Source organism: Taurulus bubalis, assembly GCF_910589615.1.
Source record: "Taurulus bubalis genome assembly, chromosome: 7".
Taxonomy (NCBI): domain Eukaryota; kingdom Metazoa; phylum Chordata; class Actinopteri; order Perciformes; family Cottidae; genus Taurulus; species Taurulus bubalis.
The window spans coordinates 28113497-28165649 of record NC_136595.1 but is presented as its reverse complement, the minus strand read 5'-3'; the positions used below and the strand labels follow the sequence as shown (position 1 = coordinate 28165649).

At 45.8% G+C, this 52153-nt stretch overlaps 3 protein-coding genes across 5 annotated transcripts; 1 reads left to right on the top strand and 2 right to left on the bottom strand.

Moving 5' to 3' along the window:
- Positions 1-392: 392 nt before the first annotated feature.
- shroom2a (shroom family member 2a) lies at positions 393-29751 on the bottom strand (the record flags this gene model as incomplete). The annotated part of the gene is made up of 12 exons (XM_079220701.1): positions 393-1429; positions 1738-2007; positions 2383-2554; positions 3092-3487; positions 4240-4698; positions 6110-6195; positions 9252-11610; positions 12314-12436; positions 12709-12726; positions 12975-13076; positions 21360-21508; positions 29545-29751. The coding sequence occupies 12 exons, from the start codon at positions 29749-29751 to the stop codon at positions 1157-1159; spliced, it is 4614 nt and encodes a 1537-aa protein (XP_079076827.1). The 3' UTR covers positions 393-1156.
- A 3953-nt stretch (positions 29752-33704) lies between these two features.
- LOC306739298 (AP-1 complex subunit sigma-2-like) lies at positions 33705-42702 on the bottom strand (the record flags this gene model as incomplete). Of its 3 annotated transcripts, XM_079221285.1 has the most annotated exons (5): positions 35309-35361; positions 38893-38923; positions 39915-40052; positions 40156-40264; positions 42524-42702. In XM_079221285.1, 5 exons carry the CDS (start codon positions 42700-42702, stop codon positions 35309-35311), a joined length of 510 nt encoding a protein of 169 aa, XP_079077411.1. The 3 variants fall into 3 exon arrangements, with proteins under 3 accessions (XP_079077412.1, XP_079077411.1, XP_079077410.1); XM_079221286.1 differs by lacking the exons at positions 35309-35361; positions 38893-38923 and adding an exon at positions 33705-33740; XM_079221284.1 differs by lacking the exon at positions 35309-35361 and having other exon boundaries at positions 38825-38923.
- A 1065-nt stretch (positions 42703-43767) lies between these two features.
- On the top strand, positions 43768-47909 carry LOC306739149 (retinoschisin-like; the record flags this gene model as incomplete). The annotated part of the gene is made up of 6 exons (XM_079221111.1): positions 43768-43822; positions 44157-44182; positions 44297-44489; positions 45979-46120; positions 46196-46391; positions 47757-47909. The coding sequence occupies 6 exons, from the start codon at positions 43768-43770 to the stop codon at positions 47907-47909; spliced, it is 765 nt and encodes a 254-aa protein (XP_079077237.1).
- Positions 47910-52153: the final 4244 nt, after the last annotated feature.

Here is a 52153-nt window from a genome sequence, read left to right as displayed (position 1 = left end):
TAACTCTGAACTTCCTCCTGAACGAAGGAGGACACAAACAAACATTTACAAACGATATAAATCAATTACCGTGATGCTTCCACAATGCTGCAGTGATGAGGAGAAGTCTAAATCTACAACATTTAACCCTCGACGTTCTGCAGTGGAACTAAACGCTCGATCTGGAGCTCAGATCCTCAAAATCCCCAGAGTCCTCCGGACGCTTTATTGAGAGTCGATCGCACCGACCGTCCACATTCTGCTCGTCTCTGCGACACCAGATGAACTCCAAAGTCTTTTCCGTCCCTCGCTATCAGCGGGGCGTGGACGTTAATGAACGACTGAGGAACGAGCCGATGAAGGAAGTACGACAATAAAAAATCAACAAACGAGACGGCGTGATTTCAGCGGACTCTTTTATTGCATTCTGGTAAAGTGTCGAGCACCAAGCGTGGAACCCGGAACAAAAGGTGCAGAACAAACATCCCCCGATGGGACGGGGTTATTTTAAGTGTTTGAAATTCATGTAGAAGTAACAACTGTGGTAACATTTAAACATCTGCACCGTGAATAAAGGAATAACACGTGAAGTCGTGACAGAAGACAGACACACTTTCTACGTGGCGGCTTCCTCCTCTACGTTCCTCCTTTAGAAATACAAAATAGTCTTTATGTGAATAAAAAGAGCGGGCGGTGTTTCTCAGGCACTTCAGAGAAATGTGGATTTCAGTTGGGCGAAGGTGAAGCGCTGCAGCTCTTCAGGTCGGCTCTCGCTTCCTGCAGAAGAGAAGCGTCTTCAGGGAGGGAAGGACTCCTCAGCCAAGGCCACGACTTTACATGTAGAAAAAAAGGTTTCACAACTGAAATATTCGGCCAGATTCAACGTGTTCCAGAAGGTGAAGTTGTGTTTAAAAGTGTTCGGGAAGCGCGGCTGCTCTCATCAGTAGAAGATAAAATACTGTCCCCTCCTGCGTAGATTCAAAAGGCTACAATAAATTACTAAAAAAATAACAATAATAAAAAGAAACAGCAAAAGAAACAAATGAAAGACATGAGATACAGTGGTTGGTGGAGGCCGGGAAACAGCAGCTTCTCTCGATGCTGGAAAAACTACAAAAATGTCTGTCTGCTCGCCTCCCTCGTCTCGTCTGTCTCCCCCTGCTGGACGCCGGCGGCCTCACAGGGCGAGCCGCTGCTCCATCGGCAGGCTGTCCGTCAGACACTTGAGCTGCTCCTCGCCCAGCTTGATTTTATCCTCCAGCTTCCGCTGCTCGATGATGAGCGCCGACTTCATCTTCACAAAGTGCTCGTAGTCCGTGAGGCCGTCCTCCGGCAGCTGGCTGGCCAGGATGTCGTAGACCAGGCGCTCCCGGCGGTCCAGGTTCTCCTTCAGCTCCTTGGCGTCCTCGTGCTGCCGGATCAGCAGCTTCCTCTTCTCCATCAGCGTCCGCTGAGGAGGAGAAAGAAGCTCGTCAGGAGTTTCCTCCACAAGCGATGTGAGGAGCCTCGCTTAGAAGCTCGATATCTGCTTACTGCTTTATCCTCCTCACCACCAGGGGGCGACCACACAAAGAACTGAGAGGAATGAAGACTGAAGGAGTAACCACTAAACTCCATAATGCAACCTCCACTATAGAGGAGGATTATATTTATGAACTCATATCTCACATTCATAAACTAGTTTATCACCTTTGAACAAGCCCTGCAGAGAAACGACTCCTCTGGTTGTATGCAAGTCTTTCTTAAAGGGACACTCACGCGCTCCTCCAGCGGGACGTCCTCCTCCATGTTCAGGGCGTTCTCGACCCTCGCCAGCCGGCCCGACAGCGACAGCAGGAGGCTGACCACTTTGTCCAGGTCTCCTACGAACATGCGGAACTTGTCGACCTCGTTGGGCTTGCAGACCTGCTGGACCCGGAGCTCCACCTCGTCCCCCAGCGCGTTGTTGTCCAGGACGTCCTCCTGCAGGCTCTGCCGGGCCTCGCGCAGAACCTGCAGCTTCTTGCTGAGGCTGTCGATCAGCTGTTGCTGCGGACGACAAGGACAACATTCATATCCTCTACTACGTCAGGCAGCAGCGCGGCATCATGGGAGTTGTAGTTTTCTTGCATCAGGACTCCGATTAAAAACATTGAATGAAGCAGCTTCACGTTAAAATCCTGTGTTTCTCCTGGAGGAGCCGAGAGACGAGCTAACGATGCTAACGTTAGCTCGTCGCTCTGATAACTGAATATGAATAAAATCCTGATTTAAAACCGGAAAAAAAGTGAATATTAGACGATCCTGATAGGATTAAAATTACATATATAATATATACACATACAGACACTTTAATGGGGAGAAGTTACATAATAAACCGTATTATTAAACCTTATTATTAAACCGTATTTAAGGGTTCTTTACCTTCTTGTTGGCCAGGTCGATGTCCAGCTCGTCCTCCTCCTCTTCCTCCTCCTCCTCTTCCTCCTGCATGTCCTTCATCCTGATGAGGAGCTCGGCTTTGGGAGCAGACGTGCTGTAGTACGTGGAGCTGGTTACCAGGGCGACGGCGGCGGCCATGCTGTCCTCCTTCTCCCTGAAACACCAGGAAGGGGCTTTGAACCAACAACCACAAACACAACACTCAACTTTAATCAAGTCATTGGATTAAATTAGTTTGTCTTTATCTATTAAATCAACTATTCTGTGATGTTTTTTTGCAGTGAAAACGTTTTTAAAGGCGCACTAGACGCGTGTGTGTGTGTGTGTGTGTGCGTGTGTGGGTGTGTGTGTGTGTGTGTCTCACACTAAATGCAACTCAGCTCACGGCTTCCCACAAGTGATTATCAGGTTCTTATCAAACAAAACGCATGAGAGGAAAGGAAATACAGACTTCAAAGGTCAAACAAGGGAAGGAGACTCTTAAAGGGCCAGTACGATGTTTAGACTCAGAGTTCTCCTGCAGCAAACCTAAAAGAACCTTCATCAGTTGAAGTGAACGCTCCATTTAGAACATCTTCACCTCTTTGAGGTCAGACACACCTTTCTGACTGACCTGAAGCCGTTTAAGAGGCTCTAAACGCGTACTGTCCCTTTAAGGCCTAAGCTGGTAAACAGTGAAGTGGCGGCTGACCTTTCCTCGGCGGGCCGGCTGACCTTCCTGCGCTGCTGCGCGCCCTCCAGCAGCGTCTCCTCCTGGGGGAAGAGGCCCTGCATGAGGTCCATGGTGGTCTTCATCTTGCTCTGGTCCAGGATGTCCAGAGACTTGTCTTTTCCCATGATGCACCTGGCCAGCTCCTCCCTCTGCTGCTCCTCAGACGGCCGCGGGGTCTCGTCAGGGTCGGCGTGAGCGCCGGTGGTCATGTAGGCGTCCGGCTGAGGCTCCGCCTCCCGAGCCAACGGGCCGACGGGGGCGTCGCCGGGCTGCAGGTAGGGACACGCCCCCTTCTCTGGGACGGCCTCCGATTGGACGATCCTGATGGGAACCTTCTTCACTGCAGGGTGTTGGTTCTCTATCACGTGCTGCGTCCTGAGAGAGAGAGGGTGGGGGAGAGAGAGGGAGAGAGAGAGAGAGAGGGGTGAGGGAGAGAGAGAGAGGGAGAGAGAGGGGTGAGGGAGAGAGAGAGATGGGTGAGGGAGAGAGAGGGGTGAGGGAGAGAGAGGGAGAGAGAGAGATGGGTGAGGGAGAGAGAGAGAGAAAGACAGATAGAGAGAGATTTAAATAGAATCTCCAGCTGATTTAAACGTTGCTCGATGGCAGATGAGATTTATTTCCTCAGACATCAGACTCCTCCAGATCTCTGGTGAACATTCAGACGCTCAGATGATTTAAATGAGTCCAGAACCAAGAAGAAGAAGAAGAAGAAGAAGAAGAAGAAGAAGAAGAAGAACCAGCGGCTACACAAAGCGGGGAAATCCCTTCAGACGAGGAGACTGAGCCTCAAAGAGTTCTTTGTGCCGTGAAGACAGAGAACCAAACATGAGACATGAGTTATGAAGACAGAGAACCAAACATGAGACATGAGTTATGAAGACAGAGAACCAAACATGAGACATGAGTTATGTTTTAATTATAGAACAACGTCTCTCAGACGTCACGTCTCAACGTTTATGAAACGATTCCTGATTGTATTTCTGGACGGAGGCTGAAAGAATGTAGGATTTACATGTACAGTATATAGTCATGTTGTGTACTGGTAGTACTGCAACTACACGTGTTGTGTAACACTACGAGTACACGAGGAGTATGAATATATGAAGTATAAATATATGAATGTCTACCTGTTGTCCTGCAGAGAGACGGGAGGCTCGTCACTGAGCCTCTGAGGGGAGAACTGTGGGGACGGAGAGCGCCGGGGGTCCAGGTCCAGGGGTCCGAGGGGCGGCGTGGGGGGACCGGCTGCTGAGGGACCGGGTCCTGGGGGACCGGCTGCTGAGGGACCGGGTCCTGGGGGACCGGGTCCTGGGGGACCGGCTGCTGAGGGACCGGGTCCTGGGGGACCGGGTCCTGGGGGATGATGTGCGGCCCCTGGTCCTTGGTCCCCTGGTCCTCCGCTTAACTCAGAGTCTCCCATCGGGTCGGGCTCGGCAAAGTGAGGCCCAGAGAGGGACTCCAGGGAGCCGACCTCGAGGCATGCGGGTGGGGGGGCGCTGGGCCCGTGGGTCTGAGCGGGTCCAGGTCCGGATCCAGGTCCCGGGTCGTCGTGCGTCGTCTCTCTCACTCTGCCGTCGTCGGGGAACCTGAGGAGAACAACGCTGAGCTGTTAATCACAGGGTGACCAGATGACAGCTTCCCTCCCAGAGGCCTCGCTGGTCCCACTGCAGGGCCACTGGGATTATACCAGTGACCAGACACCCGTCTGGAGCCGCTGCCGCCTCCTCCGCCGCCTCCTCCTCCTCCTCCTCCTCCTCCTCTTCCTCCTCCTCTTCCTCTTCTTCCTCCTCCTCCTCCTCCTCCTCTTCCGAGAGGAATATCTCAGTTCCCACAAGCCACAAGGCTCAGAGGGAATAAATAATCCTCCGGTCACTTTTTCCTTCACGTTCACAGATTTTAAGTCTTGTCGAGCAGCAGGAGACGAGCTGGAGGCAGCGAGGAGAAGCAGCTGCAGCGATGTGTTCCAACCTCTAAACCAGCGTGTTATTAGAAGTGAGCCGGACTCGTCAGCAGATAGGAGAGAGAGAGAAAGAGAGAGAGAGAAAGAGAGAGAGAGAGAGAGAGAGAGAGAAAGAGACAGAGAGAAAGAGAGAGAGAGGCTCTGACTTCTCACAACTCAAACCTCTAACTAACGTATCACAGCCAATGAACGAGAGCTGCTGCAGCTAAGCCCCGCCCCCACACTGCGTTCAGCATAACAAACCAGAAACATGATGCCACAGATATTACTGCATTTTACTACCGATATTAGATTTGTGTCTGATGTATATGGACTCACCACGATATCAGAAGTCATTAAAGAAACACTCACTCTCTACTACACTACACTATACTATAATACGATACTACATTTCCCATAATGCAATTCAATCGCAAACTCTCCCCGGATTTCTAACAGCGAAAATGTTATTTATTTAGTTCTGTTGTGCAAGGCCCTGAACGCCTCTTTCTGATGCAGAAGGCCCTGAACGCCTCTTTCTGATGCAGAAGGCCCTGAACGCCTCATTCTGATGCAGAAGGCCCTGAACGCCTCATTCTGATGCAGAAGGCCCTGAACGCCTCATTCTGATGCAGAAGGCCCTGAACGCCTCTTTCTGATGCAGAAGGCCCTGAACGCCTCTTTCTGATGCAGAAGGCCCTGAACGCCTCATTCTGATGCAGAAGGCCCTGAACGCCTCATTCTGATGCAGAAGGCCCTGAACGCCTCATTCTGATGCAGAAGGCCCTGAACGCCTCATTCTGATGCAGAAGGCCCTGAACGCCTCATTCTGATGGACAAAGCCCTGAACGTGGTCAGAAGCTTCGCCCACGCCACCAAACCTCCAGCAAGCGGCACAAAGCGGCGCTCGTGTCACAGCAGCTCCGTCACAAAGACTTCACTGTTGCTCTGCGAGCTCACGGAGCCAAGCGTCCCCGGAGCTTTGCTTCTTGTCCTGAACCCCGGAGACAAACTCCCAGCGCACAGAGACGCCGGAGCCCCGGCCGGTCGTGACTCACCTCGTGGCAGCGACGAGCGGCTCAGCAGGTTTACTCTCCGGCTCGGAATATTCTGTCTCCGGCGTTCTTGCAGGAGCTGGAATCTTCTGTCAAGAAAGAGGAACAAACATATCGTCCGTCATGCAAGAAGAAGAGGCTTCCAGTTATCCAACAAGAGCAAAAGGTCTCCTTTTTACTTGTACAAATCAGCTCATGTTGCGGCTTCCTGGTTTCCCTCCGATAGTGAAGCGCTGATGCCCCTCTTCTTTAAGCCGAGGGTGTGACTTTATGAACAAACACAGATTAATATTTGACTTGGCTCTCTCCCTCCTGCTCCTTTTCCTTCCACCCCGAGTGAGTGTTTGTCTAAAAGACGCCTTGAGGGCTTCAAACTGCTGCAGCGTCTCATGAGGGACTCAAACCAAGTCAAACGAGGCGTCTCGGTTTGTTTACGCCAATAAAAGAGTTTGTTCCTTCTGAGAGCCGCTCAAAACAATCTAGATTGATAAATAAATACGGTCAAAGCATCCAGGGCCAAGACATCCTGGCTTTTGTCTCCAGCTGTGCGTCCAGCCATCAAGAAATACTGGATACTACATTTCCCCATAATGCAACTCAATTGCAAACCCTCCGCTGTCAAGTAAATACTAGGGGTGGGAATCACCGGAGATCCCACGATACGATATTATCGCGATACTTAAGTCCCGATACGATATTATCACGATACTTAAGTCTCTATACGATATTATCACAAACTTAAGTCTTTATACGATATTATCACGATACTTAAGTCCCTATACGATATTATCACAAACTTAAGTCTTTATACGATATTATCACGATACTTAAGTCCCTATACGATATTATCACAAACTTAAGTCTTTATACGATATTATCACAAACTTAAGTCCCGATACGATATTATCACGATACTTAAGTCCCGATACGATGTTATCACGATACTTAAGTCTCTATACGATATTATCACGATACTTAAGTCTCTATACGATATTATCACGATACTTAAGTCTCTATACGATATTATCACGATACTTAAGTCTCTATACGATATTATCACGATACTTAAGTCTCTATACGATATGATCACGATACTTAAGTCTCTATACGATATTATCACGATACTTAAGTCTCTATACGATATTATCACGATACTTAAGTCTCTATACGATATTATCACGATACTTAAGTCTCTATACGATATTATCACGATACTTAAGTCTCTATACGATATTATCACGATACTTAAGTCTCTATACGATATTATCACGATACTTAAGTCTCTATACGATATTATCACGATACTTAAGTCTCTATACGATATTATCACGATACTTAAGTCTCTATACGATATTATCACGATACTTAAGTCTCTATACGATATTATCACGATACTTAAGTCTCTATACGATATTATCACTATACTTAAGTCCCGATACGATATTATCACAATACTTAAGTCCCGATACGATATTATCACGATACTTAAGTCTCTATACGATATTATCACAAACTTAAGTCTTTATACGATATTATCACGATACTTAAGTCCCTATACGATATTATCACAAACTTAAGTCTTTATACGATATTATCACGATACTTAAGTCCCTATACGATATTATCACAAACTTAAGTCCCGATACGATATTATCACGATACTTAAGTCCCGATACGATGTTATCACGATACTTAAGTCTCTATACGATATTATCACGATACTTAAGTCTCTATACGATATTATCACGATACTTAAGTCTCTATACGATATTATCACGATACTTAAGTCTCTATACGATATTATCACGATACTTAAGTCTCTATACGATATTATCACGATACTTAAGTCTCTATACGATATTATCACGATACTTAAGTCTCTATACGATATTATCACGATACTTAAGTCTTTATACGATATTATCACAATACTTAAGTCCCTATACGATATTATCACAAACTTAAGTCCCGATACGATATTATCACAAACTTAAGTCTCTATACGATATTATCACGATACTTAAGTCCCTATACGATATTATCACAAACTTAAGTCTCTATACGATATTATCACGATACTTAAGTCCCTATACGATATTATCACAAACTTAAGTCTCTATACGATATTATCACAAACTTAAGTCCCGATACGATATTATCACAAACTTAAGTCTCTATACGATATTATCACGATACTTAAGTCCCTATACGATATTATCACAAACTTAAGTCTCTATACGATATTATCACAATACTTAAGTCCCTATACGATATTATCACAAACTTAAGTCTCTATACGATATTATCACGATACTTAAGTCCCGATACGATATTATCACGATACTTAAGTCCCGATACGAAATTATCACGATACTTAAGTCTCTATACGATATTATCACGATACTTAAGTCTCTATACGATATTATCACAATACTTAAGTCTCTATACAATATTATCACGATACTTAAGTCTCTATACGATATTATCACAAACTTAAGTCCCTATACGATATTATCACGATACTTAAGTCTCTATACGATATTATCACGATACTTAAGTCTCTATACAATATTATCACTATACTTAAGTCCCTATACGATATTATCACAATACTTAAGTCCCGATACGATATTATCACGATACTTAAGTCCCTATACGATATTATCACTATGCTTAAGTCCCTATACGATATTATCACAATACTTAAGTCCCTATACGATATTATCACAATACTTAAGTCCCTATACGATATTATCACAATACTTAAGTCTCTATACGATATTATCACAATACTTAAGTCCCGGTACAATATTATCACGATGCTTAAGTCCCGGTACGATATTAACGCGATACATTAAGTATTGCGATTTATTACCTTTCTTTCAACCGCAAATTGTCCACAAAGGAAAATTTACATATTTTATCTAATAAGATAAAGTAATTAAGACCTCTGCTGACCTCAAAAGAAAACACAGCATCATCTGGTGGACTGAAAAAGCAATCGATTTTATTATTCTAGGCCCCACAAAGTTTATAATTGATTAAATAAAAGGTCAACATTGGCCACAAATCGCCACACAAATTATCACGATACTATGCGGTATTGATTAAAACCACGAGGCCTTGAACAAACTTCCTGCCTCACCTGTCCGTAGAAGTCAGCCGAAGGAGACGATCGGGATCTCTCGTGGAAGCAGGCGGGTTTGGTTCTCTCCTCCGGTCCTGGATCCAGGATGTTATCGGCTGACCGGTACCGGCCGGGCGCTCTGGTCTCCGGAGGGGGTTTCTGTGTATTCCACCTGGCCTCGTACTCCGCGAAGGTGCCCAGTCTCTGCTGGTCGAGGACGACCTGGGAGAGAGGACCTTCCTGGAGCTCCTCAGCTCTCATCGCGTCCTCCGCTTCACTGGCGGAGGCGAGACCTCGGGTCCTGGTATCCGCCGCGCTGCACCTGGGGGGGATGTGACTGAGGAATGCCGGCTTGCCGCTTTCCTGACGGAGCTTCTGTTGGTCCAGCGAGGAGGTCTCGTTGCGAGCGAGATCCTCCTTCATCCCGACTTCGTGGATCTTGCCCGGTTCAGAGAAAGACCGCACCTTCCTCTCCGCGGGGAAACGCTTACGGCCGCCGATGCGAGTCACCTGACCGCCGCCGGCACCCGACCTGCTCATCACGGACTCTGAGACGGTCGGCAGAGGGGCGACGTCTTTCCGGGCCAGTGCCGAGGACGGGTAGCTGGACGAGGCCTCGGCCGCAGGGTGCTCCAGCAGGACGGGCTCCAGGTCTTTCCTCCTGAAGGACGTGGCCTTCAGCACCCTGGCTTGGGCCTCCTTCAGGTGGTCCTTGTAGGAGCCGGTGAAGGAGCCATCGGCAGAGGGTATGGCGCCGCTCTCGGGGGACTTCCAGACATCCGGGTCGTCCTCGGTCTCTCCCTCGGCACCGGGGAGGGCGGCTGCACTCGCGCTCTTCTGCAGCTTGGCTTTTCTCATCTGGATCTCGTTCCTCAACGTGGTGGCGAACCGGTCGCTGCGTCTCGCCATCTTGCTGTCGAGGGACTCCTCGGCGGTCGGGCCTCTCATCGCCTCGCCGTGGCCCGCGGCCTCGTCCATGGACAGGAAGTGCAGCATGGGGGTCGCTTGGGGGCAGATCTTGTTGCCGGCTTGGCCGTGATGCCGGGCGTCTTGGTGATGTTGCGGCGGCAGCGGCCTCCGCTGCTCGGGCGGCCTGCCGGCGGCGTGACTCGTGAACTGAGCCTCTGCGCCGTGTCCTCTCTGGCTTCCCCGATCGTCGGAGCCGGACTTGGGTCCCGAGGTTTCCATCACGGTGGTAACTTGGTGCTTGCCGTATCCGTTGCTGTCTTTACCGATGGAGGAGTGTTGCTGCTGTTGGGGCAGATGGTACTTCACCGCGGTGACCGTCTGCGGGCTGAGGGAGTTGCGCTCATGTGCCGGGTCTGAGCCGGTGACGCTCTTCCTGTCCTCCGGTTTCCCCGCCGTGGGCTGAACCGTCGTGACGCAGTAGTACCGGCTGTGTCGACTGCTGTCGGCGCTTTGATCGGCGGCTGCGGTGGACAGGGAGGAGCTTAAGTTCCTTCGGTGGCTCTGACCGAAGTGTTGCGCCGAGCCGTTGGTCGGCAGCTCCTGCATGCTGCAGTAGTAGCCCCCAACGTTCTGCGGCTTTGGCACGGACATAGTTCTGGGCTGAGAGTAAAAAGTGCTTTTGTCACTGTGGTGCCTCTGGTGGTAGGCCTGGCCCTGCCGGACGTCACCGCTAGACAGAGCCTGCTGCGTGTTTGAGGGGAACTGGTTCGATTTGTCCGAAGAAGCGTACGAAGCGTCGGCGTCGCTCTTCGGGGGCGGGTTGTGTCCGCGCCGGGTTTCAGCGGCGGTCTTGCAGGCGACGTGCGCTTCAGGCCCGTCGGGGGGAGCGGTGCCGAGCCCCCTTTCGTGCACTTTTGTCGCGGCAAAACTGTCGCTGCGTGCCGGCGGAGGGGGAGGCGGCGGAGACGGGGAAGTCTTCTTCTTCGCCTCGGGGACGTGCCAAACGGGCCCTAAGCCGGTTCTGCTCGACGTGGAGTGGCGCGAGCCGGCCGAGTCGTCGGCCTGCGGACCGGCGCCGCCCGAGTTGACTCCCGGCATCTGGAAGTACGCCACCCGGTCGTCCTGCTTCACCGCCTCGATGACGCCCTGGCTGTTCCTGGCGTTGTTGTGCTTCGCCGCCGCGTCCCACTGACCGACTTTGTGGAGCATGTTCTCCGTGGAGGCGGCGTTGCTCTTGGAGAGGGTGTAGTCGGGGGTGCCGGAGCTGGTGGAGAAGGAGCTGTAGGCCGAGTCTCGCTTGCCTCCTCCGAGATGCTCCATGCTGTTGTTGGACTTGGCGGGCGACAGCTGACCGGCCGGGTACGAGGCATGCTCTAGGCTGTCCATGCTGCCCAGAGAGCTGAACTGGTCGGACACTCTGCGAAAGTCTGTTTGCTCCCAGCCGGAGGACAGGTCCGTGGAGGAGGAGCTGGAGGTCACAGGGCGAAGGAGAGCGTGAAAATACAACATTTACTGCGTGTCAAGGATCCTTAGACTGAGACACAAAAGATATCTATTTAAGACCTCCTCCTTGTGCGTTTGAAGGATGCATACAGGATGAAAACAGGTTAAAAAGAGATAAAGATAGAAACTTTATTCTCTGTTACGACCATTGAAATACACTCGGCATTCCTTCAGTGGCTAGCATAGAGGTGCTAACGCTAGTTCACAATGTGCTAACGTACTCTGCTAACGTTAGCAGCGCCGGTTTTTAGGTGGAAACGTAACGTTTTAGAAACGTTCAACTCCTTCCGGCCTCTCCGGATAACGAGTACATCACACACCGTTTAACCACGGCGAGCAAACGCTACGCTGCGATTGGCCAAGTCGGCCCTTTAAGGGGCGGGACTTAGCGAAGGGTAAATTCTATCGCGGTCAACTACTGCTGAGAAAACCGAAGAGAGGAAACTTATGATCGAAAGAGTGTGACTCTTACTCACATTTTTTTATTCCATTTTTTGGTGGACTTTGGGGACAATTCATAATTTATAAGTAAAAGTCCATTTCCATGGAAAACCCTGTTTGTATGTTTTTGCTTTCATTCACTAAAGCAACCCGCCGTGTTTTCACCCAAACGGCTTCATATCTAAAACACTGAGACTCAAAGAGGCAAACTTCAACATCCGAGTTACCTCGCGTCATATCTGGCGTGCCAGACCTGCGTGGGCGGAGACTGCGCTTTGGCAGTCTCTGATTGGCCCTCGTTGAACTTGGTGGCGTGCCAGGAGTGAGGCCTGCTTATGGGTTCATTCCTCCTGCAGAGAGGGCAGAAAAACACAGACCGGATTAGAGATCCGCCCTCTTCTGGAAACCAGTACGTGCTTCCTGAGCTACTGGGAGCTTCTGCTAGAGCCTCGTGCTGCAAAAGGTGCTTAAATTATTATTAAATATGAAGAAAGAAGATCCGTGCATTGTGGTGGTGAAGTACTGCATAATATATCATCTACTGTGTGGTGAAGAAGCACTTTTTGCAGCATTTTTTACAACATTTCTTTGCACGGTCGTCGGTTACGGACATCAAACGTACCCTTTAAAGCGATTCTTTCTGAATTTGCATGCCGGGAAAACAGGAACAGAGAATGTGAGCACGAACATGCAACTGCAACACGAGGGTTAGATTCACTACATGGACACGGAAACACGTCACGGGCAAAGTGTGTGCTGCATGCTGCACAGATGGGATGAAGGTCTCTCATCTAATGACACGTCGCTACGAGAGGATGAGGATGAGCACTAGAGGATCATGGGAGGAGGGGGAGGGGCTACGATCACGATGGAGCCACAGAACCGTACCTCATGGAGCTTCTCAATATCTTCGTGAGAAAGCTTCTTGCCACATGCACGTCATTCTCAGAGGGCATTTTCTGAGCTACAATATCCACCATTTTCATATTCCTGGGCAGCGGGGGAGGAACACACAAACACACACACACAGACACACACTAAGAGCTCAGAGACAACCGACAGGACAAGACATCTGACATTTAAACGGCTGCTTCTGGTGTTAAACGTTTGTGCACATGATGATTATCACAACCTCTGTCTGCAGGACTATTTGTGTTATGTTGTTCCCAAAATCATTTACATTTTCTTCACCTCATGCAGAAACAATCTACATATTTTGCTCTATTTTTCCTCCTTAACTCTTCTTCTTTCATTCTAGAGGAAAGAAAACATTTATTTGACTACTTTTGTCCGTTACCGTTAGTTAACGCCTCATTTGCAGATATAAACATCACATGTCAGAGAACCAGCAATACAAAATATACTTGTTTCATGCCAGTAACCAACTGGAGGAGTTTAGTGTCTGCTATAGTGGTGCTACAGCGCCCTCTGCTGGTCAAACCCGCCCCACAGTGAACCACAAACAGACGTTGGTTCTTTACTCGTGAGGCCCTGAGGTGAGCTGGTGAGCCCAGACGTCACCATATGGTCCCAGCGGGGGTCAGCGGGGGTCAGCGGGGGGTTTAACAGAGCAGAGCATCCTGACACCCTCAAATCAGCTTCATCCAAGCTGTCGTCTGCCAGAGAGCTCCCATCATGCAACAGCCACCCGGGGACCCGCTGGCCCTTTAACTTCACTCTTTCATTCCTACATATGAGGGTTTATGCAGAGGGGTTTGTTCACACATTCATAACCTCATTTATATAACTTTATTAACAAAAACATGGAGGACTTGTTGGTTGTTTTGGACCTTATTAGTTTTACTCAGAGGGGTCGTTTTGGTTTCACTGGTTCAAGAAGTTGAGACAAAGCTTTGCTAGCTGACGTTCTCATTGGACTCTCGCCTCGCCCCCACAAAGCAGGCGGTCATGAGGTCGTGACCCCAGTCTCCTCGCCCAAAGACCCTCACTGACATGACGACGAGCGGTCCAGAGAGTCCTGCAGGTATCTGTTTTATAAAGTCACTTATCAGACGAGGTTTAGTTCAGCTCAATCAAGTCGGACGTTTCCACAAAATTAATTCTGGATTAAAAAATGTAAATAAATTGAGGCCCATTTAGAAGACAAAGAAAAAACCAACATGGTCCTCTTGGCCTCCTAGTCTCCTTGTCTCCTAGCCTCCTTGCCTCCTTGCCTGTGTTTCTGGGGCACGAGGAGCTCGCCACACGCTATTGGTATGCAAATGAGGCTGTTTTATTAGGCCTATCGTCAGGGCGACAGCTGGGCCGGCACAGATATGCTGTGGGTTCAGAGCCCCGAATGCATTTGGTCCCAACCGGTCCAACCAGTCCGACCAGTCCACGTCAACAAACCAGTAAGGAACGGCCTATTCGTTAATAACACTTCAGGAGAACATTCATTAATAAATAATATTACAGGTGATAATTAATTCATTCATTTTTAATACTTCCAGAGAGTATTCATGAATACATCTTCAGGAGATATTAATTAATTCATAATACTTTACTTTAGTATTCAGATGCTTTTTGGTTTTTACCTTTTCTCCGTCCGTCCCTCAGATTAATTTGTTTGGAACCACTAAATCTTGCTGATCGTGGCTTAACCTAAATGACGTGCGACCTCATAATGAATGATAAGACAAAAACACAAACCAGCACAATAACAAGAGTATTAGGGTCAGAAGGGACCCGGTTCCCCGGTTCCCCCCCAGACAGAACCAGATCAGAAGCAGCCGGTACGACTTCAAAGTTTAACGTAAAGTTCACTTTGACTCACCGAACATCTGGAGGAAGGAATTCAAAATGGACACAAAGGGGAAGAAAAGTGTTATCCAGACGCAGCGGCGCAAGCCGGGGGCTCGATTTCCGAGCGAGGCGGCCGGTGGGGACCGAGAGCCGGCGGGGAACCGCATTCCACTTCAGAACCGGGGCGCGAGGGTCCGAGCGGCGCCGAGCCTCCGGACACGAGACGGCAGGAGAACTAACTTCTCTGGGAAGAGCGGAGGGAGGGAGATCTCCTGCAGGATTACTGGCAGGGTTTACCCCCCCACGGGCTGGGGGTGGGGGTTTACCCCCCCACGGGCTGGGGGTGGGGTCGGGGGGTGGGGTCGGGGGGCTTTTGTCACAGCCCGTCCCCGTGGAGGGTTCCCGCGCCGGGGCCCTGGTCTCATTGGCTGCAGAGGGGTCAGTGTATGCTAATGAGGGCCGGGCCCTTGTCTTCTCCGGGGCCCCCTCTTGTGAGGCGGACGGTGCATTTCTACTGTTGCCGCGGCAACAGGTTGCTCTCTGGGGGGAGTGCACCCGATTTCCCTGAACGCACCATCGGGGTAACGAGCTCTGCAGCGCAGCGCCATGACTGCACCACTTCACCACTTCACCACCGCTCACTTCTTCACTTCACCACCGCTCACTTCTTCACTTCACCACCGCTCACTTCTTCACTTCACCACCGCTCACTTCTTCACTTCACCACCGCTCACTTCTTCACTTCACCACCGCTCACTTGAGGGAGGGAAGGATTGAGGGAAGGAAGGAGGGACGGAGGGAAGGAAGGAAGGAATGAATGAGGGAGAAATAAACTGTACTTTCTTGATTCTTGTTGTTGTGAGTTTGTCCTCTCGGTGGGACGCTCTACTAGGATGAATAGTTTAGCTGATCAGTTCTCCATCGCTCAGCTGTTCAGACTAAAGTTGTCTTTCCATAACCGACATCCTCAAAGGAGGAAAACACTTCAGTGAACCGACCTGCAGGTCTGGTGAGAGCCAGCAGGCAGCAGAGTGGCAACCTCCAGCCGAGAGGAAGGCCATAAACCAGTAAAACCAATAAAACCAGTAAACCCCCGTGTCTGTTGAGGGACTTGATGGAGCGAACAGGTTGCCATAGCGACGTTCTCTTCCCAGCAAACGGTCGTTAACCAGAGCTGCTGAGTCGAGGTGTGACATGTTTCTCGTAAAAAAACAGCTTTAAACCGCGAGGAGCGGCCCGACGGACGCCGAGGTCGTTCCTCCCAAACCTGCAGGTCCCAGGTGAGCCTCTGGATCACCTGGGACCTGCAGGGGCTCACAAAGCCCCCCTTCAGCGGGGCCGACAATCACCCCAGTCATGGAGGCCGGGGCGAGGCCGGCGAAGCGTGAGCGCCGTGTCACGACCGGCACATTCCTGAGCCGGATGGCATTCCAGCTGTCAGCCCACCGGCCGTCTGCGCCGACCCGGAGTCAGCAACACCTGGACACCTGCAGTCCGAGGGTCTGATCACGTCCACCTTGACACGGCGGGTCCTTCAGGGTCCTTCAGGAACTCAGAGCTGCTATGAACCCACCACGGTTGATCCCTTAAAGGGACAGCACCGATGTTTAGACGTGTTTGCATGCGCTTCTTCTTCAGTGGATGGAGCAAAGAAAGAGATGAATCCACTCTGGAGGAGAAGCTCATGAACACCCTTCTAAACGTCGGTACTGTCTCTTTAAATCAGTAGTTGTGCCGCCCTTTTACCTGTTCCAACAGGTGTGGACGACAGCAGAGCAAACACTGAGCGACTACAGGTGATCCACACACTGATTGAATGGAGGGATGTGAGGGAGGATTCATGTTTATTTAAGCTTGTGACTGCAGATCCCTGAGGCTGAACCACAAGCGACTGCCGTGATGACGCAGTGGTTCATGTTGCCCAATAGTAAACATCCAGGAGGAGGATGAACACAATAAACAACAACAAAGATGTTCCTCCAGATTCACACAGTTAGTTAATAACCAACATTTCTTCATAAGAAACAGTCAGCACAAAGCAAGTGCATTGTTTATTTCATTACACACACACAGTATACACACACAGTATACACACACACCTTCAGTATCTCGGCCCGTCAACTCTCCTCAGGAACGGGTCAAACCAAACAGGAAACCGAGGGGTTCAAATGAGCTTAAAGGTAAATCTCTAAACTAGGATTTCCTCCGCTGAGACCTGAACCATTTTAAGAAATCTGCTTACGGGAAGAATTCAGCGCACCGCATTCCACACATTCCTCACGGGCTTATTTAGAAAAACAAGAGGGCAGCAAACGCACCGGACCCCCCGCTGAGCGGCCTGCAGGCCAATGAGCAGGTAGAGCCGGGCCGTGCACCAAACCTCTGTGCCGACTCGTCATCGCAGAGAAACAAGTATTAAATGTGTTATAAAGAAACTAACCAACGGCCCTGAACGCCTCACGCTGGAAACCAACGGCCCTGAACGCCTCACGCTGGAAACCAACGGCCCTGAACACCTCACGCTGGAAACCAACGGCCCTGAACGCCTCACGCTGGAACCCAGGGGGTCTCGTGCTGTGGAGTAAAGTACGTCCTGAAACTAGTGGACAGAACACCTCATGAGAAGAAAAAGAAAAGAGTTTAGCTTTGTTCTTTTGGTCGAGGCCCGTGTGAGGAGGACGAGGTGACCACACCCGCCTGTCCTCCACGTGAGCGACATGCTCCACCGACACGTTCCACCAACACTCTGGTGTTACTCACGCGACACGTTCCACCGACGCTCTGGCGTTCCTCACGCGACACGTTCCACCAACACTCTGGTGTTACTCACGCGACACGTTCCACCAACACTCTGGCGTTCCTCACGCGACACGTTCCACCGACGCTCTGGCGTTCCTCACGCGACACGTTCCACCAACACTCTGGTGTTACTCACGCGACACGTTCCACCAACACTCTGGCGTTCCTCACGCGACACGTTCCACCGACGCTCTGGCGTTCCTCACGCGACACGTTCCACCAACACTCTGGCGTTCCTCACGCGACACGTTCCACCGACGCTCTGGCGTTCCTCACGCGACACGTTCCACCAACACTCTGGCGTTCCTCACGCGACACGTTCCACCAACACTCTGGCGTTCCTCACGCGACACGTTCCACCGACGCTCTGGCGTTCCTCACGCGACACGTTCCACCAACACTCTGGCGTTCCTCACGCGACACCGACGCTCTGGCGTTCCTCACGCGACACCGACACGTTCCAACAACACTCTGGCGTTCCTCACGCGACACCGACGCTCTGGCGTTCCTCACGCGACACCGACGCGTTCCAACAACACTCTGGCGTTCCTCACGCGACACCGACGCTCTGGCGCTCCTCACGCGACACCGACGCTCCTCACGCGACACCGACGCTCTGGCGTTCCTCACGCGACACACGACGCTCTGGCGCTCCTCACGCGACTCTGGCACTCCTCACGCGACACCGACGCTCTGGCGCTCCTCACGCGACACCGACGCTCCTCACGCGACACCGACGCTCTGGCGTTCCTCACGCGACACACGACGCTCTGGCACTCCTCACGCGACTCTGGCGCTCCTCACGCGACACCGACGCTCTGGCGTTCCTCACGCGACACCGACGCTCTGGCGTTCCTCACGCGACACCGACGCTCTGGCGCTCCTCACGCGACACCGACGCTCTGGCGTTCCTCACGCGACACCGACGCTCTGGCGCTCCTCACGCGACTCTGGCGCTCCTCACGCGACTCTGGCGCTCCTCACGCGACACCGACGCTCTGGCGCTCCTCACGCGACTCTGGCGTTCCTCACGCGACACCGACGCTCTGGCGTTCCTCACGCGACACCGACGCTCTGGCGCTCCTCACGCGACTCTGGCGTTCCTCACGCGACACCGACGCTCTGGCGCTCCTCACGCGACTCTGGCGCTCCTCACGCGACTCTGGCGTTCCTCACGCGACACCGACGCTCTGGCGTTCCTCACGCGACACCGACGCTCTGGCGCTCCTCACGCGACTCTGGCGTTCCTCACGCGACACCGACGCTCTGGCGTTCCTCACTGCATGCAAACAGTGAGGACTCATCGCACGGAAGCTCCTCCCCTGCCGTCTGCAGAGAGACCACACCTGTAGAGGGAGCAGGTTCCGACAGCTTCCTGATCCCAGAGATAAAAATATAAAAAATGAAAACGCAAAACAAACAGGAAGGTGTTTTCTCGGCTCATGCTCAGGCACAGATGACACCGTATGCAAACACCGCCTCTGCACCAGCGCAGGTCTAAGGAAGCCTATTTACGTCAGTAACAGAAATAAATAAAATGTAAATGCAGCTGTGATAATAAGAATCATAATTATGAGATAAAAAGTCACAATTTAAATAATCTGGCCTTTACGGAAGCTAATTAATGCAGGAAAAGAAGTAAAAATAATGTGATAATAAAAATGTCTAGCTTTTTTCTTCTTTTTCCTTCCTGTTATCTTCCATACACAATGCAGATGACAGGAAGAAAAACATCTAAATTATCTTTTTTTCTTTTCTTCTACTGGCAGAAATGGTCTTCCATAAGGGCCAGATGTTGAATAAACAACGGAGAAACTAAATGAAGGAGCAGGGCACGTGGTTTGAACTGGAATGAGCCGCTCCGCTTTGTTCCCTACTTGACTTTTGTTCTGGTGTCCTGGTGAAGACGAGAAGGAGCCGAGCTCCTGAGGAGGGAAGCGTCCCGCGGGACTGAAGCGGTGCAACGAGAACAATGAGCCTCGTCCTTGTAAGGAAATGTCTTTCCCCGTTTTCACAACTGAAAACACACCGACGTGACGAAGCCCAGATCCTTCTGGAGACGAGTTCACGTCCCGTCCTCTCCCCGCTCTATAGAGTTCAAACACACGCCTGCTGCCACAAATCATGCATAAAAAACATCTAATGTTCAGTTGCTCGACGGCGTCGTTTCACTCAAACCGAGTCTCAGAGGTGCCAGTTTATTAGGTACACCCGGCGAAAACTACCGCTCTAAAAAGGGGTCGTTCATGTCGGAGGATGCTCATTGATATAAATGGACAGCAGCACAAACAAAAGCAGTTCTCACCCTCATGAAAGTTGGTTTATTGCATTGGTTTGTGTACATTCTATTCATCTTGTTCCTTATCTACATGCTTTCTTTGCAAAGTGAAAATGAAGCACTTCTACACGTCGTCGGCCATATTGGAGCATATTACTGTAGATGAGTTGGCAGAAACTCTGAAGCAGATAACAGAAACTAAACATTTCAATCAAACTTGTACCATTAAAAAAGGGACAAATGTGTTTTTAAGAAATCCAAAATGTATTTTCTGGTTAAAATCCAGCGTCCTGGTGTTAATCGTTCCGTTATCTCGTGTTAAATAAATGCTCAAGAAATGTTGAAGAAATGCATTTTTCTTTAAATATAAATATCCCTATATAAATATAAATGTTTATGTATTAGGTTGAAGCTGCTCTGAATGAATTGTCATTATTAGCCCCTGAGAAGCTTTTTTCTAGAACATTCTTGGAAAGAAAACATCCATAAATTAGAGTTTAATGCTCGTCTGCTTCATAGGGACTGGACTTGTAGCTACAAATAAATAACAGAAACGGGGTTATACTCTTTACAAATAAAAAAAACTCAAATGTGTGACTTTAGTCTGAGAGACAGAAACACGACCCTGGACCCTCTGGACCGACCTCGTCGGCTCAGACGCCGTCGCTAACCATGCTAACTGCTAACTGCGGCGTCGTCCCACAACACGCACGAGTACAACTCCACATGAGTCACCCACAGAGACAGGAACAGCTCCTCCTCTCACACATCCTCTAATAGACTTTCAGTAAAGACAATACGAGACTCGCACCACGCCGTCCTTCTGGAGAGATAAACGCTGAATGGACTTCCTTGTACGGAGGAGTTTGCTCAGGGATTACGTTATGAAATGAAACAATACGGAAAGACATGCAGCCACACACAGATAGACAATGGGAGCAGTGTTTCTCACACACACACACACACACACACACACACACACAGTAAGAAGGCCTCTGGGACTCGCGCTGACAAATGATTCATCGGTTAAACAAGAGGTGAATGCTGGACGGCCTTGGAGCCGATCAGTCACGGGACAAGACGACTGAATGTGACCACAGCGTGGACTCACTGAGGGACGGGGAGGGAAACAATGCACACCTGTGGCGGACGGGGAGGGAAACAATGCACACCTGTGGCGGACGGGGAGGGAAACAATGCACACCTGTGGCGGAGGGCGTGAGCGCCACGTTTGCGTCGTGACTTCCCTTTTTTCTATTTGTTCTTCCCACACCTGCCTGCCAGCAGATGATGTCACCTGCGAGAAACTGTGTCACAATCTGTGACCTCTGGTTGACTGCGACCCGCTGCGACCCGCTGGGGGAGGGCTGTGTGTGTGTGTGTGTGTGTGTGTGTGTGTGTGTGTGTGTGTGTGTGTGTCAGCAGCAGATGCACAGGGATCGGTTTCCTACCTTTTCACCACCAGGCTGAGGGTCTTGTGGGAGCCCTTCACCAGACAGATGGCCTCCTGCCTGAAGCCGCTCAGGTCGATCTCGTTGATGTTGACGAGCTCGTCTCCCACCTGGAGACTCACGGACGCCGCCTTGCTGCCCTCCTCCACCTGAGACCCACACAGAGGACGGGAGGTGAGAACTAGTTCAGAACACACACCGTGTTACGGAGGTACTTCAGGAAGCTGCATAGAGTGAACTCTATGCTTCATGTGTTAAAGCTGCATTCTCTCTCCTGACCACCAGGGGGCGACTCCTCTGGTTGTATAGAAGTCTATGCTTCATGTGTTAAAGCTGCATTCTCTCTCCTGACCACCAGGGGGTGACTCCTCTGGTTGTATAGAAGTATATGCTTCATGTGTTAAAGCTGCATTCTCTCTCCTGACCACCAGGGGGCGACTCCTCTGGTTGTATAGAAGTCTATGCTTCATGTGTTAAAGCTGCATTCTCTCTCCTGACCACCAGGGGGTGACTCCTCTGGTTGTATAGAAGTCTATATAAATGACTCTACTTCTCTTGATGTATTCCCTCAGTAAACATTGTAAACATGAGTTTATGTCTCAATCTCTAGTTTCAAGTCTTCTTCAATACAGCATGATGTTCATTTAGTACATTATGGTCATTTAGAGTCAAACAGACCATAAAGCAGGGGACGCTTTAGGGGCGAGGCTACAAGGTGATCGACAGGTCGACACCAGAGAGTATACAGCGTCTCTACATCACTCCTCAGTCCATATATGGACACTTCCTGTTCACTGGTTGCAAAAATCCAAGATGGTGACGGCCAACATGCTGAACTGGAGGCTTCAAAGAAACACACGACTGAGTCCACTTCTTGGTCTATGGTTCTGTTAAATATTTATCTCTGGTATTTAGAGCCGTGTACGACACATTGAACACAGTTCAACGGTTAAAACGTTGTGTGGAACACCGTGGTTACCTTCAACGGCATAAATATTTATATTTACCAGAGTGGCCTACGGTGCGTAGAGAGTATATTCTGTTCATGAGACGGTGCCAAAAGGCTTCTTACGTCCAAGAGGTTCCCACCTCTCTGTTGTGAAAGAGATTACGTGACCTCACACGACCTTGGTGCTGCTCCTCGGCTCTTTAAGAGCTGCCCCCGATGTTTACCGCTGCTTTTAAGGCCTGTTGTGGTGCAGATTCTGCTCACGGGACCTCGTGTCGTAATGTTTCAGACCTCAAAGACAAGAAGAAGACATTAAGATGTCTTTGTATATATGAGATGTTTGATATGTTTTCTATGTTCAGTTGACGTATCTAGTTCAATAAAAAAGGTAAAACAAATCAAATAAAAAAGGCGTGAATGCCAAATATATGAACTAATATTCTAAAGTATAACTAGCAATAATGAATCCTATCTTCATGGGAGTCGATAGATCAAAACTAAAAAGGTCAGAGAACTCCGAAGACCAAACGCTTGAAAAAGGACGCGTGGGAGAAGCGCACTAAACAAGGCAGCAGAGTGTTGTTGCCGTTGTAGATATAGATAAATATCTCATCCGCACAGAAGGAACCGTTCCCACAGCGAGCAGCAGAGCAGCAGGAAGGCCAGCTTCCAAAGACACAGATTAGAGAGCTTCAAAAAGGCTGCCGTCCAGAGAGCTCGTCTCAGGGCCGACACCTGCAGCAACACGCCAGAGGGAAGCGTCATGGCCGCCGCTGGCTGGCCGGCTTCATGTCTGCAGGAGGGTTCAGACATTCTGACCAATGGAGTCATGACTTTAAACCAAATGTCATGACAAACATTTAGTGAAGTCTGGGTGTAAACAGTAAAAAGTGAGTAAATGTAGTATTTAAACTAACAATGAGAACACAAAGCATACAGTAAACCTTAAATGACTCAAATGAATGAGACAATAGTTTGATTAAAAGAATAAACATTTATATAGATGCCTGTATGTATGCCTGCTGATATTTTGAGTCTTTCTTTTAAAAGCATATTCATTATTTCAAACTCAGCGTAAATGAACGACATGAACACATGAATATAACACATTTACATGAACACATGAATATAACACATTTACATGACTTTACTAAACTTTAGGGATTTTTATTTTTTTCAAGGACTTTTCCAGGCCTGGAAACAACCATTTATAAACTCCATGACTGTTCCAGGTTTTCCATGAGCGTCACCCTGTTCAGGACACTAAAGACACAGCGGCTCAGTGCAGAAACTGGCTATTGCCCCACATTAACACACAAACGGCTGACAATCAGTCCTGACTCACCACAGAGGTATGTGTACGTTTACAGACCATTACGTCTCTCCGGCCCGTTATCCTCCACAGACAGCCAGAGCCAAGACGGCTCCAATCAAAACCCTTCTCATTTTCTCCAGGAGGCCAGTTTTTAAAAGGCGGACTGAGGTCGTTTTATGACGACTGGCTGGATTCCTGCGCTGCTCCTGATATGGTGCTGGGTTGTGGAGAGAGAATCAGCGGCTGACGCGCTCACAGTCCAGTTACCGAGTTTGAAAAGGACACAACACCTCTGTTTGCACTGGAGCTGGAAAACCAGTCTCACCAACGCCGACAGGAGAACATGAAGTGAACGTAATGCGTTACCCACAAAGTGACATCGGTGTTGTGTTTGGAGAAGTGTTCTCTACTAAGTCCCCATGAAGCTTGATCTGCAGCATGAAGTCATGTCTCAGTCCCATTTTTATCATTTTGGTGAAAGGTGTGACAGACCACATTTCTACTCAAAAAACAAGAACAAAAAATGTCGTTTTAGACATTTTTTTACATGGGTCTACCATTTTATTCATATATTCCACTGCTTTTGTGAACCGAAGACCTTTGGTAAACCAATGTCCATCACCACAACACTTCCACACGAGTAAAGTTATGTTTTCACAAGAGATGTGAAGAATTTCACAAATCAAGCTTAAATTTTTCAGCTTTAGGGTCATATTATCTCTTTACACTTGTGCCTTATTATATAGAGAGCTGAGATTGTTCTTCAATTTTTGATGGACACATGGGTATGTATCTCATATGCAAGTACCTTTAAAATGTGAATTTAAGAAATTATGTAAAATCGAGAAAAAGACCCTGAAGGGTTGGGATCATTTGTGTGACGGCGTCGGGCTGAACAGGAACCAACGCTCCACGATGAGATAGAATGTAAATATAAACAACAAGCAGCAGCATGAGATAAAACGCAGGAAAAAACAACAACACAGACAGGCGAGTGTCAGTATCGGCCAATCAGCGCGAGCCATGCGGTGCCCTTTGTTTGCCACCTTCCTCCCGGCCATAATCAGTCCGCCTGCAGCCATCCTGGATGCTTGGCGTCCTCAGGAATAGCCTCCGGGCCTCGTGTGGGCCGCGGGGGGAAGGATGTGGTGGCGATGCGGCCAGGAATGCGTGTGTCTGTTCTGCTGACGGGGCTCTGAACTCAGACCTCCTGCACAGCGCTGACGGGGCTCTGAACTCAGACCTCCTGCACAGCGCTGACAATGTTCACCGCCGTTTTGACAAGCGGTCACGAAAACAAACGCACCCGACTCTGACCTCCGCCGAGGCCTTTTTTTTCTAGTTTAAATCTGACATGTTTTAAGCGTCACCTCCTTGAACGTTAGTGTTTCTATACAGACAATCACCCGTCCTACGAGCACAATGACATCCCATAATAGGGCCATTTATCTGACGCTCCCACACCGCCGCCACAACCCTGCGCTAATTGACGCAGAAGTGGACGTCGTCGCCATGACGTCGACTCATTGACGGATGTTTTAAAGCCTCGGGTTCCTTGATTTTGCCTTCGCCATCTAGGTTTTTTTTTGCAACCAGTGAACAGGACCTGTCAATCACCTTGTAGCCCCGCCCCACATGAAGCATAGACTTCTATACAACCAGAGGAGTCGCCCCCTGGTGGTCAAGCCTGACTTCCACCAGCATAATATCTGATTCATTCTTCCTGCCATGAGCCAGAACCCTTTTCTCTATGAATCAACTTTGCCCCAGAGGTTGAGCAATCCTACAGACAGTCAAATGAAGCCCACGATGTTGCCACACAAAGGATTCAATAATTGGTAAAACCAGTTTATCTGTAGGTGATTTACCACAGCGTGTAGGAACAGAGACATTTTTGCAGCGCTGGTTCTTTGACAGCGAACAGTATTGTTCCTCCATATGCGACGCTACCTGGAACAGGATAATAAACGCATGAGGAACATGCCCAGCTGTGTTGTGTAAAACTGGATTGTACAAGTTTATTGAGACTCAGGACTTTAAGACCACGAAGACCTTGAGCACAACCTGAGCTATGAGAGGAATGTGAAGAATTTTAATTAGATCCAGGATATTTTTTTTACCAATACTCTAAACCTCTCAATAAGCTGTGGCCCTTTTTTTTTATATAAATCATCTTTCATTTCAGCAATTGGAGAGAATGCACATAACGGCCAATAAAAATAACACGTTTTAAGGCCCCGGTGTGAGTTTCTCAGGCTAATACATGAAATGCAGGCATGCCTGCCAAAAAAACAGAGTGCTCAAAGCTCACCACGAACACAGAGCGACGTGAACGTCTTAATAAGATGTAATAAAAAGGAAGAAATGCCAATGCCAAGTGAGCATTTTTGACCAAAGAAACAATCTGAGAAACGTTAAAATGGACTGAGGCTGAAGTAGAAGGCAGATGGAGGAACACATTGAGGAGTTTTCTTACATTTCCACTCAAGAAGAGCAAAGTAAACAATGTGTTTTATTGTTAAATACAAACTAGTCTGAATGTTTGAGACACGCATGTCATCATGTGTGATATTAGCATCATCCTCTGGACATGTACAGCTCATCACACACACACACACACACACACACACACACACACACACACACACACACACACACACACACACACACACACACACACACACACACACACACACACACACACACACACACCTGAAAGAAGGAGTCTGAGTTCAACACGTCCTCCACCGCTGGAACACGCAGAGAAAGTCATTTGACACAAAGAAGCCGAATGTCACAAGCGGAGTCTGATGTTCCACGTTTCTGAGTTCTGAGGTGAAGAACATCCACGTGGTTCACTGCTGACGACGAGGTCGCTTCATGTTCTGAAGGAACGGCTGCATTTAAACGGACTATCTGTGGACATTCAGTTTAAATAAGCCTGTAAACAGATTATGAAGAATATCGTCTCATGTTTGGTGAATGTAAACAGTCATTGACTAAATATTCCCCTCTCATTCTGAAAGGGACAATGTTCTCATGTGATCTGGCTCAGGTGACATGTTGATAACATTCACATTACAGCAACATTCTTTAGCGTGTATTCTTTTGCATTCATTTAATACAAATATAAAAATAAAAGGCTGCACGTAGATGGGCATATTCATTTTCTTTAGCCAGGTAAACAACGTAGAAAGAAAAAACTAGTTTCTATTTATTTACGTTAACTGAATGAAAATACATATAAATGTAAAGGGTTTAGTTGTACATTAATCTATATTTTCCAGGATGAAACGGTAAAAACAAACCTAATATTCTGTGGATGTAAACGTAGTCAGAACACAGGACATTGAGCACAGACGAAAATATGTTATTCTGAACCCCCCCTAAAAAAGAAAGAGGGGTCAGATAAGGAACAATGTGAACACACACTGATGTCATCAGACAAACGCTGGAGGCCTCACTCTGCAGGCTACATGTCAGGTTGTTGTTCTTCGTAAAGGACGTTGTGCGTTTACTTGATCTAAATAACAACAAATACCTCTCTACCTTTGTAAATCAATGGCTGTTGCTCAGAGAGCCACTCCTAAAGAGCACGGATCCCTAATCCTCACTTAATTCATCCCATCGTGCCATTCCAACGGGCTCCAGGCTGTCACAGATAATTCACTACATTTAGAAAATCAAACACAGCTCCTGCATTCCTGCCGGGCTCCTGGTACCACGACCGCCCTGGAATCCAAGCCGGGCGCAAAAACACACGAGAAAGCAAAACGTCAGGTGGGATCTAATAAACACGAGCCGGCCGACTGCGATCAGCGACACGTGTCGCGATGAAGACGATTCAAAAGCATCTCAACGGGTTTGTGATCACACGAGTAAAGACGAAGAGTTCTGAGGAGCTCGGATCTCACCGTCAGACGGCAGCAGGTCCGGGTTGCGTGGGTCCTCGGGGGAACCGGGACGCGGCGCTCACTGAGCAAACATTAACAGTGAAATCCTGTCAATATCAAACCCCCAAAAGAACCAGCTGGGTAATGGTTCACTCCCCCAACGTGATCCCGCAGCTTTACAGCTTAAAGACTTAAAATGGTCAGAATTCTTCTCGTTTGAATTACGTGCTCGTAAAAACCAGCGGCGGCGGGCCGGAGGCGGTATCGCTCTGAACCCGTGTGGCGCCTCGGAGGACGAGTTTCGGCCGTCGGAGTTGGACTTTGCACCGCTTTTGGGTCAATAGAGAAAACAGAAAACGACGAACGGACGGGGAAAAAACAAAAATCAAGCAGGGACCAACGGGCGCTGGTGCTTTACCAAGTCAAATTAACTAGCAAGGTTGTTTCTAGTTAATCATTACACCGTCAACAGAGAAGTGAGGATACGGTGTGATTTCAGCTGATTGGGCTTCACCGCGTTTAAGCACTTTATCCTCTCTGTATGATGCTGGGGCTCAAATCACTACACTACATCAGATCACTACATTATATCACCCATTTAACAAAGACATGGCCTCCAGGAAGTACAAGCTAGAGGCATGTTCTGTTCAGGCGTCTACTGACCACCAGGGGGCGAATCCTCTGGTTGTATAGAAGTATACGCTTCATGTGTTAAAGCTGCATTCTCTCTCCTGACCACCAGGGGGGTGACTCCTCTGGTTGTATAGAAGTCTATGCTTCATGTGTTAAAGCTGCGTTCTCTCTCCTGACCACCAGGGGGGTGACTCCTCTGGTTGTATAGAAGTCTATGCTTCATGTGTTAAAGCTGCGTTCTCTCTCCTGACCACCAGGGGGGTGACTCCTCTGGTTGTATAGAAGTCTATGCTTCATGGAAGTCTATGCTACAAGCTGATTGACAGGTTGACACCAGAGACATGTACAGTCTCTGTATGTCCCTCCTCCTCAGTCCAGATATGGTCACTTCCTGTTTACTGGTTGTGAAATAAACATGCCAACGGCAAAAATGCTGAACATCAAAACGTCCGTCCACAAACCAACGAGTGACGTCACGACGACTACGGCTACTTAAAGTTTATGATTCTGTTGAATATATTATTTCGAGCCTTTTACAACACATTGAGTCAAAATGTAAGAGAGACAACGCCAACAACAGAGTACTACATGGGAGAGCACTAACGGAAGAATCAGAGTCTCCAGTCATGCTAGATGCTACTTTGAGCTACAGGCTAATGTCAGCATGCTAACATGCACTGTATGCTGCTAGCATGGCTACAAATAACCAAAGAGAGCACTGCATGTTCGCCTTTTCTAAATGTTTTTCAACTTATCGTCCCCTCTCCTTCTCCACCTTTTATTTTGTTTTTCTAGCATCAAAAGAGAAAAGACTACAGCGGCGTGTTTGTCATGTCATCAGCGGTGTGTCGGGTGTCAGCACCCGGGGTGTTGTGAACAGACAGCTTCCTTGTCACCTCTTAGGGATACCATGTTTGTTCTTTGTTTCTTTAACACTGTGATTTGCTTAAAGATAAATAAATCCGTTGAATAATTAAATTCTGATACAAAACATTTCAGTGTTCAGCAAAAAATTAAATAAACTACAGGTGCAACTTCCAGTTAAACACAGCTTGTCCAGTTTTCTTTTTTTGTTACCAAAAATGTTCTTTCTGTTTGTTTTTGTTTGCTTTGTCTTTCCATTTTTGTTTGTTCCGTTTGTCCCTGTCTCTTGTCTCCAATGTAAAGCGTCTTTGTGTACTTAGAAAAGGGCTATACAAGTTTTAATTATTATTAATGTAATTACATATACACTCTTTCTGACTTTTCTGCTTGACATTTTGATATTTGAAATGGACAATTTGACAAAATCTGTAAAAGGGCATTTCTGCTGGCGGCTACAGCCCTGATCCAGAGACCGCCTCCTCAGCTCTCAGCTGTATTTTAAATAAAAAGAAGCTTTTGCGTCGTACTCGCCTTCGTTATGAGCAGAGGCTCTCGGTGCTCCAGTCCTCCCCGCAGAGTGAACCCCCACGGCGCTCCTCCCGACAGAAACACGTCCACCAGCTTCCAGCTCTCTCCATCCCGGCTCCTCGGATCCAGATCTCCTGGTTTCGGCGTCGCATGCCAAAGGCTCTCTGCTTCTGCGTAGCGCGACTCGTGCTGGTATCCCGCAGCGTCCATGCTGCGACTGGAGGAGTCAGGAAACAAAACACACAGCATGGAAACATGTCCGGACACAAAATAATAATAAGCACAGTTGACTGAACGAAACTACAAAAAATGTGCCAAATGTAGTATTTTCATGAAGTGGAAGCATGTTCTGCTCCACCGCTATGCTGACGACACCCCGCTGGCATTGTAACATTTAAATAAACTTAAATAAACAAATTATAGGAAGGATTTATATCCTTTGGGTTAAAGAAAGTATTACTGAGCATAGACCTCCTGTATTACTGAGCACAAACCTCCTGTATTACTGAGCACAGACCTCCTGTATTACTGAGCACAAACCTCCTGTATTACTGAGCATAGACCTCCTGTATTACTGAGCACAGACCTCCTGTATTACTGAGCACAGACCTCCTGTATTACTGAGCACAAAACTCCTGTATTACTGAGCACAGGCCTCCTGTATTACTGAGCACAGGCCTCCTGTATTACTGAGCACAGGCCTCCTGTATTACTGAGCACAAACCTCCTGTATTACTGAGCACAGGCCTCCTGTATTACTGAGCACAGGCCTCCTGTATTACTGAGCACAAACCTCCTGTATTACTGAGCACAGACCTCCTGTATTACTGAGCATAGACCTCCTGTATTACTGAGCATACAAGCTACTGTCACTACTGTGAGTGAAGCCTGATGACCCTACATCATGTAAGACAATAAATATGTTGCTGTTTAAGATTGGTTTTAAACATGTGTATGTATGTACATACATATATACACACATATATATGTATAAATGTTTGTGTGTGTGTCATATATATATACACACATACATATATATATATACACACATACATACATGTATATATATATATACACATACATACACACAGACACATGTATGATCCACACGATATATCACACACTCTCTCTTAGGGGCCGCATATTAATACATGAGCCCCGGTGTGGATCCTAGGTGCGCAGGGTGCTTAGAAGAGGCAGGCTCGAGTCCCGCCGTGTCTCTGTAAACACCTGTTGTCTCCCCGCAGCAGCGGACTACACGTAATGCTCTTAAGAGAATTAAAACGCACCAACAATGGAAACCATCTTCTCCTGCGACCAAACAAACCAGCAGACCCGAAACGCGCTTTTCAAGTATTTACCCGACTCTTCGTGTGAAACAAACACTTCATTGTGACATTAAACAACTTAGTCGGATAGTTTTACTCAAACAACATCACATAACTCGTGTTTTTAAAGATGAATCTTACCTGTGGATTCAACTTCTGGATCAACCGGCGACCACGACAGCTTGTCCCCGCTTTACGTTACACGGACTTCCATCTCCTGGAACCTGTTTTAATGGCAAAGAAACCGCTTTTTAAGCGGCGCGGCGGTCCGGACGCCTTCGGGGGAAACCAGCCGGGAGTTTCCTCCGGTTGTAAACGCTCCTCCGGGTGTAAACGCTCCGGTTCAGTCGGTAACATCCGACTTCACGAACACAAACCGACACACTCGGGAGAGTTCCCGTGCGCGGACAACAGGGAGAACAAGTGGGAAGAGATACGATTCAAGCGCGCGCCCTGCCGGCTGCCAGCGGCCATTACAGCGCGCCCCCTGCCGGCAGCCAGCGGCCATTACAGCGCCCCCCGCAAATAACTGTTATAAGAACAAACACAAACATATTTTGTATATATTTTATGTTTACCAGTGACTTTCGGGAGTCTAATGGCGAGCGACGTTGAGTTACGGCGGAAAACAACTATTTAACTGACTGTTAGCTGTTAGCGATTTGCGTCGTACGTTTCTATAACAACCCGCAGGGGGTGTAAGGGTAGTCGCGAGGGACAAACTTAAATCCATAACGCGGAAGTAGCATCGCTGGTGTTAGTTTCAAACTGGCATAAAAGCAGAGTTATTCATATATTAGAGCATCTTGAGTAACTTGTTTTTTTTACTTGTAGTGTGAACTTTAAGAGCTGCGGGACTTGGTGGGGATATAAACACACATGGAGGCGAAGGCGATGACTTCAACACGCCGACTGACGTCGCTGGAAGTGAGGAAGACGTTGAAGGACCAGCAGCTTCTCCAGGAGGAAGGCTGCGGTGCTGACGTCATCAATGGGGTTTTAGCAGGAAACCTTTATGATTTCACCAGCAGGGCCTCAGAAAGAGTATGTTTATTTAATAATTTTATGAAGTATTTATTTATATTTATGACTTTATTTGTTGCTTTTATTTTAGGTTAGGTTCATATAATATGTCATCATCATTATTTTAATTATTTAATATATTTATTAAGTATTTATTTATATTTATGACTGAACTGTGTTTATTTACTTTTTCTCTTCCATTATCACATTTATTTTATTACGTTTTTAATTATTATTATTTTCTATCTTTTGCCATTTTTTACTTTTATATCAGGTTAGGTTCAAACAATATGTCATTATCATTATTTTACTTGAATGTATATTTAACTTGATACGTAAACATATTTAACTTGATGTATCATGTTTATATTTATGTTTACATTTGCATGCATCTATATGTTTATGTGTATTTTTCCTTTCTTTCTAATTTATTTTTTAACGAACAAATGTAAATAAATGTGTTTTCAGCCAACATCATTTACCTGCACTGTAAATTGATGTGTTTTTCAGTCCGCATGGTATATAAGTACATTATATATTTTAGAGTGGCCGCTGTGTATATAAAACACATATATTATATTTATTTATTTATTGTGTACAAATATACACATATAATGTGTATACATACCTGCTGTTTACTGGCAGAGAGAAAGAGAAGAACTCACTTTGTCCTGAAACAACGTTCAGCACAAAGTAAAAAGAGGAGTTTCATCAGAGCAGTAAAAAACAACATAAAAAAAGTTTTTAGGCAAAATAACAACAACAACAACAACAACAATCCACTTCTCTACTTTCATTTAATTTTTTAGAGCAAAAATGTTCGACTATGATTTATTCACAGATTGTATATTTGTCTCGGGGTGAATTCATCTGGAGCGAATCCCTCGTTACGTAACATAAACATCGGGTTCGTTAAGACAGAAGGAAAACAGTCGCAGTAAAAACTTAATAACTAAACTTGAAATATGTCACAAAAACACGATGAACAGCTTTATGTAAGAATCACAAACCATTTATTAAGAATCTAGTTTATATATATATAAATTAATATATATTCATAAATATATTAATTAATATGTATATTCATATATATATATATATATATATATATATATATATATATATATTCATCTTTTTTTCCATAGGTCACATCGACAGATAATACAGAACATTTAGGAGCTTCGTCAGTGTAATTAATAAAAGATAAAGAACTTATAAGACTTTTCATTTCAAGTGTTTAAATGTTAGCATTGAAACCAAAAGAGCTCTTCGCTAGCCAGTGCATAGAGTTAGCATTAGCATTAATCCCACTAATATTCAGAGGTTTTGCTGTTTATAGAAAAGGGAAATAATCAGGGTCTATAAAATAATGTAAAATATAAAAAAATAACAATGAATACAATAATAATACAAACTCTGTTTGGTCGTCTGGTCTGATTTATTAAATAAAAAATAAAAAACTTGTTATATTAGAGACTGTGATGAAACAATAAAGATCTTTAGAGTAAGAGATAGTAAGTCATAATTATGAATGGCTAATTATTATGCAGAATGACGTAACACCTGATGACACGTCATCACTAAACAAACCAAGACTAACTTTTTACTTCAGTGTTCATGGATTTTCCACGTTGATCTCCAGAGGAAGCATCTGACCAGCCTCAATGTTGTAGTTTTATTCACTGCTCTGACAATACCGTGTCACGAATTCATTTGAATAGTGCGCTGAGGATATATTGCGACACCTTTCAGGGGACCAATCACAGGGCGGCGCTCAGAGGGAGAAGGTGGCGAGCAGCAGGACGGCAGCCATCAGTACACGGGCACATGGAAGTACTCATGACGGGGCTGCAGGGACACAAACGCACAAGATGAGTCACAACAGCACCTCATGCACACGGCAGCAGGAGGCCACGCAGCCGGCTGCAGGGGGCGCTAGGAGGTCACTGGAGGGAACTTAAAGGGTCACTTAAAGGTTCACCAAAGCGAACTTAAAGGGTCACTAAAGGGAACTTAAATGGTCACTTAAAGGTTCACTAAAGCGAACTTAAAGGGTCACTAAAGGGAACTTAAAGGGTCACTTAAAGGTTCACCAAAGCGAACTTAAAGGGTCACTAAAGGGAACTTAAAGGGCCACTTAAAGGTTCACCAAAACGAACTTATAGGGTCACTAAAGGGAACTTAAAGGGTCACTAAAGGGAACTTAAAGGGTCACTAAAGGGAACTTAAAGGGTCACTTAAAGGTTCACCAAAACGAACTTATAGGGTCACTAAAGGGAACTTAAAGGGTCACTAAAGGGAACTTAAAGGGTCACTAAAGGGAACTTAAAGGGTCACTTAAAGGTTCACCAAAGCAAACTTAAAGGGTCACTAAAGGGAACTTAAAGGGTCACTTAAAGGGTCACTAAAGGGAACTTAAAGGATCACTTAAAGGTTCACTAAAGCGTAGAAGTCTACATTTCAGCCCGTTTAGCGGCAGAAATTACTTAGAAAGAAAAACGTGGGGAATATGGTTCAGGTAGAAAAATACCAAAGTCACCATTTGGGGGAAAATACTTTCACCGCTGATCCACATTTATCGATTAAAGGGAAAGTTATTTGTTTGCTCTGTAAATACAACTTTCTTGCTGAGAGTTAGATGATAAAATAGATATCACTCTCATAACTGTAGGATATATATGGATGTAGCTTAGCTTAGCATAGATGAGTAGATACCACTCTCATACCTGTACAATAAATATATAGGGCTAGCTTAGCATAGACGAGTAGATACCACTCTCATACCTGTATGATAAATATGGATGTAGCTTAGCTTAGCATAGACAAGTAGATACCACTCTCATAACTGTACAATAAATATGGTTGGTTAGTTTAGCTTAGCATAGATGAAAAAATAGATTCCAATCTCATGAGCCAGAGGTCGCTTAGCTTAGCATAAAGACAGGAAACAGATAGCTTTTCCCAAAATGTCAAACTATTCCACAACTTAACGGGGTATTTAACTTTCCCTTCTAATCTAAAGTCAAACAAACAAACAAACAAACAAACAAACGGACAGTGAGCGTTTCTGAATTCAGTATTTTTCTGGAAGGTCTTTGGGAAAATGTGTTCTTCCACATGTTCCTATGATTACACCCCTTTACTTAAAGGGCCAGTGTGAAGGATTTAGTGCCACCTAGTGGTGAGGTTGCAGATTTGCATTTGTTTTAATTAAATCCTTCACACTGGCCCTTTAAGTAAAGTTGTGTAATCATCGGAACATGTGGAAGAACACAATGAGACGTTACATGAACACAAACAGACAAACAGACTTTTGTTTTACAAACGGGCCGTAAGGGGACTAACTAGACCAGGTCCTGGTTGGACCCGGTCTAGAGGGACGTCCTAAATCCACACACAGTATTCACCTCAGCATCCTAATTCTGGAAAAGACCAGAGGACTCAGAGACCACATTTGGGACCATCACACCTGTGAGGCAAAGATTGTTTTTTTTTGTTTATATATGGACACAAATAAACAGAACAAAGCACACACATTAAAACGGTACCCCGCCACAATAAAAGCCCCTCTGCTCACATGATGCCTCACATGCAAAAGTTGAGCTGAGCAGCAAATTCTTCAGAGGCAGGAAAAAAAAAAAAAAAACTAAATCTGCGAGCTGGCAGCCGAGTAACGAGCAGCTCCTGAGAAATGTTCCACTGAGGCTTATTAAAGTCACCCGTCCTGTTTTACACGTGGTTATTAATTACCTCACGCACTCTCAATGTGTTATTTTATGTGGGACATCTTAAAAACACTGCTAAAAAATGTGTCAACACATGAGGAAATTCTGCATCTCCACATGAGAGCACCTGGAGTTATAAAAAGGTAAAATAATTAGCCTGATTACGCAATTACCCCGAGGAGGCGGAGTCTGATTGCTGAAGAGTTCCCCTCTGGGTTCATCAATAAGCTCCTTTTGCTTTGCTCCACATGCTTGAAGTATTATGACATTTTAGTTGATTTGTTTTTCTCAACAAGTCCCGAGGAAAAGACCGAAGCCAACGATGAACTGATGAAACTGATTGAGCAGCCGAACGATGATTCTCATTCGTTCGGCTGTGAAGCTCCATTTTTGTACAAAAATGACTAAAAAACGTTGTTTTTAGATTCACTAAAGTCTCACAATGACAGGAACACACTAAAAGCAGCTCATGTGTTCTGAGAGGTTACATGAGAGGTCTGGTGGATAACAGTCAGAAAGGTGAAGGTTTTGGTCTTTTCATGGGCTTTGTTGAGCATAGAATAACACTTATTCTTTAATATATTAATATTACAAGATGGTAATTGTGTAAAATGGTCATTTTTGGGTCAATAAACATGTAGAAAAACCTGCAGAATTAATAGTATTAGTATATGTGACATACTTTAGTAACACAGGTTATTGTTATTTTTCTTTTCCACCATTTTAAATAAATAAAACGTACAGAATAATTAATCGGAGTATTTTTCATTCAGTGTCGTTAGTAAAACTCTTTTTTAAATTTGATATTTGTTTAAAAAGAGGAGCCTGTAAAAAAAAAAGAAGCCTGGTGGTCAGGAGAGAGAATGCAGCTTTAACACATGAAGCATAGACTTCTATACAACCAGAAGAGTCGCCTCTGGTGGTCAGGAGAGAGAATGCAGCTTTAACACATGAAGCATATACTTCTATACAACCAGAGGAGTCGCCTCCTGGTGGTCAGGAGAGAGAATGCAGATTTCAGGTTTGTTCTGCAGCACATACTCATATTTCAAGTTTTCTTTGTTTGTTTCTTTATCCCAAATAACAACATTTGAGGAACATTATTTCGCAACACATTTAGTTTAAAGCAAAGAGTCCCTCAGCAGTCCAGGTAATGGTTTGTCAGCAGTGACCTGGTTTCGGTTCCCAGAACTCATTAACAGCAACATTTTGGCTCAATGACTAAATGTTGCGCAACCTGCTGACACGGATCAGCTCTCAACCAGACGACTACAAATAAATAAATAAAAATAATAACCACAGTGTGTTGGTTTCATTTTAACAACAATTCTAAATAATCCCTTAAATATCTCTGTTGTAACATGTTGAAGACGTCTGGTTATTCTCTGAGCACTAAGTAAAGCTCGTGGACACATGAATCCTAATGATGCAGTGACGCTTTGTGTCTTTTGTTTCTGTAATAATGGACTGCTAATCGGGGCCGTGTGTGTGTGTGTGTGTGTGTGTGTGTGTGTGTGTGTGTGGTCTCAGGAATGCAGACAACAAGGCTTTGTTTCTGGGCGGCACCGAGTGTCTGAGAGGATTTGGATTAAACTGAAAGGTCTGAAGTACTCGTCAGTTTAAAAAGACATGAAAGTCTCTCCGCTGCTGAACGTTACGTTGAACTTCCACTGTTAACATTTATCTTGTCGATTTGCTGCTGAACACGTTCTCACTCACAACTCGTCACACATGGAGACTCGGTCGGGACGCTGAAGGGACACAAACTGAAGCTCCTCAAACGGCCACTTTAAGCTCCAAAAACGAGTCGAACCTCCATTGAGCTCCATTTAGAAGCTCCAACTTTACAGCAGAAATAAACGGTCTGGTCTCAACAGATAATTTCCACCTTCATGACCTGAGATCTATAGAGGATCCTCTATAGTCCATAGAGGATCCTCCATGGACCTGAGGTCTATAGAGGACCAGGACTAGACTGAGGTCTATAGAGGACCAGGACTACATGAGGTTAATAGAGGACCAGGACTAGACTGAGGTCTATAGAGGACCAGGACTACATGAGGTTTATAGAGGACCAGGACTAGACTGAGGTCTATAGAGGACCAGGACTACATGAGGTCTAGAGAGGACCAGGACTACACTGAGGTCTACAGAGGACCAGAACTAGACTGAGGTCTATAGAGGACCAGGACTACATGAGGTCTACAGAGGACCAGGACTAGACTGAGGTCTGTAGAGGACCAGGACTACACTGAGGTCTATAGAGGACCAGGACTAAACTGAGGTCTATAGAGGACCAGGACTAAACTGAGGTCTGTAGAGGACCAGGACTACACTGAGGTCTATAAAGGACCAGGACTAAACTGAGGTCTATAGAGGACCAGGACTAAACTGAGGTCTGTAGAGGACCAGGACTACATGAGGTCTATAGAGGACCAGGACTAAACTGAGGTCTGTAGAGGACCAGGACTACACTGAGGTCTATAGAGGACCAGGACTAAACTGAGGCCTGTAGAGGACCAGGACTAAACTGAGGTCTATAGAGGACCAGGACTAAACTGAGGTCTATAGAGGACCAGGACTAGACTGAGGTCTATAGAGGACCAGGACTAGACTGAGGTCTATAGAGGACCAGAACTAGACTGAGGTCTGTAGAGGACCAGGACTACATGAGGTCTATAGAGGACCAGGACTAAACTGAGGTCTATAGAGGACCAGGACTAAACTGAGGTCTATAGAGGACCAGGACTAGACTGAGGTCTGTAGAGGACCAGGACTAGAGAGACTGGTTCAGGACCAGTTAAAAGTTCCTCACTGTCCCTTTAAGTAGGTAAGCTTACTAAATTGCGTAAATTAAGAACATTACGTAACTTTAAAAAGGTCACAATGAGTCCTCGTTGCACGCGGGACTTGAACTGCCGTCTCCTGGGTGAAAGTCCTGTGTTTGTTTGGACCTCCTTCCTGTCATAACTACCATGGCCACTAGGGGGCAGCCATGCACGCCCAAAACTGACTCCAGAGGGGAAGTTTAAAGTTGTGTTTGACGAGTTGTGAGTGAGCAGAAGAGTTATTGATTAGTGTATAAGAGTTATTGATTAGTGTCTAAAGAGGCAGAAACAACACATAAGCAGCTTCCATATCTGTCGTGCGTGACCGACACTCGAGATATTGCCGTTGCCGATATGCAGTTTCTGTTGAGTCGGGGAACTAGCGTACGTCTACGGCTAAAGAGCTAGCGCTACAGCAGAGGTGATCCGGGTTCTCACAAACCGTACCTGCAAACAGGCGCATCTGAAAGTCTACGTTCTGCAAATCACAACGGTGAAAGAGTTCAAGGAGAGAAGAAGAAGAAGAGAAAAACTGTCAAATCAAGATCAAGCAAACTGAACGAGAGTGAAGCCGGAGGAATACAAATCATCAAGGAGGGAAACTTAATTCAGTTTCTCCAATAGTTTTAGCTGCTCTGCTTTTACATTTTTATATGTCACACAAGCACAAATGTAAAGCTGCAAAAAACTAATAAACCCCAAAAATGTACAAACCCAAAAGCACATTTTTTGATGCCATTTTATGTTTGTCAATTTTTCTGCAATAGCCGTTCAATGTGATCACATTGCGTCATTCCGTCGGTGTGATGATGTAAATTGTTGGTGGCGGAGTCGCCATTCAACAACGTCAACAGAGACGGTCGGAATAACTCCCGATATGTCGGGAAACTAAACGCTATCATGTCCGAGTTCATAATATCAATCAGGGCGTTTTCTATGCTAACGTCGTAGCTGTTCCATCAAAATAACATTTATACACATTTATACACACAGTATACAACATTTAAAATATGGCAGCAGGTCGTGGAGCGTTAAGCAGCAGACTCACTGGAGTGTTTTCATTCAGAAGCTTGTGCATATTTGGAAAAAAAAAGAAAGTGCAACAGATTAAAAAGTTTTAAGCTACTTACTATTAATGAAATCTGTCTGTAGTTGAGGAAGCGGTGCTTATGTAACGTGTTCAGTTTAACGTCTCACGCGGTTCCAGTGGAGTGAGAATTATGAATGTATAATAATATAGAGGCAGAAAGATAAGAGACTAAAAGTCTGGATGGATAGAAGGCTAGATGGATGGATGATAGATGATATATGGATAGATAGATGGATGGATGCATGGATGGATGGATGGATATATGGATAGATAGATAGATAGATAGATAGATAGATAGATAGATAGATAGATAGATAGATAGATAGATAGATAGATAGAAGGATATATAGATAGAAGGATGGATAGAAGGATAGACTACCTCCTGCAGGAGGTCCGCCTGCTCGATGGCCTTCAGCACCGTCTTCTTGGACGTCTCCTGAGCTTCTCCGCCCAGCAGGAACTCGTCCAGGATGAAGTAAGCCTTCTCAAAGTTGAAAATAATGTCCAGCTCGCACACCTGTTGTTCACAAACCAAAGAATATATTTCTTAATATTTGATATTGAGTCCCGGTCCGGCCGGTGGGAACAACGTGCGGTGGCGGACGCCGGAGGAGACGCACGCTGCCGAAGTATTTGTCCAGCAGCTCCACGTATCGGTGGATGATCTCCAGCGTGATGAGCTCGTTGTCCTGCTCCTCGATGGCGCAGCAGAAGTACAGGCTGGCGTACCTGCAGCCGGAGACAAGGCCACGTTACAAAACAAGTACGGGAGGCATCGACCACCGGGCATCGAGCCACCGGGCATCGACCACCGGACATCGACCACCGGGCATCGAGCACCGGGCATCGAGCACCGGGCATCGAGCACCGGGCATCGAGCACCGGGCATCAGGCACCGGGCATCGAGCACCGGGCATCGAGCACCGGGCATCGAGCACCGGGCATCGACCACCGGGCATCGAGCACCGGGCATCGACCACCGGGCATCGACCACCGGGCATCGAGCACCGGGCATCGAGCACCGGGCATCGACCACCGGACATCGAGCACCGGGCATCGAGCACCGGGCATCAGGCACCGGGCATCGAGCACCGGGCATCGAGCACCGGGCATCGAGCACCGGGCATCGAGCACCGGGCATCGAGCACCGGGCCAGTCCGTCTCGCTGCAGCCGGTCGCCGTCAGGACGTTACGGTTGAATTTGATGTTTTTTGTGTTTATTACTGGAGCACTTATGGCACATGACTGAATACACTGCCGAGATTTGAAGCTAAGCTAACGCAGCTAGTCCACTACCCAGCATGCTTGGCTGTCTGATGAACACTCATCGAGAGGTTTGTTTGATTGAGAGACGGTTCGGTAACTAAGGAGAAAACGTAAGTTACTTAATAGTTCATGTTTTATTGTGAACATTCAAACACAAACAGATAAAATGGCCGACATCCTAACGGTAAAAACTCCACATGTTCCCGATGGATCCAGGTCCCTGATGGATCCTGGTCCCCGATGGATCCTGGTCCCTGATGGATCCTGGTCCCCGATGGATCCTGGTCCCTGATGGATCCAGGTCCCTGATGGATCCTGGTCCCCGATGGATCCTGGTCCCTGATGGATCCTGGTCCCCGATGGATCCTGGTCCCCGATGGATCCTGGTCCCTGATGGATCCTGGTCCCCGATGGATCCTGGTCCCCGATGGATCCTGGTCCCCGATGGATCCTGGTCCCCGATGGATCCTGGTCCACGATGGATTCAGATCTCAACGGTCACATAGCGACTGGGCATCGGACAGCCAGGGGCATGCTGGGTAGTGGAGGAGCCTCAGGTCCTTCAGCTAGAAGCCAGAAGGCTGTAACTAAGCCCCGCTCTGCCAAGAGGCTCCTTATCCCCATAATCCTGAAGGCCTCTTCAGCCATGTGATGCTAACAGAGGAGCGGTCAGCTGATCCTCACAGCCGGCTGCTTCTGGTGAGGCGAGCAGGAAACGTTCTCATGTGTTTACCAGCAGCTCTACAAGTAGAATAATGCTCATAATATAAATGCAGCCTGATCTTTATCTGACGATAACTCTCTGATCATGAAGCAGCTTCTGTCTCATGTCTCTTTGATGTTCTCTGCATTATAATACGGTTCTGCTCCTCTGGAAACAGAACCATCAGGACTAGAAGTAGAACACGTCTCACAACTCAGTTACAACGATACACATCATAAAAAAAAGAAAAACGCACGTTGAAGTTCTTTGATAATTTATTTTACAAAAATTGGCAAACAATGGAATCTAAATGATCTGCAACATGTTTTAAAGTTGCTACAAATGTTATCAATGTTGAGGAAAAAGGGAGGTTCTGTCCTCTTTCCTCTCCTTTCCTCCTCTCTCCTCCTCCTCCTCTCTCCTCCTCCTCCTCTCCTTTCCTCCTCTCTCCTCCTCTCCTTCCCTCCTCTTTCCTCCTCTCTCTCTCCTCCTCTCCTTCCCTCCTCTTTCCTCCTCTCTCCTCCTCCTCTCCTTCCCTCCTCTTTCCTCCTCTCTCCTCCTCCTCTCCTTTCCTCCTCTCTCCTCCTCTCCTCTGTGTTTACTTCCTGTTCATCAGTCAGAGTTTCTCCTCTTGTGGTCACATGACTGCTGGTCTCAGGTGAATAAATCATGACGTCATAGTTTAACTGAGTTTAATGTTAAATGAGACGCGTAGAATAAAATGTTGTTGATAAACATCAAACTTACTTTAAGTTTTGTTTCTGACAGAAGAGTCGTCCCACATGATGTGTTCACGGACCGTCGAAAAGAAATAAAACCCGACGACAGTCAGTTTTTACAGTTTCTGCGACTGTTTAATTAAATAAAACATGAGAGAACAACACAGCGCACGAGTCCGTCCGACAGATGCAACGAGTCGAGATGAATACCGCTCCTCTGCTCTGTAACACCCTCTATGCCCCCTCTATACCCCCTCTATACCCCCTCTATACCCCCGCTATGCCCCCTCCAACACGCACCTCTTGTAGACCACCTTCAGGTCCCTCCACTCCAGGAAGCTGCACATCTTGGGCTTGCGCGCCAGCACCGTGTGCACCAGCTCGCGGGTGATCTTCCGCTTCTCCTTGTCGCACAGAGGCACGTACCACTTCTGCAGCCGCAGCTTGCCCTGCCGACTGAACAGCAGCAGGAACTGCATCTGAGAGGAGGAGGAAGAGGAGGAAGAGGAGGAAGAGGAGGATGAAGCACGCAGAGGAAAAAGATTCAACTTGTTCAAGAGCTTTCTCTGAAGTTCCACTGCTTCTCAAAGTCTCTCTCAACAGAGCAAGAATTAACGTCCACGTGCATCGGCCACTGAGCACTTCTGAGTCCTCTGACCTGTCGACCTGTCAATCACCTTGTAGCCCCGCCCCCAAAGCGTCACCTGCTTTATGGTCTGTTTGACTCTGAATGACCATAATTTACTAAATGAACATCATGCTGTATTGAAGAAGACTTGAAACTAGAGATTGAGACATAAACTCATGTTTACAATGTTTACTGAGGGAATACATCAAGAGAAGTAGAGTTATTTATATAGACTTCTATACAACCAGAGGAGTCGCCCCTGGTGGTCAGGAGAGAGAATGCAGCTTTAACACATGAAGCATAGACTTCTATACAACCAGAGGAGTCGCCCCACTGATGGTCAGGAGAGAGAATGCAGCTTTAACACATGAAGCATATACTTCTATACAACCAGAGGAGTCACCCCCTGGTGGTCAGGAGAGAGAATGCAGCTTTAACACATAAAACATATACTTCTATACAAACAGAGGAGTCACCCCCTGGTGGTCAGGAGAGTGAATGCAGCTTTAACACATGAAGCATATACTCTAATGAACCGGAGGTTGCTGATGTAAAAACATGGCGGCTAGTTCAAACTAAACTAACGCAAGCACAATTATTCTTATCATTAGGTTGATTATACACTAAAGGAAACATAATAATATTTTCCATTTCTGTCGATAAATCCTTCTAAATTCTGTACCTTTAGAATATTAGTAGGATTATCTGTGAGTGGAACACATCGTTGTTACGTTGCCGGTGAAACACAGAATGAAGGATGATCACAGCCCGTAAACAGAGGAGGCGTTGGAGGCGTCTCAGGGCCAATCAGGAGCGCTAGATGAGGCCGTCACAATCCTGTGGATTACAGTAATCTCCTCCACCGTCTCGTTGGACATCACACACTCATCACATTCCAGCACAGCTGAAGAGGAAGATGGAGGTCTCTGCTCGGTGTGCTGCCGTGCTCTTCCTCCTGCTCCTCTCTCAGGGTAAGTCACAAGGAATATTATTGAATCATCAGGATTATACTCACCGTCTGTGGTTTATTGTTTCCTTTTCGTCATCATGTTATGAAAGTGGCCATAAAGCGGATTATTGTTTCTGTTGAGTTTCTTCAATAACAGGCTTCTTCTGGTCGCAAATGCAGAAATGATGCAGAATAATTAGATGTATTTGTCGCATTAAAAAGCAAACAATTCACAAATTAATTTGTGTTCTTCAGTGTTGATTTGAGTTTGTTTCCTGTTTAGTTTCCCCTGTAAAAAAAAAAACTTTTTCGCTTTCACTTTTCTTCACTTTTCACTTTCATGCATCCATTGACAGCCCTGATGACCGTTCACTCTCAGGAGGTACGAGCACAACAATGAACCACAGGGAGAGAAATTATATGAACTCTGGATTAACGTGTGTGTGTGTGTGTGTGTGTGTGTGTGTGTGTGTGTGTGTGTGTGTGCGTCCTTCAGGAGGAGGAGGCCGTCCAGGAGGAGGAGCTGCAGGAGGAGGAACAGCAGGAGATCGAGACCTGGACCTCAGACGTCAAAACTTGCACCTGTGACTGCGAGTCGGCCGCCTCACCGACTGCCGGCCCTCCGGTCCCGTCCACCTCTCTGCTGCCGACGCCGCCCCCTCAGGGTCACCCGGTGCACTGCATGCCAGGTGAGGACTCCCTCCTGACGGGTCACGTGACCTGGGTTAGCTGCTTGTTTCTCTCCAACTCGTCTTGGCTCAGTTTCTAAATCTCTGCAGTGAAACACGATTCAGCTTCTAACGTGATCTTGGCAATTTTCAACTCGAGAGTTATTACAAGGAACTTTTATTTAGTGTTGGTTCCCCTGTGGACTAGAGTGGTAGTGTCTCTGAGCACCAGGGTCCCTTTAGAAAACCTTTCATTCCACTGCAGCAGGTCTGACAGTCTGGTCCTCTCAGTCCTGGTTCTGGTTCTCCTGAGCCCCCCTTCCCTCCAGCGGGTCCAGCACTAGTCCTGGGTCTCCAGCAGCGTGGTGTCGGATCTGGGTCTGTCCACAGTGAACTGGTCTCTGCTGGATCTGTGTCTGTCCATGTGGACTAGTCTCTGCTGGATCTGGGTCTGTCCACAGTGAACTGGTCTCTGCTGGATCTGTGTCTGTCCATGTGGACTAGTCTCTGCTGGATCTGGGTCTGTCCACAGTGAACTAGTCTCTGCTGGATCTGTGTCTGTCCATGTGGACTAGTCTCTGCTGGATCTGGGTCTGTCCACAGTGAACTGGTCTCTGCTGGATCTGGGTCTGTCCACGGTGGACTGGTCTCTGCTGGAGTCTGAGCTGAAGGAGACACTGGTGAACCTGCATGATGTCATCTGGTTTCACCAGAATCCGACCCAGTGGCTCTGATGAGGATCTTTAAGAAGAACTCTATAGAACCAGACCATCTTCTCTCTGGTGGTCTGGTTACTGATGGAGGTCCATAGAGGACCAGGACTACACTGAGGTCTATAGAGGACCAGGACTACACTGAGGTCTATAGAGGACCAGGACTACATGAGGTCTATAGAGGACCAGGACTACATGATGTCTATAGAGGACCAGGACTACACTGAGGTCTATAGAGGACCAGGACTACATGAGGTCTATAGAGGACCAGGACTACATGATGTCTATAGAGGACCAGGACTACATGAGATCTATAGAGAACCAGGACTAACCTCAGACTGGTTCAACAGTTACAGCAACTTTAAGTTTGGTAACGTCGACTTAAGAACAGAACTGCTCCGAGGAAGAAGCCCAGAACAGCGAATGCCGTGAGATAATCTTGTCACCTGTACAGGAGTGTGATGGTCAGATTAGGGAGCCCAGAATAGGTGCTGCCCTTCACTTAATAGCACGATATGTCGTGCGAAGCGGCACAGATCAGATGATGTCACGAACATCTTCTTGCTCCTCATCACGCACTCTTCCTGGTATCAGATCTCAGGGTTAATCAGATTGAGCCGCTCAGAATACTTTGGTGGAGAATAAAATCTCGACGTAGCTGATATCCAGATGGTTATTTAAAGGTTGATATGTTCCTTTAAGTCTACAAACAACTTCTCCATCAGTTAAATATAAATGTTGAAGGTTCTGAAGCGATTCTCTTCCTTTATTAAGAGTAGTGTTAATGTCCTCCACAGAATGTCCTTACCACAGAGCTCTGGGCTTTGAATCTGGATCTGTGGATTCAGACCAGATCAGCTGCTCCAGTCAGGACCAGTACGTGGGCTGGTACTCCTCCTGGATCCCCTCCAAGGCTCGCCTGAACAACCAAGGCTTCGGGTACGTCACGGCATCCCAGTTCTTTTAACTTGTTATCACCGTGAACAGCAAAAGCACATGTTTGGTTGTTGTCAGGTGCGCTTGGCTCTCCAAGTTTAACGACCTCCATCAGTGGATCCAGATCGACCTGAAGGACGTGGCCGTGGTGTCCGGCATCCTCACTCAAGGCCGCTGTGATGCGGACGAGTGGATCACTAAGTACAGCATCCAGTATCGCACGTTGGAAACGCTCAACTGGATCTATTACAAAGACCAGACCGGAAACAACAGGGTGAGAACACAATATAAGCTTTTATTAACAAAACTAAATTACAATTCAACACTTAACTATAAACAACATTAATATACCCAAAAATGTGCAAAAGAAACACAATAAAAAATGAAATCTTGCAAATACAATACAAAACATATATTTAACAATAAGAAACATGTATTTAACAATACGAAACGTGTATTTAACAATATCAAATACATATATTTAACAATAAGAAACATGTATTTAACAATACGAAACATGGATTTAACAATATCAAATACATGTATTTAACAATATGAAACATGTATTTAACAATACGAAACATGTATTTAGCAATATAAAACATGTATTTAACAATACATGTATTTAACAATATAAAACATATATTTAACAATACGAAACATGTATTTAACAATACGAAACATGTATTTAACAATACGAAACATGTATTTAGCAATATAAAACATGTATTTAACAATACATGTATTTAACAATATAAAACATATATTTAACAATACGAAACATGTATTTAACAATACGAAACATGTATTTGACAATATCAAATATATGTATTTAACAATACGAAACATGTATTTAACAATACGAAACATGTATTTAACAATATAAAACATATATTTAACGATACGAAACACATTTATTTAACAATATGAAACATATATTAAACAATATAAAACATATATTAAACAATATAAAACATATATTAAACAATACAAAACATGTATTTAACAATACGAAACATGTATTTAACAATACAAAACATGTATTTAACAATATAAAACATATATTTAACGATACGAAACACATTTATTTAACAATATGAAACATATATTTAACAATATAAAACATGTATTTAACATATAAAACATATTTAACAATATGAAACATATATTTAACAATATGAAACATGTATTTAACAATACGAAACATATATTTAACAATACAAAACATGTATTTAACAATACGAAACATATATTTAACAATATGAAACATGTATTTAACAATATAAAACACATTTATTTAACAATATGAAACATATATTTAACAATATAAAACATGTATTTAACAATATAAAACACATTTAACAATATGAAACATATATTTAACAATATGAAACATGTATTTAACAATATAAAACATGTATTTAACAATACGAAATACATATATTTAACAATATGAAACATATATTTAATAATATAAAACTCAGACCAGAGCTATAATGAAAGAAAACATCACACTAAAAAGAGACATTATCAAACACAAAACACAAAATACATCAGAGATTAAAAACCAAATGACCATTCCCCCCATGGAGGTGACGATGAAGTGATTTAGTGATTGTTTTTAACTTTCCATCCCCAGGTCTTCTATGGGAACTCGGACCGCTCCTCCACGGTTCAGAACCTGCTGCGCCCCCCCATCGTCGCCCGCTACATCCGCCTGCTGCCGCTGGGCTGGCACACCCGCATCGCCATGAGGCTGGAGCTGCTCATGTGCATGAACAAGTGTCCCTGAAGGCACCGCAGCCTCACTGTCCATCCTCCACCTGATAACATGCTGCTGCAAAAGAAAATATCCATCATTTTACTCTGTTATACAACCAGTGGTGGAAAGTACTTGTACGCAAGTACTGCACTTAAATATACATGTAGGGTACTTTACTTATTTGTTTCCATTTTACTGTACTTCTCTTCCACTTCATCTCAGAAGTAAATGTTGTACTTTTTACTGTACTACATTTAAGAGATACATATTGCACTTTTTACTCTATTACATCTCAGAGGTAAATGTTGTACTTTTTACTGTACTACTTCGCAGAGATAAATATTGTACTTTTTACTCTATTACATCTCAGAGGTAAATGTTGCACTTTTTAATCCACTATATTTCAGAGGTACATATTGTACTTTTTAATCCATTACATCTCATAAGTAAATATTGTAATTTTGTATATACTACATCTCAGAGGTAAATATTGTACTTTTTAATGTACTACATCTCAGAGATAAATATTGTACTTTTTAATGTATGACATCTTAGAGGTAACCTCTCAGAGGTAAATATTGTACTTTTAATTTTTCTGACAGCTTTAGTCTCTTTCAGATGAGTAAAACAACCTGAAAGAGACTCAAATTAGCTTCAGAGACACAAAGATGACCAGAAAGAGACATAAACGAACACAAAGAGACACACAAACACAACAGCTACCAAGGGACCACAAAAAGACTCACACTGACCTCAAATATATTCAAATCAGCTACAAAGACACACACAAATAACCACCAAGAGACATACAATGGCTACAAAAAACACCAAAATTATTACAAAGTTACACAAAGCAGTTGCAAAAAGACAAAGAGACTCACACTGACTGTCTTAAGGGCAAAAGAGACATACAACAACAACAAGAGGTTCAACGATATCATGACTTGCTCCTTTGTGCTCATTGTCTCCATAATCCATCCACATTTATATTTGATATAATCTGATGCATTGCTGTAGATTAAACCAGCCAGCAGGATATAAAGGAGGTACAATGCAACATTAATGCAGCAGGAATATTAATCCAGAAACGTCAGACATGATAGTACAACATTTTACTGATCAATCAATACTTTTGCTTCAGTAGGGTTTTGCAGGTATATTACTTTATATAATATTTTTACAGTGTTTTTTTACTGCAGTAAAAGGTCTGAATACTTCTTCCACCACTGGTCATGACGTCCATCTCAATAACAGGCTTTTTTTCTTTAATGAGGCTTAAAATCTGGGAAAGGTGGACATGTTTATGCATTTTTAATCTGTATGAACTATTGGTTTTTAAATACAACATTCAGAGACAAACATTATAGAAAATAAATATTCTGCAGGTAAGGATTCAAATTAAATGCTTTATTTGAGATTTACTGTTACATATGTAAACATGAACATTCTAAAATTGTTAAGCATTCATTTGTGGGTTTATGCTCTCATGTAAATGCTCTGTTGAGAAAAAAGAAAAAGCAGATAAACACCGACGATGCTACTAATTTGTGTCTGTAATAAAAAGCACAAACATAATACTTGATTTCATTCAAACAGTTGATGAACATCCTCTTGTTATAAATATTACCACACAAGTAGTCACACATCAGTATTAATATAATACACGGTGCTCCTTCAGCAAAACGATAATCCGAAGAGAGAAGCGTATCGAGTTGAGTACGGAGCGTGCACGGTCCTCACAACACACAATACGGTACAGTCATGTCGGGCCCCGTGCACTGTGCACGTGATGAACACGCACTGTGCACGTGATGACCATGGAGTGCTGAGGAGGAATTTACAGAGTTTAGGGAAATGTATTGCTGAGCCGCACAGTCTCTTCAAAGTGCAACGCCACAAAGCTCAGCCGAGCTTCGCTCATGGCACTTTGACAACGTGACGGCACCATCTCATAAAGGTTTGAATCCCAAGAGGCTCAGAATGTGCAATCAGACCACAGAATACTCGAGTGCAGTGATTCCCAACCAGGGGAAAGAACTCATTTGACCTGAACATCAGTTACGTGTTGCAAATGAGAGCGAGTAAAAAGGTAGAATAAATGGTTCAAATTGTTTAAATAAGAGTTTTACTTCAGTGGGTTGGAAGATGTAGTCGGTGATTTCAACACCCAGAGAAATAAACATAGTCAATGTCCCTGGGAACATAAAACCCTGGACCCTGGGAACATAGGACAATGGGAACATAGAACCATGGGAACATAGGACCCTGGGAACATAGGACCTTGGGAACATAGACATTGGGAACATAGGACCCTGGGAACATGGACCATGGGAATATAGGACCATGGGAACATAAAACCCTGGGGACATAGAACCCTGGGAACATGGACCATGGGAATATAGGACCCTGGGGACATAGGGCCATGGGAACATAGGGCCATGGGAACATAGGACCTTGGGAACATAGGACAATGGGAACATGGGTCCCTGGGAACATAGGACCATGGGAATATAGGACCATGGGAACATAGGGCCATGGGAACATAGGACCATGGGAACATAGGACCATGGGAACATAGAACCCTGGGAACATGGGTCCCTGGGAACATAGGTCCATGGGAACATAGGTCCATGGGAACACAGGACCCTGGGAACATGGACATTGGGAACATAGGACCCTGGGAACTTAGGTCCATGGGAACATAGAACCCTGGGAACATGGACCATGGGAACATAGGTCCATGGGAACATGGACATTGGGAACATAGGACCATGGGAGCATAGGGCCATGGGAACATAGGTCCCTGGTAACATGGACATTGGGAACATGGGCCATGGGAACATAGGACCATAGGACCCTGGGAACATAGGACCCTGGGAACATGGACCATGGGAACATACGACCATGGGAATATGGGAACTTGGACCATGGGAACATACGACCATGGGAATATGGGAACATGGACCATGGGAACATACGACCATGGGAACATAGGACCCTGGGAACATAGGACCCTGGGAACATAGGTCCATAGAACCCTGGGAACATGGACCATGGGAACATAGGTCCATGGGAACATGGACATTGGGAACATAGGACCATGGGAGCATAGGGCCATGGGAACATAGGTCCCTGGTAACATGGACATTGGGAACATGGGCCATGGGAACATAGGACCATGGGAACATAGGACCCTGGGAACATAGGACCCTGGGAACATGGACCATGGGAACATACGACCATGGGAATATGGGAACATGGACCATGGGAACATACGACCATGGGAACATGGGCCAAGGGAACATACGACCATGGGAACAAACACTAGAAATGATCCTGGTGATAACAAGTAAAAACATTAGAAAACATTGTCAATTAAACTGTATGAATAAATACTGTAACAATATACACTTTTATATCATCAATAGATTGAATAACATTCAGCTGATGATGAATTCAAAGGAACACATGTGGAACATAATGGTTGGTGTTGGGCTCATCTGGCAAATCAAAATAAGGTTGGGAACCACTGCACTTCACCCAGAAGGACTTTTGTGGTCCTCCAGCTGCTTACACATTACTTTCTAACAATAGTTAGGGGCCAAAAAAACTTGCGACTTATGTTGTATAAATATTTTTTTACAGCAGTAAATTGTTTGTATTATGTATTGAAACATGTATGTGATTGAACAAGTAGAACCACTCTGTTTATGTGAAATCTTTAAGTAAGAAATGAGCAACCAAACAGACTTCCTTGAATCCTGGTGGTGAGGGAAGATATCAGATAATCACATCCTTCAGATGAATCCTGAAGTGTTGCAGGTCAAGATCTCTGATCTCGCTCCGTTTAATTCATCCATAAGGGTGCAGCAACACTTCTACATGAATAAAGGTTTCAGTAAAGAACTTTAGATTATGTTCCTTCCAAAAGGATTGTTGGTATCGTCTTTACAAGGACCAGTTATTATGTTCCATTTGTAGTGACCATAGTTTATAGTGTAATATTTGTTTAATATATATATATATATATATATATATATATATATATATATATATATATATTGAACAAACTGTGCATGAGAAGTCAGCCTAAATGTAGTGACTGCATATTCGGGTCAGTCAAGAAACAGTAGGTGCAGTGTCTCATTGTGTCCTACAGAGGGCGACGTAAGTCAGGATTTCTGTCTCGTTTATGGCACAATAGTGTCTAAAATGGCTGCGTTACAAAAATACATAAAAACCTAAATACCACCCCCAAAAAGGAACAAAGCTTT